Source organism: Cuculus canorus, chromosome 8, assembly GCF_017976375.1.
Source record: "Cuculus canorus isolate bCucCan1 chromosome 8, bCucCan1.pri, whole genome shotgun sequence".
Classification (NCBI taxonomy): Eukaryota; Metazoa; Chordata; class Aves; order Cuculiformes; family Cuculidae; genus Cuculus; species Cuculus canorus.
The window spans coordinates 12,737,759-12,808,865 of NC_071408.1; the positions used below are offsets into that span (position 1 = coordinate 12,737,759).

The 71,107-nt window shown below is 48.6% G+C and overlaps 1 protein-coding gene across 3 annotated transcripts; it reads right to left on the minus strand.

The window, feature by feature from the left end:
• Positions 1–14,453: 14,453 nt before the first annotated feature.
• Positions 14,454–49,663, minus strand: TMEM121 (transmembrane protein 121). 3 transcript variants are annotated; one of them, XM_054073842.1, is made up of 2 exons: positions 49,523–49,663; positions 14,454–16,421 (listed from the first exon to the last, which is right to left on the minus strand). In XM_054073842.1, exon 2 carries the CDS (start codon positions 15,788–15,790, stop codon positions 14,852–14,854), a length of 939 nt encoding a protein of 312 aa, XP_053929817.1. In that variant the 5' UTR covers positions 15,791–16,421; positions 49,523–49,663; the 3' UTR covers positions 14,454–14,851. The 3 variants fall into 3 exon arrangements, with proteins under 3 accessions (XP_053929817.1, XP_053929818.1, XP_053929819.1); XM_054073843.1 differs by lacking the exon at positions 49,523–49,663 and adding an exon at positions 48,868–49,017; XM_054073844.1 differs by lacking the exon at positions 49,523–49,663 and adding an exon at positions 37,391–38,141.
• Positions 49,664–71,107: the final 21,444 nt, after the last annotated feature.

Consider the following 71,107-nt stretch of genomic DNA (forward strand, 5'->3'; position numbering starts at 1 on the left):
CAGCTCACTGGCAACCAGAGCTGAGCTCGGGTTGCTTTGGTCCTTCAGACATCTCTAGCAGACAGGCTGTGGCAAAGGACTGTAAACCATTCAGAAAGGATAAAATTATACAGCTCCAAAGCTTAATAGTATGAGCCTCAGCAATCACACAGATAAACTTAATGATGTCCACTTAGAGACCTGCTGGCTGAGCTGTAATATTTGATGAGGTTTCTGAAGAATATGCCAGTTTTTCTCAGACGCAGAGAGGCCTATAAAAGCCAGCAGGATAAAGACCAATGTTCCAGCCCTCTCCAGCTCTGCATGGGAAGTTGTCACAGCGCTGCCCGTGAAGTGTGGAGGGTGAGGAGTCTTACACTTCCTAGGCACAATGCCGTCAATGGGCCAAATGCTTTCTGCTGGGAATGTGATGCCACCAGCCCAGTGGTACCCTGCAGGCTGTCCCACCTTGCTTTGGGTTCTTGGGGCTCCTAAGCATCACTTACCATGTCTGGCTGTTACCTGCAGGATCCTGTCTGCATCACACATCTGCCAGGTGCTTTCCAGGGGCTCAGCCTGATAGAGTTCTTCCTTTATTCATTTATTCTTAAAAGTAGAAAATTACATCCATACTATTATTTGCAAAAAACATGAGTGCTGCAGGGTTCAGGGTTTAACAGGCAGTGAGTGCTCATAGCAACTGTGCCTGTGCCATCCTAATGAAGGCACTCTTTGATTTTTGTTTTAATAAGAGTAGCACCAGGTTCAGGGCACATGGACTTGCAAGGGAAGGGATATACTTTAACAGTCGGGTCCATTCTTCTTCCGCAAATTTATGTGGGATGCTGGAAAAGTTGCAATGCCTGCAGTCAGCTAATATCTGGGGCCTTGCAGTGGCAGTGCTGGGAATGATGTGCCTGCAGCAGGTCTCCTCACTTACAAACCCCATATTTCCGAAGCAATCTGGGCATTTGCTTTCGTCAGGATCAAGCTTGCAACAGGTTTCTGCTTCTTACTCTTTTCCCCAAATCACCCAATGGTCCCTTTCAGACTTCCAGTCTGTCTATAGAAGGATCCCTGCCCCTATCCTGCTTAAATCCTGCTACAATGCCCATTTAATCATCTCCTTACCAGGCTGAGCAGCTTGCCATAGCCATCTACTCCTACTTGGATCTCTGTAGGCCACATTCCCAGTGGCATTCTGGCCCCAGGTGGGGCGAGATGCACCTAGCACAGTTCTCGGGAGCACAGTAGCAAGCTTGGCATTTAATCTGCTGCAGCAACAACTGGGATTTAGTGAAAGATCTAGCTGTAATTCTCAGGGCCTAAAGAACTTTTAAACATGTCCTTTTACTGACTCCTGAAGGACTATTTTAATGAGGACCTTAGGGAAGAAAAGTTCTTTGTAAAGCATTAGCTTTGAGAACGGAAAGCAATCTCACCAACTCATAATATCAAGTTTGATTGAAAAGGCCACTACCCATAAACCACGCTGATTGACATTAATTACTTTGCCAGCCTTTAACTGCTTCTGATCATGTCCTACATAACTCCGATTAAAAAACTAGTCCCAAGCAAAAAAAAAAAAATAATTTTAGCAGGGGTTGGTTTGAGAAAGTCAAACTGGGGCCTGGGATTTCATGTTCAATGCCTTTGCTCACAGATCACAGACAAATCTTTTAAAAGGGACATCATGGAGCAGGGCCAGGCAGGCAGAGAAGAAGCCTTTCAGCCTAGTAGTTATAATGAACCTTTCCTTCTTCAGGCTTTTTTTCTTTAGAGGACCCCAAAGTCTAGAAGAGGAGACAGAGGAAGAGAGCAGCTAACCAGGCAATAGCCAGTAGGGCACAGGGACCCTTGTCCTCTGGGTCACCCACAGCTGTGCATCATCACAGCTTCTGTTTTGTGGCTGGACTTGGGTATCTTGCTACAGAAAGAGAGTAACACACTTGGCAGAGAAGCTTTCCTTTCACCCAGATCCCTGCAGGTGTCCCCCATGCCCAGACCTGCAGACGCAGAACCATTCTGACCTTTAGAAGTGCTGAGGAGCTGGGGAGTGGCTGATGAGGCACAGCTGTCACGCAGAGGGTGTGGGCAATTGGGCTGGAGGCTGGCTCGCCTGGGCTTAGTTTAACAGCCAGCTTTCTGAACTGGAGCCAGCTGGCTAGATGGACCCTGCTGGGATGCACTCCAGCCCAGGGCAGTACCTGGAGCCTGCAACCTCCTGCCAAGCTTGAAGCACTAATGGCAGCCAAGACCAAGTCATCTTTCTCTCTTCCCATCTCTTCTCTCTTTACATTTAATTGCATTTTTTAATGCATCTTACACTGCACCCTCTCTACTGCCCACAGGCAGGCTGAGTTAGTGCAGGCTGAAGCTCCTGCACTTTTTTCTCCTCTGTCATGGCCCACCACACTGACCTTTATTTTGGGAATGCTGTGGGACCTAGGGAACGCCTCCCCTGCCCTACTTCTCTCACTCCCCGTGAATAACATTCAGGAAGCTTCTTCTCATGTCCCACTGAAGCACATTGCAGTGGGGTGGCTTGCTGCGGGGCATGTGGCCAGGGAAAGAGGCAGTTTGTTCCTGGGGACAGCCCAAGCATGGAGCAAATACTGCTCCATTTAGCACTCACACAGGCTATGCAGCAGGAGAGTCCTCTCTTTTCTTTCTGCTTCCCTTCTCTGTTGCTCTTGCTTTCACCCAGCCCAGCCACAGCAAGGAGGTTGGCTAATAGCGGGACAGAAGTTGGGGGGCAGCAGCCTGCCAGGAGATGAAGTGAAATGCTGACGAACAGCCAGGCCAAGAAAGAAGAGATGAAAAACTTCCAGTGGATGAGTCTTTAGGGAGAACAACTCATCAATTCTTTACAAAGCAAGGACACTTGGGGGGTTCATCACCTCTTCCTGTTCCTTCCTTTGACGCCTACAAACCAGAGCTGAGGAGCTATGTTGAATTTGCAGTTCCCATGGCAGCCACAGCAGCAGATCCTAGACCAATAAAAGCCGCTCTATTAGTTTGATAATATAATTTATAATTGACTTAGAACTGTGTCCCATCTAATTAAAAGGGAGCTGCTTGTGAAAAGCACAAGAGCAGAAAAAGGCAGAGGATCATTGCCCTGAGCCCTGTGTCTCTGCAGCTGTCTTGTCAGTGAATGGCTTTTTATTTCCTATTTCACATTGAAGTGAATTTCATTCATCAGCAGAACCAATGTGACTCATGCCCCCAGCAAGAGAACGATGCAATAAGAAAGCACCAAGAGGGAGAGGAAAGCACCATTCTCTAGAGCCAGTGTCATGTGGAGTGCCTTTTTTCCTTAATTACACTGTTCTGTCTGCTAGGTTTTTCAGGGGCTCATGTGTCTGCAAAGCCAGAGGAAAGCAGGCAGCAGAAACAGGAGCAAGCCAAAATTTTCCTCCTCTTCCTCACTGAAAGCAGGTGAGCAGAAGGAGGCAGGGATGGTGCGGGGCTGGCTCTAGAACACTGGTTAAAAGGGTTCAGGCTGGAGGTATGGGAGAGAGCAGGGATTCCTCAGAGGTCTTCTTGGCAAACTATCAGGTTTTGTGGAAAACAAAATGCTGCATTTTCACTTAAAGCAAAAATGTCAGATTTCCTCCAAATGTCCCCAAATTAGGACAGAAAAATGAGCCTTTGTGTATACAAGGGGGTAACAGAGAACCAGCCCCTATTTTCCACCTGGGTTGCATTCCTGAGGCAGCTCTCGGCTGCTAGAGTAGTCTGGATGCTGCATTTGCACCCTGAGCCATGCAGATGCAGGGTAATGGACTATGATGCTCACATCAGATCAGTCCATGGGCTGGTAAATAGTCTCCCCCAAACTGCAGTGAGTCTCCTCTCATGTCCTGCCAGAAATGGCAAGGAACTAAATGACACCCGGAAGCTCTCTGGAGATGATATCTCCAATGTTTCACAGCATGGTTCTGCAAAGCTTTGCGAGCATGGAGCAATCCAGCTTCACTACTAAGAAAGTCATCCCAGTCACGAGTGTTGTTTCTTTCACCGGAAAATAATTGCTGTTCAGAGAGGTGCTGGAAAACATTTAAAGGATGTAGATCATGCTGATGAAGAAAATGCAGACAGGCAGTTCCCTGGCATCTCATGGTTGACAGAGCCTCTGCGGCCTTGGTGGCCACTGTCTTGCCTTTCTTGCGAAGCAAAGGAAAAATGGCAGATGCTAGAGCTTGCTTGGGTCGCTGGAGCCCCACAAGCACTGTGCGGTGTTTATACAACTGTGGGCATCATAAGGACTGCCAAGGGCATGCAGGCTGCTAAGACATTTAGGTGCTTTTAGAAAGATGTGTCCTCTGTTCTTGAGCAAAAGCGCTGAAAAACTACCAACCTGGAGGATGCTGGAGCCACCACAGCAGCACTCACCCCCAGGGATCTCCTGATGCTGCGGCACTTGTCAAGGAGCTCCTCTCCTTGCTCCCACCTGCCAGACAAACAGAAAGTCCCCCTAGCCCTGCTACAGCCAGCAGCATTTCCAGCACAAGCTGCTTTGCCAGCCTGCCCTAGAGGGTTTGCAATGGCCCTAAAAGCACTAATCACAGCTTTCGTGATCAAGGGGATGTAAGCTGTTGCTTTTCTTAAAGTCTTGTTAACCGAATGCTCTCTCTGGGATGCTGTGGGGAGAGGTACGGCTTTCACAGGGCTCAGGCTGAAGGCAGCACAGCGTAGGAGTGGTCACATCAAGGGGAGATAAAAGCCCCAATCTAATGTTCACCCTGTGCAGGGCCTTATGCAGGCTATGGCCCCCGCAGACTCAGCACAAGCCCTTCCTTGCTCACTCCCAGGCTGTCTGCCGCAGTGGAGGATGCAGTGCAGCATCCTGTTCTTCTTTAGTGTGATCATTAGTATCCCCTGGCATCATCACTCAGCTACTCCCTCTGTACCTACACTTACAGGTGAGATATTTTGGGCCATCAAAGCACGCAGATCTTGCCAGCAGTATTTATTTTGAAAGCAGAGACCTGCTTGCCTTTCACAGCATGATAACAGAGCTGTGAAATTTCAGCTGCTTTATTCTGCAAGCAGCCTCCAGCACAGTTGTTCTCAGAGAGATTCTGAGATCTGTTCTCACACCACATTAGAAGTGGTCATTGCGGGCTCCTACCTCTCCTCTCCAGTGCCAGTATCTCCCTGATGGATGTGGAGTCTGCTCATCAGAAGTTCCAGCCTCTGGACTCTACAAAGATTATGTCCTCTGTGCCTTTTTTCTAGACACTAAATCTTAATCTTGTGTGCTTTACATCCACCTGAAATTCATGGCCTGATGTGAACCTTCCGATTAGAAAGGTGCTGTCAGCAGCCTCTGGCTTGTCCTTCATCAGGAAGGTTGGGGATTTGTTCCCAGCCATACTGAATAGCTCTCAGCACATACCAGGGATGCTGGTATGGGAACCTTCCCTGTTATCTGAGCTGGTGCTTCTCCCCTTAAACTCATAACCCCTACACTGCATGAAACATCTTAATTTAATATTCCATCTAATCCGTGTATACAATGAGATCCAAGGCCATTTTCCATTGAGGCCATCACCAGACTTCATCTTACAGCTTCCAAACTCAGCCATTTTTTCTGTTTACAAAACACCATCTTCTGAGCTTACAGCTTACAGCTGTGTCCAGGGGTGGGAGACTCCTGCTGGTGGTGGGATGCTCCTTGTAGCAAATGTTCAGTCCATCACCCCACCCTTCCAAAGCTGGATTTCATAGAATTATAGAATGGTTTGGGTTGGAAGGAACTTTAAAGATTATGTGTTCCAATTGCCCTGCCACGGGAAAGGACATCTCCCACTAGATGAGGCTGCTCAAGGCTCCATCCAACCTGGCCTTGACCACTTCCAGGCAGGGGCATAAACAACTTCGCTGGGCAACCTGTTCCAGTGCCTCACCACCCTCATCATGAAGAATTTCTTCCTACTCTCTAATATAAATCTTTCCCCCTCCAATTTATAGCCATTCCCCATAGTCCTATCACTACATGCCCTTGTAATAAGTCCCTTCTCATCTTTTCTTCAGTGACTAGACTGTCGCTATAAGGTCTCCTCGGAGCATTGTCTTCTCCAGGCTGAACAGCTCTGAATCTCTCAGACAGTCCTCATGGCAGAGGTGCTCCAGCCCTCTGATCATCTTTGTGGCCCTCCTCCTGGGCACAATATTCAAGGTGGGGTCTCACAAGAGTAGAGTAGAGTAGAGTAGAGTAGAGTAGAGTAGAGTAGAGTAGAGTAGAGTAGAGTGGCAAAATCACCTCCCTCAACCTGCTGGCCACTCTACTATTTGATGCAGCTCAGAATATGGTTGACCTTCCTTTTCTGATTGACGTACCTGTAGAAGCCCTTCTTGTTAGTCTTCACTTCCCTTGCCAAGTTCAGCTCCAGCTGTGCCTTGGCCTTCCTGACCCCATCCCCACACAACCAGGCAGTGTCCCTATACTCTTCCCACGTTCCCTGTCCCTGCCTGCACCACCTCTGCAGTTCCCACTTGCTCTTCAGCTTGATCAGCAGGGCTCAACTCAGCCACGCTGGTCTCTTCCCTTCTTTGCCTGATTTCCTACACCTTGGGACTGAGCATTCTTGCACTTTATGGAAAGCATCCTTCAATGTTTGCCAGATCTCTTCTGCTCCCTTGTCCCTGAGGACCATATCCCAGGGGGCCCTACCCAGTAACTACTTGAGGAGCTGGAAGTCTGCTTTTCTGAAATTTAGGGTCCTTGCTTCTCCCATACCCCTCAGATCCTTGAACTCCACTAGAGCGTGATCACTGCGGCCCAGGCTGCCTCCGATCTTGACATCACTGATGAGTTCACTTGTATTAGTGATCGTGAGGTCTGGTATTGTATCCCCTCAGGCAGGGGTGTCGATTACCTGGGTTAAGAAATTCAGCGCAGTCTAGGAGTCTCCTGAATTGCCTACAGCTTGCCGTGCTACTTTTCCAGCATGTCAGGGTGGTTAAAGTCCCCCAGTATGATGAGAGCTTGCAAGTGTGAAGCCTCTTGTAGCTGGAGGGAAAAGTCTTCATCAGTGTGAAGCAGAAAGCAGTGGGAAAGCTTTCCATTTGAATGCTTTGAGGTTGATTACACTTGAAAAGTAACTGGGAATAGGGCAAACGTAATCATGGGTATGAGCATCATTATATCAGGCTCTGAGAAACAGCTTCTTCCAGAAAACTTCATTTGCTTTCATTCCTTCCTTTTGCTGGGCTGCTGAGGTAGTTACAGCACCTTGTTCAGCACAGCATTAAAAACCCTGCTCAATGCAAGCGGGTGCCATCCTTGGAGCAGCATCTGAGCTTGGGACCTGATAGCTTGCAGATTAATACTAACCTGTCACATGTGTAACTTCTCTGGCCCTGACAAACAGGGCCCAGGCCTCACTGCTCCATGGCGGAGTTGGCATCTAAGAACTTCTCCCCATTGATGTTGTTCTGTTTATGTTTTCTCGACTATTTAAGTGATAAGGAAAATACTATGGAGGCAATAAGCTTTCAGGAGTATAAATCAAGCACTTTACTTATGGTGGTGAGGAAAAGTCCTTACATACTGAAGTTGTCAAAAAGATAGCCTGAATTATTTAGCCCAGCCATGGTATCCAGCCAGTATGGCAGTATTGGCACCTGTCAGAAGGGCCACATCAGTCCAGACTGAGCTCCCAGGAAAACATGCAGCCGTCCAGCTCTGAGGCTCTAAGGAGTGCCCACAGCTTGCACTGGAAACAGAGGGCAGCAGGGGCCACAGCTGTGTAAGGTGCAAGCAGGTGGAAGATCTCCTCAGCTTGGTGGCAGAGCTGTGAGAAGAAGTAGAGACTCTAAGGAGCATTAGAAAGTCCAAGTGAGAGACTGGTGGAACCACATCCTGAGGTCTCTGATACAGGAACAGAGACAGCAGCCAGAAAAAGCCCCTAATCAAGGGGATTTGGTATCCTCCCCCCAGCAGGATGTAGGCAGGGACTTAAAGGGAAATCGTCAGTGGAAGCAAGTCCACCAGTAGGGCAGAAAACGAATCCCCTCACTGCCATGTCTCCCCAGGTGCCTCTGGATACAAAGCTCCAGCTGTGGAAGATTGAATAGATGAAAATTTGGGTGGCAATTCATATACACCAGAGGCAAGGTCAAGACCAGAATGACACCCCCCCTTATTACTGCAACTGCCATGAAGAGGAAAAGGCAAGTCATGGTTGTAGAAGGCTCCCTGCTGAGGGGAACAGAAGGTCCAATATGTCAAGCAGACCCTGCTCACAGGGAAGTCTGCTACCTCTCAGGAGCCTGGGTAAGGGATATTGCAAGGAAACTCCCCAGTTTGGTAAGGCCCTCAGACTAAAACACATTACTGCTGTTCTATGTGGGAGGTGACAAAGCTGTAGTACATAGCCCAAGGATGATCAAAAGAGATTTTAGGGCCTTGGGATGGCAAGTGAGGGAATCTGGGGCCCAGGTGATTTTTCCTCCCTCCTTCAAGTTACAGGCAGTGGCAATGGAAGGATCAGATGGGTCCAGTCTATTAATACTTGTCTCCGTTGCTGCTGTCACCATAATAACTTTGGGGCTCTTTGGTTCTTATGGCCTAGACATCACCAGATTTACAGGTATCAGATGTGAGCCACCTTTCTCAGAGGGGGAGGAGGGTCTTTGCTCAGGAGCTTACAGGGCTCATTGATAGGGCTTTCAACTAGATGTGAAGGGGGAGAGGAATAATATCAGGCTTACCTATGACAGGCTGCGGGAGGACACACAAAGGGCAGAGAGAGGGGGTTTTGGCATGGGCTTCCCATCAGTTGCCCCTGGGCATGCAGGGGATGCTGCAGCACAGTTGAAGACTTGTGGAGATGAGCTGGGGGGGCCTGAGGTAGTTAAGTGCCAGCAAGGAAACTTCCACGGAACACTTTAAAGCAAATAAGAGGTGTTCCACTAAGAAGGCAATGTGGCCAACAGCCCAGCTGAAGTGCCTCTATACAAACGCATGAAGCTTGGGAAACAAACAGAAGGAGCTGGAAACTACCATGCTGCTAGAAAGCTATGATCTGGTTGCCATCACTTAAATTTGGTGGGATGAATCCCATGACTGGATTGTGGCTGTCGATGTCTATAGGCTGTTCAGAAGGGATAGACCAAAAAGGAGGGATGAAGGTGTTGCCCTCTATATCAGAAATGAATAGAGTGTGAAAAGCTGTCTTTGAAGATTAGCCAGGAACAGGTTGAAAGCTTGTGGGAGGTGATGAAGCTTCAGTAGATAGCCCAAGGGTGATCAAAAGAGATTTTACAGCCTTGGGATGGCTACTGAGGGAATCTGGGATCCAGCTGATGTTTTCCTCACTCCTTCCAGTTACAGGCAGTGACATTGGAAGCATCAGATGGGTCCAGCCTATTAATACAAGGCTCTGTGGATGGTGTCACCATTGTAACTTTGGGGGTTTTGACAATGGGCTAGCCTAGATGGCACCAGTCATACAGGTAATCAGATGGGAACCACCTTTCTCAGAAGGGGAGGATGTCTTCACTCAGGAGCTTGCAGGGCTCATTGACAGGGCTCTAAACTAGAAGTAGGGGTGGAGGTGTTGCCCTCTATATCAGGAAATGGATGGAATGTGAAGAGCTGTCTTTGAAGAGTAGCCATGAACCAGTTGAAAGCTTGTGGGTCAGAATAAAAGACCAGGGCAGCAAAAGGAGTCTTGAAGCCGCCTGATCAAGGAAAGCCTACCTATGAAGTCTTTTTCTTCCAGCTACAGGAGGCTTCATGCTCGCAAGCTCTTATCGTACTGGGGGACCTCAGTCACACTGATATATGCTGGAAAAGTAGCATGGCAAGCTGTAGGCAACCCAGGAGACTCCTAGAGTGCATTGCATTTCTTAGCCGAGGTAATGGACACCCCTGCCTGAGGGGATACAATACTGGACCTCATGATCACTAATACAAGCGAATTAATCACTGATGTCAAGATCGGAGGCAGCCTGGGGTGCAGTGATCACGCACTGGTGGAGTTCAAGGACCTGAGGGGTATGGGAGAAGCAAGGAGTATAGTCAGGACCCTAAATTTCAGAAAAGCAGACTTCCAGCTCCTCAAGGAGTTACTCGTTAGGACCCCCTGGGATATGGTCTTCAGGGACAAGGGAGCAGAAGAGATCTGGCAAAAATTTAAGGATGTTTTTTTATAAAGTACAAGAGCACTCAGTCACCAGATGTAGGAAATCAGGCAGGGAAGGGAAGCAACCAGCGTAGCTGGAACTGTTGGAATGGCCCAGAGGAGGGCCACTAAGATGATCAGAGGACTGGAGCACCTCTGCTATTACGACTGTCTGAGAGATTTGAGGCTGTTCATCCTAGAGAAGAGAACACTGCGGGGAGACACCTCAGAGTCTAGCACCTGACGAAAAGCTGGGGAGGGACTTTTTACAAGGGTATATAGTGATAGGACTAGTGGGAATGTATATAAATAGGAGGGGGGAAGATTTATATTAGACATTAGGAAGAAATGGTGGTGAGGCACTGAAACAGGTTGCCCAGGGAAGTTGTTGATGTCCCTCCCTGGAGGTATTCAAGGCCAGATTGGATGAGGCCTTGAGCAGCCTGGTCTAGTGGGAGATGCCCTGCCCACAGCAGGTGGGGTTGCAACTAGGTGATTTTTAAGGTCCCTTCCAACCCAAGCCACTCTATGAACCTACGATATTTTCACCTGCCAAAAGGAGACCATGAGACGATGAGCAGGGCACTTGAAAGCTGCCGGGACTCCAGGAAAGAAAAGCTAGAGCTCATTCCCCATTCATCTTCCCTGTACCCTTGGCTGTGGAGTACACGGTAGCACAGGTCATCCTAGCATCTAGGTACCTCTGAGTGCTGGATGCAAGCTCCCAAGAGGATAAAGTTCAGCCTGAGGCAGTGAGAAAGGGTGGAGGTATTGCAGGTACCATAAGGCTGTTGGAATATGAGAGCTGGGTCAAGGCTCTTCTGACATACAGCGTCAGGCATGTGGCAGCTCAAGCCCATTGCTACCTCTTCATCCAGATGTTTGGCATGGGGGCAGGACCCAGATGGATTTGTCCAAGTTCGATGCTTCACAAAAGCATAGTATAGCTCGCTTTGCTCTGCTTGCTTGTGAGCTCCTGTTTTGCAGTTCTCCAGCACTTGGGAAGTGGATGGGTTCAGTCCAGTCCATTCCCACACCCCAGGGAGCAATTGCAGATTGTCTGTGGCTGTGTAGGACTAGGACAATTCGCGGCCCTTCAGGACCAGTCTGATAGGAAGGCTCAGAGAGGCTTGAGTTTTTCATGTCCAGAGGATGCCATTGCCCTAGTGTCCCCTCCAAGCTGTGGGGTGGAACTGGCTCCTACAGAGGCTGCCACTTGGCTTGGAATGAGACACTCATCTCAGCACTGCCCAGTCAGTAGGTAACTGGTAGGACAGCACCAGTTGGGCCCCTGAGCACCACTGGCCTCTCTCTGCCAAGAGCAAGGGCTCCCCTGTGCCCCTGGCCTGTTTAGATTCTAAAGGCAGTGAGGGATGGAGCCCCATCGGTTGTCCACTGCGGGGGCTGGGAATTTGCATCCTTTCTTCTGCGTTATTGATGTGCTGCTTTTCCTTCAGCAGGTGGGAGGCTATAGCTTGCCAGGAGGATTGCACATTTCACAAAGGAGCTTTTTCCAACACATCTTCTCAGGGGAAAACTGAAAAATTGCTCAGTTCCAGCTTATTTATTTTTAATTGTATCCTTTAGTTCTCATTGCCCACGGCAAAATATCACATTCCCCTAACAAACAGCCAGGCTGCAAGCCAGTCACCCAGTACAGCCACCGCCATCACTGCCACCGTGCGATTCCTCCTGCCCATCCCATTGCTCACAGGGGTCTTGTCTCTGCTGGGAAGGTCTAGATTTCAGGAAGAAAGCGGCAGCCTGCATTGATCTCAGCAAGCACCAGGCAAAGAACACTTGCAGTGCCTCCACTGCTGCATTGGTTCTGTGTCTCCAAGGTCTCTGCTGGCTGCTATGGCTCTCCTCTCTGTTCCCAGACACTTGCTATGCTGTTTTTCCCATCTAGCCCTCCTTTCCCATGCTTTCCAGCCTTCATCTGGCTGCTGCTGCAGAGGGGCTGGCTTGTAACACTTGCTTTCAAGATGTCTTTGAAAAGAAAGGATTGTGTTGCTGGAACACAACGTACACAGAGCCCCAGGAGATGTTGAACAGCAAAAGACAAGCTCCTCCTTCCTCTCTTTGCCAGAGAGTGGGCTTCAAGAACCAGCAAGTTCAGGTCCCTTACAGGAGTGATGCAGTGCATGGCATCGCAGGTGATCATCACCTCCAGGACCTCTCCTCCCACTCCTGCTTGTAATGCAGGGGCTCAGGGCAGCCTTTCCCTGAGGACACGACTCTCCACAATCACACCACCACGACGTCACCAGAAGAAAGCAGGATGTTGCAGCCCCAGGGAAAACAATGTGGGGGACTCCTGAGCCATCCAGGGAGCACAAACAGAAATCCTCTCTCAAAGCAACCTTTGCAACAGATAAGGCTCAAGAGAATATTAACTTATTCCAATACACGGGACGGCTGGAGAACAAACTATCAGGCTGAGACAGAAAAAAATTACATGCAGCAACCTGTCAGAGTAACCCCCAGGGTGACCCCCAGGTAAGTTAATTTATTTTACCCCGGGATAAAATACCACTGCAGATGCAACCTGATGCTGGGTGCTTCCTGAGCCAGCACACGGGCTGTACAGCTCTGTGCCAGAGCCGGCAGCACTGGTCTTCCATCACCTGCAGGTTTTTCTCCACTCAGTTCTGGGGAAGGGCTGTAAAACAAAGGCTCATAAATTAATTACCTAAAAGAGTGGCATGTTATTAGATACTTTGGAGTTAATTGTACTGATGTTAATTGCATGTATTTTAATGGCAGCAGTAGAGATGTAATTCCATAGGTATTGCAGAATAATTTAGCAATTTAGTTAATTTCTGCTAATGCCTTTTAAATCACCTGCCCTCTTCCTCTCATATTCTCTGAAGGAAACAAAGAAGAAACTTTTCCAGTTGGTGATATCTATTGCAAGTTTGCTTTTGTTGGCAAAGATATGTTTATTTCTCAGCGGATTTATTCCTGGTAGAGAAACCACCCCCATAAGTTATCCCTCAACGAGAGGGGTGCAAAGGAGAGTTTGGCAGGGCTGTGATTGGCTGGTCCTAAATTTGGAAGGCTGGATTGGGACTGGGTGAAATGCTTCAGACAGATCATGATGGGATAAAAAGATGGAGACTAAAATAATGTGTGGACTTAGGTCAAATTTGGTAAGCAGAGTCAGGAGAAATTAGGAAGAGGAATGTAAAGAACATCAGCCATTTTATTCCATCTAAATTCCATTCCATTAAATGTTTGATTTTGAAAAAGCAAAAATATCCCATTTCACTGTGTCTGAGCAGCTTTTCTGCTCTTGTCCCTTGTGCCTTCCCCCGGTGAAGGCAGCTGAGAGGTGCTCAAACTCCTGGGGCAGCCTTTCAGCTGAAAACATGATTTATTTGCTTTCTGTGTCCACTGTTCAATGAGCACATGGCCCTTCATGGGCACAGCCCCTTGGGACACCTTTTGGGGATCCAGGCAGGGTGGATATAGGAGACAAGTGATTTGGGCTGTATGGGAGCTACCCTTGTCCCTCTCCACAATGGCAGAAAAGAGACCACCAGAAGCCATTACTCTCATGGGGCTTTTATTGTCTGACTGGCCCTTGCCTACTCTCCCACTTCCCATGGCTGGCCGAGCCCCTTGCCACCACACACACCAGCAGAAGAATGCTGCGCCCAGCCCCAAGTCCAGCCACCTGCTTGGGCAGCACGTCCTTCCCAGTTGTGATTTTTTGTTTTGTTTTGTTTTTGTTTGATTTTTAAATATTTTATTTAAAAATATATTAGCTGTGGAAAGCAGCTCTCTTTATAAACACTCGATGCCAGAGTGAAATGCATCATCACCATCCTTATAACTAAGCTCTCCTGGGTGCCCATGCCTGCCTGCAGCAGTGCCAGTGGCACCAGGGTGGCTGCACTGGCTGCTGCAGGCAAAAAGGCTTGCAACAGCAGGGAGAGAGAGAAAAACTCTTCTAAAAATATTGTGCTGAGTTGTTTGGAGTGAATGAAATACATAAACCACCAGCATTAGATTAGCTTTAGCTTGTCAAATATTGCTCCCAGCAGAGGCAGCACAGTGTGCTGGTGGAGGCACAGTCCCCCTTGTACCAGGGCAGGGGAGCCATGCTGACCTCCGTCCCTTTTTCCCACCACACGGTTTGCTGCTCTCACCCACCACCAATCGCAAGGACACCAGCCCCCAGGGCAGCCCAGGAACATCCAGGAGCCATAATAAACAGGAAATTGTAAACACAACCATTGAAGATAAGACACATCTACAATCACAGGTTTTACTGGTTCAAACATCCCAACCTTCCCCCCCCCCCCCCCCCCCCCCACCCCCGCCCTGCAAACCATACACCTATGCCCCTGTCCCAACTCAATAAAAAAGTCTCTAGTAACAAAATCTTCGTTCCAGGCTTGGAGTAAAGGTGAGGTGCTTGAGGAGTAAAAAGGGACATTACAACCTTTGTGATCTTTGCTTGGGAGGGAAGAAATTGGGAGAGAGAGGGTTAGCTGGTTCAGGTCCTTTGCAAGTTCATTTGGTTTGTTTGGAGGACTCCTAGGTTTGTACCTGAGATGAAGACATCTAGGGGACACTCCATAGCTCAATTAAAACACGGTTGGTGTTTTGTGCCTAGAAGAGCCTTTGCCACTGGGATTTGTCTGTTGCAATCACCCCATGCAGCAAGAGAGCAGCATCCCTCTTCCACTTGGCACTTGAACCAATGCTTGGGTGGGGGTGATCCCTCATGTGTCAAGGATCTCGCTGGTGGGTGATGGCTCGTGAGGGATGCCCTGTGTGCTGTGGATGGTCTGGTTGTGGGAGAGGGAGTTCTGCTGGAGCTCCAGTGCAATGGCATTCTGGGGGAACTCCTTTACCTGCCGCTTGTATTCGAGGAAGGTGCATGCCTTAGTGGCAATTGCGATGATATTCTTGCCAATAAAGATGGTAGAGACCCTGCTGTCCTGGAACAAGATCATATTGATGGCCCGGATGAAGATGGTAACGATGTTAATGGTGACCAGACTGAGGACAGGGTAGAGCATCATTTTTTGTGGCGCAATGTGCTCCCCTTGCATGCTGATCTCACTGAGGGACACACAAGGCAGGATCAGGAGGAGTATGTAGCAGTAGAAGAACATAAGCCCCTCTGCCCAGATGGGCAAGCCGGTCCTGTGTGGTTCCCACAGGTTGGCTTGGATATCCAATATATCCAGCAGGTCGAGGGCCACCCAGAAGAGGCGCCCCCGTAAGTCCTCTTTCTTCCGAAAAGTCCGTATGTACTCCATGCTATCCAAGGCCACCAGCACCAGATAGAGCCCCGGCACACAAATAGAGAGAAGCAGGGTCAGGGCTTTCCTGGCCACTGTCTCCAAGTTCTTCTTGTCCGCTTTGTAATTCTGAAAGATGAAGTAGAGTTTTATCTCCAGGACGAAGATGTAGAGGAACCAGAGAATCATGGCATAGCCCCGCTTGGCTGTCTTCACCTCTGCCCCAACCCACACTGCCACATACCGCAGCACAATGAGGAAGCAGATGTCCCCCACCAGCACAATGATGCAAACACCAATCTTGCGGGGCCCCTGGTTCTGCTCCACCACGTAGGCATCCATGAAGGCCATGCTAGTCATGATGACGATGGTGGTCAGACAGACGTGGCGCTTGTCAGGTGGTGGCAGGACCATGGTGGGACGAGTAGACCTCCCTCCACACCAGCACTAGGAGAGCAGTCCTGCTAGCGGGGCACAGGAGAACATCCGCAGTGAGCCTGGAGATCAAGCTCTGTCCCCCAGCCCCAGGAAGAGGTTCGCAGAGAAGCAGTGGCTCAGCTGGCAGCCCGTCTCTCCTGGGGCTCTGGGCTACTCCTGCAGACCCTACCCCAGCTCTTTGCCTTTTGCAAGCTGTGCTCTGCAAGCACCGTGGCTCTGCCCGAGACTCAGGCTAGCTGAGCAGCCCAGCCACTGCCACCAGCAGCCAGGGCTCACAGGCATGCAGGACCTCATGGAGGGATGTCCCTCCTCCACGGCAGGTCCCCCATCATAGCCAAGCTCTCCAACAATCCTATGGCACTAATGCACCTCCAGGCTCCAAGCCTGAAATCCTGGTACAGATCCCTGGAAACGTGGTAGGCGATGGGGTAGCAGGCAGACCTGGCTGGCAAGGCAGGAAGTGGAGCTCTCCTCTTCCCAGTGAGACCCCACACTCCTCCCTCTGGGGGGCTCCCACTGTGTCTTCACAGGGAACCACCTTCACACCTATCCTCAGAGGGCTGTGCTGTGCTCCTGCTGCTTCCAGCTGTACGCACATCCCTCCATCCTGGAAAAGATGACAGAGAATAGATGTTAGGGACCCTTTACGTGCCAGACATAGGACGGTGAGGATGGTAACTGCTCCCAGCTCGCACCACACTGCAACACGAACCAGGCTCCCATCAGGCACCATCCCACCACTGTGCCCTGTCCATGGCTTAACACAGCACTGCTTTTCATTGATAGTGAACACAACCAAGGGTATCCTGCACATAAACACAGCATGCAGACCTTACACAAGCATTCTCCATCCAAAACCTCTTGGTAAGCTCAAGCCTTGGGCGTTCCTGCAAAGAAAGCTGGAGCATAACCCAGGTGGAGATAGGCAGGTCCACATGGCTCCCATAACATCACAAGTTTACCATAGCTGGGGCCTTGGCATCTCTGCTCCAGGTGCCCCAGCCCAGCTGTTTCCCAGCTGCAGCAGGGAAAAGGACCCATATGCTCTGCAGATGTCCCAGCCTTGGCATAGTTCTGCTAAATTATGGCTTTGTGGGGTTTTACCAGTTATTGAGGAAGAAAGTAGTCAGCTTCCAACATGGAATAAATAAAGGTGAGCTCTTCAGAGAGGGCTCTGGGATTTTTTTTCTTACTGCATGTACAGACACCCAACATAGTGTGAAGAGGTGCTTAGTGTGGTGGGCTGCCAGACCCTCGCCCAGGGCTGAAGCAGTGGAGGGGGTAAAGCAGCTCACAGGGTGTTGAGAACATCCCTCCTTGAGTAGGGGTGAGGTTAGGGCAGACACATGGGGCTTGGACTGGCCCTGCCATGGCAGGGAAGTGGGGAGCAAAGCTGTCCCTAGGGAGGCATGAGGTCCCAGCAGCTTTCTGGACTGGCTGAGCCGCTCAGGGCTAACAGCTCCTTCACACCAGGCTGTGCTTGCATGATTCGTTCATTAATCTTCTCTGAGCAGGACCTAGACTCCCAGTCAGTGGACAGGTCCCAGTGCACTCAATAGTACTATGAAACTCCTTACACAGAGTAGAGACAGATAACAATCATGGTCAGAGATACCCACCACAAGTTGTGTGACATCTAACCCTACATGCACAGCAGCTCCCTGTGAAGAAAGTGCTTGACTCTACATATCCCCCTACAGTTCGCCCCATATGATCCTGTGGAACTTGGCCACTGTGATCATGTCTGCCTTAAGATCCTCATCTCCCATGCAACCCACACTCAGCACCTCAGTGGAAATGATGGCCCTGGAGATATCTCCAGGGTGAACACAGCCATGCTGCTGGGTCTGCAAGCATTCCTTAACCAACTCCTCTGCTGGGGTTAGGCTGAGCCTAGATCTGGATTTGGAAGACTGCAAAGGTGCTGAGCTGAACCCGGCACATGCATGCAGTTTGGCTGCCCATGCCTTAGGGAGCGTGGGCCTCTCTGCTTGCAGTAAGGGGACCAGGACCCAGGGAGAGCCCCAGGAGCTGTCAGAAGGACACAGTGGCTCTGCTTCTGCTCACCACCAGCTGGCTTAATGAGGACACATGCAAACCTGGGCTCTCTCGTCTTTTAGGGAGAGAGGCAGTGGTGAAGGCTGAAGAGAAGTCTAAGGAATTTTAAGCCTTTAAAAAACCTGCACGGCGAAGCTGCTTAAGTTTATGGGACCTGATTTAAATAAAAGCTGTATTCTCTCCTGCTTCTGGGAGGGAAGAACAATGAAAACTTGGGAAGCCAGATGAGTTAGAACCAGCCCTAACATGTGCCTGAGTAGGTGGACATTAGGGATGTGTGTACCTGTGTCCTGGTTCTCAAAGGATGTGTTCTCAAAGGATGTGAGGACGTGGTGCTCAGCAAATGTTAGCAGGGGACTTAGACTGCTGCTCCAGCTAGGACACCCAAGTTGTTGTTCTGAGTCCACTACTAGACTTGCGCACAGCAAGGAAAGCTGGCATGTAAAAATAATAGTGAATACCTAGGACACTGGATGATATTAATTCATGGTGTTTTACAACAGCAGCAAACAAGTCTTTCACCACCAGCGCTGAGCAGATTGTTTTCAGCAAAAAATATGCTCAAGCAGAGGATTCTTCCCTCCTCTCTGCTCCAGAATGATTCATGGCAGGTTGGAGTAGGTTTGATAAACATGCTCATTTTTTACAGTGACCCTTCAGAGCAGAGACAGAGGATTGCAGAGACGAGCTGAATCACAGAGCACGAGTGCTGCTTTCTCTTGGGTTAAATCCTACATTAACAAGGACAAGGAACTTTCTTGCATTTTGCAAAGTTTCCGAGCACTTGCTGGGGTGCAAGCTCCTCTTGTTTTCCAGCTGTGCAATAGCTGGCATTTTCCCCATCTGTTGCAGCCCCAGCATTGTCACTATATGGAAATACAGAAGTCTCTGCCTAACCTAGGAGCAGAGCTTCCAGTTCTGTGTGATGTGTGGCCATCCTACCAAGGCAGAGGCACATAGAACTCTCCTCAAAAAAGTCTATTTAAAAAAGCAAGTAAGTAAACAGTCATTAATCTGGGAAATCTTGATTGATAAAATTTAAATTACTGTCTTTGTCAGCACATTCAGAAATGTGTTGTATAAACAAGAAAAAGAGCACATCAGATAGCCACAAGAGCATATCTGAGCCAAATATTTGTTTAGACAAGTATTCACAAAACTTTTCTTCCTGCAAGAATTCTTGTAAATAAAAGGCAGCTCATCTGAATGTAATGAGCTCAGAGTGTTACGGATGCCAGTGAGCCAGACCAGCAGCTTCCTACAGGAAGGGAGCTAGCAGCCTTTGCATCCCACTCGGTACCAGGGCTCCCATGAGCAGGCATTGGTGACTATGGGCCTCCTTACCAGGACAAAATTCAGTCTCTAATTGCATATTCTCCTCTACCACTATCCTATGGAAACAGCTCCATCGCTTGCATTGGAGTGAGCAAACCCACTTGATAACACCCACAGCAGCTTGTGATCAGGTGGTGGCACGCAACCCAAGGACAGTGTCCGGCTGCACCAGTGAAGTCTGGCAGCACAGCACAGGGAGAGGCAGCATCAGCATGTCCCCTCTCCATCTCAGGGCTGGCACGGGGACACCCTATTTCCCAGCCCAGTCTCCTCTTGCATGGGAACACCCCATTTCCTAGACACACCTGCCCCTTCCCAGTGTCCCTGCAAGTGGGAGAAGCTGCGGTGGTAATGAGGGGGAGCGGCTGTGATTTTCTGGGGAAACTTGGGGTCCTGCAGGTGGGTCCAAACCCAAATTGAAGTGCAGTGTTTGCACACTCATCTCTGCCCTGCTGCCTCTAGACTGTGGGAAAACAAGCAGCAGAGGTGCAGCCAGCTCCTGCCCTTATACTGTAATGCCTCTGCTCTGCTAGGGAGTTACTTCTTGGTCTTTTACCTGTTTTTTCTAGCCTTCCCAGCTGCTATGAAGCACCTGTGGTTACCTGAGAATGTGCAGTCACAGCCTTGCTTCACCACCAGCCCAGCCAGTTTGGAAGAAAATTAAACTGTGCAGTGCCAGTGGCTCATTGCAGTGTAATTAATTATGACAGCTCTGCCATTGCTGGCATCTGCAACCCTCAGCCACCCACAACCACTGCCCTCCTGCATCTCCTCCTGCCTCTGCTCACCATCCGTGCCTGCCAGCGCCTGGGATAGCACCAGGCACCACACTGGAGAGTTATGCAGGTGCAAGAAGCCACCAGCATCCCCATACACCTGCACAAACCCCATCTCCCAGGTCTGGGGAGCAAGTGGCTGCAAGCAAGTCCGGAGGTTTTGTGGAGCCACTGTTAATACACAGCCTCATTAATGCTGGCAAGCACTTCCTGAACCCTGGCTCCACCTGGAAAATTAGTTTAAATTAAAGTGATTTGAGTTCTGCCTATGAATAAAAGAGGGAGTGAGCTAAGCAAAAGTATACACAATGTGCTTCCAAGGCAGTTAGGATGCCGCATTGCTTAAAGCTTCATTTGCACTTTAATTGCTCTGATTTATTCCCGCTTTCCCAAGCGTAAATCCAAAGTTTCCCTTTACCTAGTCCTTCAGCCATATGAAGCACTGCAGCTCCACAAAGCCCTTTTCCACACATTCCCTGTCCCCAGCTGGCAGTGTCCACCCCACCATGTTCTGTGTCATGGCACTGTCCCCAGCACAGGGCAGGACAAGGTACAGCTATGTTTTGCGGGGGCTGAAAGCAGGCTCCAGCAGAGCCATTCTGGTGATGGCATTGCTCACCAACAGCCAACTGTGCATCAGTGAGCAACCCAGTAATAGCCAAGTGACCTGCTCTTGGGAGAGGTTAAGGCTGGGAAGCGGCTGTAATTGCTTATGCTTTTTGTGACCCACTGAATTATTCGTGAACTCTGTGCACTGCATAAGGATGGAGTTTACAAGGGAACCAAGTTCTCCTCTGACTAAGAAACTATAAATCATGTTGTCCCCATGCCATTGCCTTTTCCTGCCTCACCCTGCTGAAAATCAGTGCTGGTGGGTGTCTTGATCAGGTTCACTGACCTGCAGGCTGTGATTTCACCCGCCCCCCCCCCGGGCAGTCCCTGGGGACTGACGGATGGGGGATGGGGGACACTCAGACTCCGGGAAATGGGGAAGGTCACTTCTGGGCAGCAGCTGCCCTGCCTCCTCCGAGGCAGTACTGGCATCTCAAGTGCATCCTGACAAGGAAATGAGATTGAGGAAGATTTTTCCAGACCCCACCCACTAATTGTGTCTGAAGGAGGAAACAGCCCACTTACTAATGATTACAGATAACTTACTGTGTAGGCACAGTGAAATGGGGAAAGAGCCGCAAACTGTTCTCAGAACCTGCCCAAAATAAACAGTGCAGCAGGGCTGGCAAATGAAACCAGCTCTTGCTTAAACCAATTAGTGCATCTACTGCACTCTCATCCTGCAAACCCCTTGAATCTCTTGGAGGGCTCATTTCTCACCTCTTTTCCCAAAAAGAATGTCAATCAGAAAGTATCGGATGTGTTGCCTGAGTAGGAAAAATATAAAACCCAGCCTCTCAATCACATCATTTTTGTGACAGTGTCTGGAACAGCTGCTTGCCCAAAGCAGAGCCCTGCATAGGACAGATGGCCTTTTGTGCCCACAGCCCTGTCCCCAGTAGCTGTCCTATCCAGGGCTCCCCGCTGACGCAGCCAGTCGGAGTTGCCATGAACATCTATCTCCCAGTTCATAAACACGCTGAGTTTCATGGTATTTGACAGACATGTCAAAAAAAATAAAAAGGCTTTTTAGCTATTTTGGATATTTAAACATAATGTTCAGAGAAGGTAAATGATTCGTTTTGTCTTGTTCATAAAACATTAAATTATAATACTATATTTTGACACTACCAAAACAATTCACCATTTTGCCAGCAAAAAGTGATATTCCTTTAGAAGAACTGCTTGGTATTTTCAAGTTTGGTGGATCTTCAAGCTTTCCTTCTGATCTGGACCCCAGATTTAAGTGTCAAAATCCCCTGTGGTTTGTTGGTTTGGGCATAAAAACCAGGGCACTGTCTGGCTGTGTGTGCATTTGTCACTGTGGGAGAAGCACACAAAGATGCTGTTAGATATGAAGTGTTTACTCCACAGGTGTTTCCAGTCCACCCCCCAGTGTGCCAGTGGTAGATAAAACAAAACACCCTTGCTGGTCTCCTAGCTAGGTCACCAGTGACAGTTCCCCAAGCAGGACTTGTCATCCACTGCCTGGGAAACTATTTCAGTTTCAGCTGCAGGAGCTGTGTGATCCTTTTGCTGGGGCAAATCACATCACACAAGTGACCAGGGACTTGGTGCACCCAGGCACCTGCAATTTGCATTGCACAGATGATCTAACAAGAATACAATACACCACCAACTTTGACCCTTACTGGTACCTCCCCAGATAGATAGATCTAACCAAACTGGTCACAAGTTTCACCTGCAAGCAAAGCCCAGACTTTGATTTTCCTCTATGCTAATAGGCATAAATGCAAACACCAGGATCAAGCCAGACCAGGAGTATAAAACTTCGACCCGATTTCAATAGCTTGACTCTGTACTTTTATGTGTTAATCACTGCTAAATCCTCTAATAACCTCATATTATCAGTATTGGGGAAAAGGAAAACATGGAGCCATTGCACAACCTCTTACAGAGATGCTCTCCCCCACTGCATGCTGGAAATCCCCATAGATGGAGGATGGAAATGCTCCCTGCTCTTGTTGGCCCCTGCCTTCACTATCCTAGGTGCCTGCAGGGAGGCACAAATTTTCCTGGCAGCAACGCATTCAGTGCCCTTACCCACCACACTAGAGTGCTCTCAGTACTGCTGTGGCAGCACAAGGTGCCTGAGAGAGCCAAGTGGCTCTGGCTGCCCCTTGCGCATCTAGGCATGATTGAGAGAGAGTTGGCTAAAGAAAAGAAAATGGAAGCTGGTGTGTGAAGCTATAAATAGGAGAATGATGGAAGTTCACTGGTGCTGGAAACATGCTTGGCGAGAAAGAGGTTGCTGGGAGCTTTGGGGCAGAACTCCACTGTATCCCAGAGAAGATGAATCTGAGCTCTGCAGGCATCTCCTGCCTATGTCAGAGTGTTTATAGGCAGGGATGATTCTGCAGTAGGTGGCTGAAGGGATGAGGTGCTGGCTTGCAGCTTCTCTTCTAGACACCTGGGCAAAGAGGCACCTGCTGATTTCTCTGACCTGGGCCCAGACTGGACATCAGACTAAAGGCAGCAGCTAAGGAATCTATCCTCTTACCTCCTCCCTCACCCACATAATGCAAGGGAAGGCTTTGGGCAGCAAGTGGCTAATGCATATAAACCAGAGCAACCTCAAAAGGGAACAGCTGGGAGTGCAGTAGCCTTGACTCTCAAGCTGCAGTCCTAGAGACCCCTACTACTTGATACTGAAGGTATTGAGCTCTTTCTGCACTCAATGGCTTTTGGGAGGTGCAGCACCAGCTCCCAGAGGAAGTTTTGTGCTAGGGTGGAAGGACAGCATGAATAAACATGTGTCCTGCTGTCATGAGAAAGCTTCTGCCTTGTTTCCCCAAGTGAAAAGAGGGCCTAAGTGCTTGAGACATTAGCTTCAGAACTGTGTAGGTAAGGAGGCACCTGTGGAGACGAACTAGCTCACCTGCCAGCCCCAAGTGACATCTCCTGCAGGCTGTGGTGACACACTGCAACCAGGTAGCAATTGGAGAGAAACAATTAAGACCCTCTTATTCCCTGTGCTGAGGGTTAGAGGAGGTAGGATGAGCTGGACAGCATGTACAGCATGAGATGGGCAGTTCACTCCTGCTGCTAACAGTCTATCCTTTGATTAAGAGTGACTGTTCTTCTCTTAATTAACACAAGGCAGCTGATGGCCACTCTGATGGAATGGAGAAGCAGAGACCAATGCCTATGACAAAAAAAAAAAAAGTCTGCTGGCTCCTGCGGAGCCTGGCAAAGCCACCCTCTCCCCAACTACACAACTGGGCTGCCTGCAATGCCACCTCAAAACTCCCCGCAAACTCTCTCCCTCCTGAGATGCCAGCATTCAGCTGCTGTAAGAACTAGCGGCAGAGATGAGGAGGATTCAGTTAATTCTTGGGATAATCTTGCTGCTGCCTGTTCTCCCAAGCCGCCTTGAGTCCTGGTGACGATGGCCAGGGGGCTCCCCACAGGGTTTATTCCCCTATCTGTGCACCAGCAGAGACTTTCCTGAGACAGACCCTCTCCTGTGATAATACGCCTCATCCTCTGGTGACACCTTTCATGCTGCTGCCTACCCAGGGCTAAAGGTACCCATTTGCCCTGCATGGGTGATGGGCTTCCCCCAAAACGGACGTGGAGCTGCTCAGGTTGTTGCATTTGCAGCTGAGCCAATTCACCATGAGATGAGAAGACATCTCAGCTATTTTTTCTCCACAGTGAAGTGACTTGTGAGCAGGTAGAGGACCTTGGGCATACCCCTATAAAAGATTCACCAAGAATATCCTGTGTTTGGGCTCAATCCAGGTGCCAGAAAGCTCACCTCAAACCTCAGTAAGGCAGGGACTGCAAGTAAGAGAGAACCAGTGGGTGACTTGCAAATTCAAGGGACGCTTGCCTTGCACTTGAATTTACTTTTGCTGGTCCAATGTTAATTATTGATGGCAATAGCTCACTGCTGGAGAGCATGAAATATTATCAGGATTAGAACTCCTGATGGCATATTCTCCAGTAGACAGCTTTTAACTTGTGTGGTCTTAAATCACGTTTGAGTCATGGTAGGGCTTGCTGGTGCAGTGGAGATGGAGATGCCCTCAGTGGACTCTGCTCTAAATTTGCTCTCCATCATTCAAGTCCATGCCACTGTTGGGTCCTCCTGGGACAGGCACTCTACAGGATGGTGTGCCATGCTTGTTAGGCTCAGGAGGACAGCAGGCAGACACCAAGCTTGGAGGGACCCTTCCCATCCTGTGTGTGTCCCAGCTGATGGGGTGGGGTGACGCTGGTATCTGCTGTTCTGACGTGGCTTGGGAGATAAACATTGCACCCATTTCAATACAGTTAAAAAAAAAATAATGCCAGATAGAGGTCCTCAGGGAGACATTTCTCTTCCTCTGATTTCCAGCCTTACTTCTACCAGCCACCTAGTAAATCTAATAAAATCTGTCTTGTTTGTGTCCAATTCAATTCCAGTATCCAGAGGCCAGAGTTCTTCTATCACTCACAGACCTAACCAACTACATTCTTGGCATACGAGCCAGCAGAAGGGCTGCTACAGGCTATTTCAGAAGAGATCAACTACATGGGATCAGAACTCTCTCCCAATCAATTACATGTTTATAGGTTTTCCCTGTGTTACACCTAATTGAATTACTTAGCTATTTGAACACCATGGTTAGAAGCTGATGACTTATAGACTGAAGTATGGACACTAAATGAGGTGCTTTGTACTTCTTCTCAAGGACAACTCTCCACAGCAATTCCTGCAGCACCCTCATGCAGCAATAGGCAATCTGCAGTGTGTTCAGCCTAACCTCATCTCCAGCAAGCAGCTGGGCTTTGACTCCTGCTCTGAAGGCAAAGGACTTCCAAGGTTTCATGGAAAGTCGTGACCAAGCCTACTTCCTCAAATTTCCTCCAGCACCTAGAAGCACAGTGAAAGGAGCACCTTCTGGTCCGTGGCCCTGGATGGCAACAGTGTTCCATTCAGTAGAGCCTGAAGGCTTACAGACTACAAATGCCTGATCTTCCAGGAGTGTGTCTGATGAAGGCTTCGGGTCTCATCACCTTCACAAGGAGGATCACCTGTGCTGTGTCCCACACTGCTAATGAACTACTGTACAGCTCCCAGTGGGAGGGATTTGCATTTTCACACTGTTGCCCTCCCAAAGGTCCTCCATCCACCTCCCAGGTAGCAACTCAGCAATGCTCCAAGATGCTTGGGAGCCAGACCTGAGACGTGCTGGACTGCTGCAGCCCCTTGCATGCACGACAGCCAGCATGCAGCTGGGAAGGGGTCAGGGTGCATGTCCTGTGCAATTTGAAGTAAAAACCTGTAAATCTTGGTCAGGATCTCTGGCACCCCCTCCCCTGCATCTATCCCATAGTGTCAGCCGGTTGGGGACACTTTTGTACACCTCCCGCAGCTCAGACCACCAGTGGCCCAGCCAAAACACCTGTGTGGTGCCCCTGCCAGGGTCTGATCTGTGGGTTAGGCAGCATCCCATTGTGCAGAGATGTATGATGCTTGTTCAGCCCAGGGCCTGTTTGGATTGGGCTGTTCAACTGCATGAGCTGTTGGTTTTTCAGGCTTTCTTCACTAATGAATTCTTTGCCTCCTGCGGGGGAAAAAAAAAAAAAAAAAAGAAAAAATATCCAAGGAAGAACCTGCTTGTCACATTCACCTATGCAGTGGTGTGAGCCAGGAGGGCAAGTGGGCAGGGACAGGAGCACTGTCCCCACTGGTGGGGAAGCTCCCAGGCTCCTCGCTGCCAGGTCACAGGCAAGGAGGAAGGCTCAGCACAGAGGCTGCACAGAAACTGGTAGATGCTGCTTCCCAGTTTGACAGCATAAGCAAGTGTCCTTTGCCCCAGGAGGATGTCACAGTTTGCTGTGCTGGAGCTTATTGCCAAGGAGATAAAATATTTATGGTTCCTCTCTCTTGCTCTCTGTTTCAACCCACGGTGCCTTATTTGTAGCAAATTTACACGCATGTTTAAAGACATCTCTACATTCCTTCTAAGTACAAAAGCTTTATTTCTCTATGTAGCATTCTACCAGTCAGAATCAGCCACCCCACCTACTCTGTGCCTGCGTTTGTCCCTGGCTTCAGTGCTCATTTTCCTCTTGGTAATGATTATCATTATACTAAGAAAAATGGGTCATTTAGAGCAGTTTCTCCCCAAATAAAAGGCTGTGGGACACAGGATATCATTAAAATTCTAAACCTGACTTCCAACTTCAAAAGCAGACTCTTGCTATTTGGCTAGCTCTGTGGAAGGAGGGAAGGAGGGAGGGAGATATGGTGCACAATGAATGCACTTTGGCCACAAAATGACTGGTCACTGAGTCCACATGGCCTGTGCTGTCGACATCTGTGCTGGCATTAAACATCCCAGGCTGAGGCTGTCACCTCTGCTGCTGGGGACACAGGGACTCCCTGCCCAACAGTGGGGGACAGAGGCTGTATCCCATCCTCTCCACAGGGCTCCTGTTGCATCCCCTTCTCAGCTGCCCTGTGCATGGGAAAAGGCAAGCAGAACAGGCAACAGAAGTTAATTCCTACCACAAAAACAGCAATTTAGCTTCTGCCAGGAGGGATGGCACCATGTTAAGTCCGCTGCAGAAGGCTGGCAGGCTTAACAGCCCATGCTTGGAGAAGGGAAGAAAGCAGGCTGAAGTGCTCAGACGCAGCATCCCTGGAGGCAGTGCCTGACTTGCCCTTGCACATTGCTAGGAGCAATCCCTGTCTGAGAGTGCTATTGCTGTACCACTGTGAGCTAGAACCTGCCACTGGTCCTTCTGACATGTGTCCCTGTGACTGTGGGTGCTTGGGGATGGAGAAGCTGCTTGCCAAAGGCCTCTCCCCACCCCCTCAGCCCTGAACCTGGGCTCCCAGCACAAGGGTGTCTGCCAGGCTCCAGGCTGCCTCTGCTTTTCTGATGTCAGGAAAGCATGCCCTGCACAAGTTCAGTGCTACCATTGTGCATGGCAGTAGATCTCCCACCTGCCTGGTGTTCTCTGCTCCCCAACCTCCAGCATGCTGCTGCCCTAGTCTTGTTTCTATCTCTTGGTATCCCCAGAAGTGGCTTCATGAGAAATATTTTGCTTGGAAAGTCCATGTAACTTTTGTGCAAGCCTGCAATTGTTGTGTACAGAGCTGTAAGGCAAAACTGATCCATTTTGCAGCTTAGCCAGCTCCCGAAAGACACTATTTAGGAGTGGGGAACTGCTAACTGTTCTTTTACCCCCCCATGAAATGGGAGGGACAAGGGATATTCAGAGGATAAGATATGGAGACAGACCCAAAATGGCCAATTTAGAAACATCTCTTAAGAAGGGAGACTTGCTCCAAATTGTCAACTTTTGAAGTAATTTCTTTCTAAATGTGTTCAGAATGGATTAATTTTTCATTCTCTTTTTAAATCAAAATCCATATGGAAAACTTTCTTGCTGCTGATCACAGCCAAGCAAATGCACAGTGACTAATGCCACACCTCATACATGGGACACAACAGCAACCACATCAATCCATAGCAGTGACTACATTACAACACTAACGTCCCATGCTCACAGCTGTGGAGTTACTACTGTGCACCACTTCCATGCTTGATATGCCCAGGTGTGTGGCTCTCCCCATGCTCTGTAGTCCTGAGGCACCCAAAAATTGCTGCAGAGCTGGGCACCCTGCCAAGGAGTATGGAGACAGGGGATCGTGGGTGGGCAAGGCAGGGCAGGGAGAGCAGCTCTCCTCCTCAGGGCAACGTTCCTGTTAAGGGTGCCTGAATGACAAGTTAGTTTTGGTCTAGCAGATAGGCTGGAAATCCAACAGAAATTATTTCTGTTTGACTGACATTTCATTTTTTTCACTTGGGTTTCTGAGCAAAATAAAAAACTGCAAAGAACCCTTAGGAGTCAACCTGAGATGCTTGTTCAGCCCAAGAAAGATGTTCCTTGTCTCTGGGGTTATTTCACCCTCCTCCTCCCCTGTGCTGCTAACTTGAGATTGACTTTACAGTATCAAACTGTTAGGACTTTTCAGGAACAATGAAGAATATAAACACCTTGTTGTGTGGTTTGCTAGAAAACTTAATTCCAGGGGAAGAGGATTCAAATCTGGTTCCCAAGTAATGTCAGACAAAGGAAAGAGAAATAAAAACTCTTTATCCACTAGTAGTCATAAAGCATTCTCCCCCAGCAGGAGGGAAGCTCATCCCTGGGGAAGTGGTAGTAAAGTATGGAATGGATCAGAGATTTCCCAGTTTTTCAGAGAAAACTTGTGAAATGCAGTAAACACCTCTTTCTGGCAGGTATTTATAATGAATTTTCAACTGCAAGAGGCATGGGAAAATCAGTGTTTGGAGATCAACATACAGGCATCCCTCCTGTACAAAACGGGCAATGAAGACTTGCTAAGAAAGCAGTGAGACTGTGGAAGACATGGGGGTTGCTGCAGCCTGGGTCACTGCTGAGTTGACAGAAAGCCAACCGGGCTGTAGAGGCACAGTGGGTGCACTCGCAATCAGATTTTATTTTAAATGGCTTTCTCAAACCTGCTCCTGGAGGCCCTCTTGATCTGCCTAAGCACTACGTGAACACTTTGCACTGATTTTTGCATGACCATTTTCCCTTTACTACCCTTGCTCACCCTTACCCTTGGCTACCGTCCAGCTGGGTACACCAGCACCCTCCCACAGGGTCCCCTGTGGCTGCAGCGCCCCCCCTCCTTAGGCAGCTGTTTCTCATTAGGACAGCACAGAAGGCAGCCCACCTCCCAGCACAGAAGGACCAAGGAGCACTCTCCACCACTACAGGTCCAAGGGTGCTTATCTGCTCCACAGCCCCATGCACTGCAACAATGCTTCCTTGTATTCACATATTTGCACGACATGAGCCATCTCCTGCTCTCAGTAGGTAATTCCTGTGTAATCAGGTAGTTATCTGCCGCACAGAGTACTGGGCCAATGCTTTGCAGCTGCCACTATGGTCAGCTCCTGCCCACAGGGGTGTCCCCACTGTCGCATGAAGCCACTGCTCTCTGGGCACAGCCAGCCCAGATGAGCTGGGTACAATTACAGACGCCAAATATTGGACAGAAAATAATAAATTTCTGTTGTCTGGCAGGAATATGCAATTGAAGGACGTTCCTCACAGCCCCTGGTCCTTGCCTGGTGCCTTTCTGGTCCACTCTGACACCAAAAGTCACCACAGCTGAGCTCTTCCTGGGGAAACAGCAGCAGCTCCCCAGTCTCTCCAGGCATGGAGCAACTCTTGTACCCTGAAGGCTAATTTCTATGTGATTTCTGCTATTTCAGGCTTTGGTTAATCAAGTGAGTTATCAAGCAGCCAGGCCGGGGCTGTGTTTGCTCCTGCTGCTCACTGGGAGGGCACACCAGACTGGAGGTGATGGTGCTCCCTTTTGTGGTGCTGGGATAGCCACCTTCCCTGCCATGGCTGGGTCTTGGGTGCTTGGCTAAGAAGAGTAAAATAAGAAGAGTTTCTGGGATGGAGCTGCCCAACTCCTCAGCTAAGCAGTGCCCACCACCAGCACATTGCTGTAGGACATGGCGATGGTGGGACCCTTCTTCCATATTGTCCTCATCCTACAGAGTCCTGACTCTTTAATGAGAAGAGCATGGCTTGAGCCGTATTTTACTTAGCTCAGCTTTCTCATTACTCAGCTGCAGGTTCCTGCAAAGCGAAGACTAGCTTCCTGGGCTGCTCTTGGCTGACACTGCAGCATTCATGCTCCCTCCCGTGGGGACAGCCATAAGCTCTGTCCCTCTCTGATGCTCCCCCTGATGAATGTTAGCCCAGGGAAGGGACACGGCTCAGAGGAGCTCTTAGCCAGTGGGGATATAGCCCTTCTTCTCTGAGATGCTTTTTCGCCTGTTTAACTCAGCATTATGCTTCAGCTCAATTTTGAGGGGCTTCTTCCCGTTTTGGGAGCCCCATAGCACATCCCTGACCTCTTTTATTTGCAAACACATCTTCCCAGACCTCTTTGTGTGCCACAGCCATCACCCCACTCCTGCACGATGTGCCAGGGCCGATGGCTGGCTATCTTGCCTGTAGTGACAGTCAGGTGTTTCTCACCACGTAGCTACACTCTGATGTCCTGCTGCAAGAAGAGAGTGAGCCAGCGTGGGCAGGACATGTTCCCCACCTCCTGTTCTTCTTTGCTCCCCAGAAATAAGGGCAGCTTCAGCTTGCAGTGTGAGCCAGAAGGCCGGGGAAGCAACCCCTCATAGCACTTGGTTCTGCTTCCCAGCTAGGGTGGCAGGTCGTCTGACCCTCCAAACCCTGTCCCCTGGTCCTGGGACAGAGCTGGGTGAGGAGCACGCTGATTTACGTGTTATTACATGGATACTGAGCCACCTATGCCTTTCTGGGTGCATGTTTGTATTCCCTTCCTGTTGAAAGATGATTTATTTGTGCCGTACTCCAAAACAGCTCAGGAGTATTTGTAGAGGACACTGTGGAGAGCTGGCTTTTCTTTTCTCTGAGCTGAAATGCAAGTGCCATTGCACGATGTTTGTGCAAGTTACACCCTATAAGCCTCTGGCCCTGAGCAATAGCAGGATTAGGAGAACACAGCCAGATTCCAGCTTGCAGTGATTTGACCTCAGATCAACTTTAAAATTATTAGGTCACACCCACCGCAAATCCTGAATTAGCCCAGTTTATAACTAAATACTAATACTTTCCATTGAATTAATTACATGGGTGTAAATATATCCCTTTTGTAAACTTAGACAAGGTCTTGAAACACAACTAACCATTCATCGCCATAGAAGTTACCACTGTCAGATTGCCACTAATGTTGGGATTCCCTTGTCTGCTGAGCAAGGAGTTATCTCTCCGGTTCATACACAGTTTGGTCCACAGTGCTCAGCCGAGCATCTTCAGCAAGAAAACAATACAGATAAGGAGCAAGGAAAGACCGAATCTCTTACAACAAACATAGGGCACATCTGTCCCCTTTCTGCTAGCTGACATGCTATGCCAAACACCAGCTCCTACAAAGTCATCACTTATTCTGTGTCTTGCTAGACAGCATCTATTGCAGGTAAGATTATACATGGACTGTTGGAAGTGATAGTAGATGCTCAGATCCCATTACAGGCATCATTTATTCTGTTAACACATGGGGAGTTTATATCTGCAACTTCTGTTTGGTGCTGGTGAGCTTGCAGAGAGAAGGAGCCACCTCAGTGTCAAGTGATATACATTTCCGTGGGCAGAAAATAACCCATAGCAGCAGTAAATGTTTGGGACTCTGCAGCAAGAAACAGCATTACTCATTTTGGGCAGTGCTCACCAGAGAAAGTCCCTGCGGAAGTCTCCTTTTTTTAGTACAAATGCTACATATCAGGAGTATGGAAGACTCACAAAGTCTAAGCTGGCAAGGCTACTCTACCTTCCCTTCCCCTACTGCACTAAAAGTAGTAGAAAACAGGTTTTTTTTCATTATTCACTTAGAAATTTAGCTGGTTGAGGTAGGGGGACTAGGAGGAAGGAATTAGAATTAACCAATCCATGCTTAGGTCATATTTGGATACAGGCCCTGAGCCTTGTGCTCTATGCCCAATTTAACCAGGAATCAGATCACTCCCTTAGTGCCCCCAGCAGCCAACAGGGTTTTGCTGGCAGCTGCTGCCTTTGGCTCTCTATACCCCTGCATACTAATATGAAGGAAAATGGGATGGGTAATTTAATCCTATCCTGCTAGAAGCAAAGCAATATACAAGCCTGCTCATCCTCTTCTCTAAGTTTAGCCCAACAGTATATTAAAGAGCTGCCACTGGATTCTCGCCAGCCACTACTTAGCTGAACGACCTGACTCTGCAAAACAGCAGAAAATTTTCCATTCTGTGTCATTTCTGATCCTTGGGAGAACGACCCACATCCATCAGGAAAGCAGTAAATTTCCTTCATTCAAGGCAATACAACTGATTCAAGAGAAACTCTGTGCCTATCACAGGCTGAAGCAAGGCAGACTCCTCCTGATTCCCTCTTCCAGGGGCAGAATGCAGTGGTGCCTGCACCAAGAAGCTCAGCTGCCTTGTCCACAGCTGCTGCAGAAGCATCCTCCATGCATTGAGTGCTGTGGGGAAGGCATTGTGAAGCCAGGAAACGTGGATGCTAGGGAAACCAAGAAAATTTCCCAATTTTGTGGGGCTCTGGCTTGTGCCTTTGGGCATCAAAGTGCTCTTCCCTCCTGGTTAAAGGGGGATTCAGGCTGAGCTGCTGCTCCTCTAGCCTCAATATGCCTCTCTGCCAAGAGGGGACATTGACACACAGAAATGCAGTATCCAGAAGTTGTGCATTATAGCCCCATGAGGCAACAATGTACATGGTGTTTGGCCTCCTTAGTCTAAGTGCTTTATTATCATTAAACACTAAATATTTCTGGATGATAAAAGCAATTAAGTGTAAATAAGGTAATGATTGATTTCATATTGCATACAAAAGATATGAAAATCCCTCATAAAATTATCACCCTAGCACAGAATTGGACCTAAATACCTTTATAATGTGAGACAGAGAACTTTGCTTACTATCAGAACATTTATAAGGCATTCAATTAGCCACGGAGGGTCTCTTAGTATTTCCCAATCCTCCACAAGCACAGTGGCAATTACAGGAGATTCTAACTTTTTAAATTAAAGACAAAAGACGGGAGAATTTGGATATAACTTGCTCCCAAGTTCACCCTATAACATACATGTATGGGAAATTTCATGCAACCAAGCTCAATTTACTGCACAATTTAGTTCAGAGCCATGAAAGACTTCATGCGCATTTGCTGGAAGATCTTTGGGGGGGTGGGGGGGGGAAAGGGGGAGGGGGAAGAGGCACGTGATGTACTGCTCTGCAAGTGGGTCCCGAGGATGCTACTGCTATCCTCCCTGCTCTTGGCCTGTGGGTGGTGGCAGCAGCTGCACGTGTGTGGCAGTGGGTGCCTGTGCCTCCAGCCTGTGCTGCTCCTCTGCCACTCAGCCCTGCACTTTCTTCCATGCACCATCACACAGCGCAGCCATGCCTAGGAACTAATTGAGGATAGAAATAAGGTGTATATTTGTAATGGGCAGTTAATGGTGAGGGCAATTAATCACAGCAGCAGATTAGTGAAGTACATGATGGATTTCCTGATTCTGACATCTTTAAATCACAATCAGTTTCTCCCTCCAGACCTGCTCAGGCAGAGCCAAAAGTAATGAGCTCAGTGATGCACCACTCAGCCACCCACCCACCCCCCGCAAACCGGTGCATGGTGGGAGCCCTCATCCACATCCACATCCACCTGCTACAGGGAACCGCAAGAGCCCTGGGGGAGGGCAACAGGGGGAGGGTAGCAGGGGGAGGAGAATCTTTCTCCACACCTTTGATCACTTCTTCCTGATTTATATTTTAAGACTGTTTCAATGGATCAAATTGTCAGATCTGTAGTGCTGCCAGGAAACACCATTTTCTTTTAATAAGCAGAGAGCAGCAGGTTATTTCACCTCCTGTACCTACCCTGTTCCTTCAGTAGAGAGGTAGGACTGCACCTTCCCAGGGCAGCAGTGCCTTTTTGTTCCTTTTGAGGCAGCTCTGGAAGACTTCTTCCCTTTGCCCAGGGAGAGCAGAACCCTGGCACAGCCCTTTCCCTGCAGCTTCTGAGGATCTGCACACCTCTATACATTTGCTTGGGTGTTTCTTTTTTCAGAGCTATTCCACACCATGATGGGGCCTCACAAAAGCTCTGGCAGACAGTCCCAAGAATTTGGGCTTCCCACAACAGATCTTTCACAAGTGGCTTCACAATCATGGTAATATTTAAAAAATAATATGAAGCCACATGTTTTGCTTTGTTTTCTGGCTCCTGAGCCCGCAAAACTCACTTGGCTCACACGTAGAGCCTTCTTCTGCTAGACGCTTCACACTGGCTTCCAATGCAAGCCAAAAATCTCCTGCGGCTGCATGACAGGCTGCTGCCTTTCCAGGTTGCAAGGACTGCAAGGCTCTTAATGCAACCATATAGTTTCTCAGCCCGGCATCCCAGCCTCTCTAATGCTGCACGGGGCTGCAAAGGACCACAGCAGGCAGAAGCATCATGGAGAGCAGCTGTGTCAGCCCTACCATGGGGGATCCACAGGGACCATCCCTGAAGCTGGCTGGCAAAGACTGCTAAGAGAGTCACTGCACAGTCAGGGAGGAACAAGATGGGCTTTTCCTAACCCATTCCACTGCTGCACATCCAAACTCTTTCTATAAAACCAGCCCTGTTGAAGTAGGCTGGGCTGTGCATAGGAAGAAGTGTGAAGGGGACAGAAACACCACTGAAAGGTGAAATGGAAATTAATATACCTACACAAATGAACTCAGACACTCAGCACAGGGAGGACACAGGAAAGGATAATGCTGTAAAGTACTTTTTTTTTTTTTGCTGAAAAGCAAAGTGCTTTGCTATTTTTTCCAGAGCACTTGAATATCTGAGCACATCCCGACTCCCCCAGGGGATTCCCTCAAAACCTCTGGCATTCCCCAAACGATCAGGTGGATGTCAGACAAAGGGCATTCAAACATTTAATTCCACACTACAGCGCCTTTCAATGCTGCTGTTTTGCCAGAGATGAGATTGCTGCAGCAGAAGCTAGCTGCAGCTGGCAAGGGAGGCAGGGATGCAGGCAGTATCCCCTGCCAGCATCCCTAGGGCCTGATGCCTGTCAACGTTTCTTTTCACCCAAGGCAGTGCATTGATCCCAGTGACACTGGAAGTCAGCGTTAAAGCCATGCTTTGGCATTTGCCAGCTGCTACTGTCCAAAGAAATAATGCTAACTTTGTGTTAACATGGCCGGGCTGGGTGCCCACGCTGCCTTCCCTGTGCCCAGGCAAAGAAGAGAAGAATTGCTAGCATGCAGACACCCCACTGAGAAAGCAAGTGCTGGGTCTTGGGGCACTTACATTCAGCAAAAAAATGGAATGGGGGAAAAGCATGTTTACAAATACACAAATTTATATATCTATATGCATGTCATTATGCTAAGTCATGGTGAGACAAAATGGATCAGCTACAGTCTTAACATTCTAAAATTAGTTTTTACGTAAAATAAGCACTTGCTTCATGTAGTGCAGTCAGAATTAGGATTTATTTTCATCCTGATGTGCATTACCACTTGATATGATTGGGTAAAGCCCTGGGCACATGCATATCGTTGCCATTCATAACATATACATGGATTCATGACCTAGCTAGCAAGCTGACTTGCCTTGCAATCTTTTTTTCCACTGCAGAAAGCTTAATAAGCATGTAAGTCTTAGAGCAAAAAGAGACCCTATATATTTGCTTTGCCAGAAGAGGTCTTGAATGGAGTTGCAGGAGCCAAAGAAAGCATTACACCAGCTGCCTAGCATCCATTACCCACGTGGACTCATTTCAAAGAGCAGGACCCATTGTGTCTATGGGACTAACAGTAGATGACAGGACAGTGAATGTCAGTGCAGCAGTTGTACAAGCTCCAGACAGCCCATGACTTCCCTTTCCCCAGAAAAAATCCCAGTGTGTTTATTTACTTCAGCTCTTTAGCCAAATGCCTTCGGTTTCTATTGTTAAGAATGCATAAATTGTATGCTTACAAACATATACGTGTGAACCCCCATGCTTCTCTGGGAACAGAAATATGCTTACCATCAACGGGCAGAAACAGTAATTTTAATAAGGACTTTCATGTCCCCTGGGGCCTTCCTGACACAGTAATGAATTGTTGCAGCTCAAGCGCAGGCCTGGGAACAGCTACCTGAGCCCACAGGTGGCTGTCATGGGGATATGGCATTTATTTCATGGAAACAAAAGATCTACCACCAACAGAAGCCAGGGAGCTAAGGCTGCCTCTGGAAAGTGAGGAGAGGAGAAACAAACATAAGAGGAAGAAGCAACCACTTATTCCCATGTGAGGGGAAAAAAGGGCAAGGTTTGATTTCCACTACAGAGGAGCAAGGATTATGGGAAAGGCACTGCATGTACCAGGGAAACTGCTGAGAAACATCCCTCTTCAAGAGATCTCTGCCAGTCCTTAGAAGAAAAACTCTTGACAAAAGATGAAAAAGAGACAGCTGGCTAAGGAGAAGGAAGATTTGGGTTTACAGAAAGGTTTTCTCTCAGAGAGAGAGATCCATGAAGGACTGACTTGGAAGTCCTGGGTTTCTAAGGTCAAAGCCTAAGATGCGACAACCTGAGGGAAAGAAACAACCTGATGCAAGCAAGAAGATGGAGACATATTCACAGCTTGACCAGTTACATGGAGGAATTAAGATCATTGGTGTTACCTGAGAGACCAAGTTGTTTTAGAATAAAAGCACCACCATGAGGGTTTGCTGTACAATCTCCCTGAGAGTAACTTTTGGAGCAGTGCTGCTAGGGACTGGTATTGTTTGGCAAGAGGCTGCTTTCCAGGCAGACACTGAGGTGCAGACGCTCAAATGGATTCTGTGTCGATGTGACTGGAGCAGGTTTTTACCTGCCAACTACAGAACTGCTACAAGGAGCTGCTGCTTTTATTTGCTTTTTAAGACATTTATAAAAAGCCAGATATAGAAAGTAAGTATTGAGTGAGAAATTACCACTGGCTTCAGTATAATTAAACACAAAGGTATGAAAAACAGGCTGGTAAATGAAGGCTCCATCTTGCAGAAGATACACTGGATGAGGGGATCTCCAGCCTCCACCATATGTGTACCTTTGGGCTCTTCAGTCTCAACTTCATCAGCCAGGCCAGGGACGGACCTAGCTACGGTTCCTAAGCTGTTGCGCTGTGCTGTGTAGGGTGCACACCCTACATAAACCACACTCACCAGTCCGGCAAGACAGGATCAGCATTGACAAACACAGCAGGGCCGTAAGCACCAGCAAGGGAGTAGAGGTATCTAAGCCAAAGGACAGAGCTGTAACAAGAACAGATGAGAATGAACTGGCTATGAATAAACTCCATATGGAGGAAGGAAGGATAGAGCTTTGGGCCAGTCCCAGCACAGAAGACACAGAAAATGGGAGTTGGGTTTTATTCCCAACTTTTCCAATAAGATGGCAGGATAAAGCAGGACACACGGCTTTGGAAGTCATCAGCCCACAAACCTGCTAGTATCTGCCATGTCCCTTTCCCCACCCATCTTGCTGTTGTGGGGCTGGGTGCTCCTGGCAGGATAACACACCCTTGCCTCCCAGCTCCACCAGAACACCCTTTATTTCATACACATGGATTTCTTAACACATATGTGGCATTTCTTTCCAACTGTCAGCATCAACGTTCATAGCTGCCATGGTGATACAGAAACACAGAAAAGCCTATAAATAACATGAATGTGCCACATGCCAGCCCTTTCATGGGCCCTACTCCTTTTTTTATTTACTTATATGCAAGATATTTCACAGAACAACCAAATTAAGCTTGACAGCTGGCTGGCAATGAATTCCAGGGACCGCTTGCAGCCATTTTGTATTTAAACCAGAGAGCATGATACAAAAGATCAGTAGAAGACAGTGGTGGGATTTTGCATTTGTACTTGCACATACCACTGCATGGTGATGATCTTTACAGCAACAGCCACTAAATGACCCCCCACACTGCAGGATAGGGGTAGGGCTTGGCCTGTCCAGCACCAAGAAGCAGCACAGCACCAGCATGCAAGTTTAGGAGAGATCTTTAATTTGCCCTGCTGCATGCATCAGTCAAGAGTTCGCACATAAGGTTCCACCACGTTTCTGGGATGCTACAAGAACACTGCAAGCCTGATTGCACGTATTTTGGCTATGACTCCACCTAAGCAGGTCGCTCTACTGTGAATGTAATGCAAAGTGCAGTCAGCCACCCTGTGCTTACAGCAGCTATGAATTTTGTGGGTGGCCACCGTGGAACTGAAAACCCTCCATCAGGGCTGCCTTGGTGGCATCAGCACTCACTGCCAATCAGAACTCACTTTGCCTGCAGCTAGGCTGTTCACTGTCTACATCTTCCAAGTGCTCCTCACACAGCATTCACTCTATGTAACTCAGCAGTTTTCATCTGATAACTCTGTCATTCCAGCAGTAATTCCTATATTCCAGAGGGGCGAGGCAGAAATTAAACAGCAGAGCCAGGGCTTGTGTGGCGTGTCTCTCTCAGCTGCTGGTAAGTTGCAGCTATGCTGGGAAAGCCTCTTTCACTTTCTGGATCTGCTTCCACTTTTTATCCCAATCACATAAACAGCCCTGATAAACAACCCTCATCCCGGAGCTGCTTGAGCCAGCCATCCTTCCCAGCTCAATCACATTTTTTTTTATTCTCTTCCTGCACACTTCTGTACCTCCAAGCAAGGCGAGACCATGCCTAGCAGAGACAGATGAAAAATGAGATTATTCATCGTGGAAAAAATCAAAGGTGCCTTCTAAGCTGCTCTTCAGGCAAGGCAGTGCCTGGATCCCACCCCACCTCTTTGATGAAGCAAGAGGAAGGAAGTCCCTGTAGCACATGGGGAAAAAAATACAAACTCCTCACTTACAAATAATGCAACAGCATTTCTTCAGCTCTTTTCATCTGAAGCCCAGTACTGCACTTCAGGCCCAAACATCCACTTTCAGATTTTTGATCTTGAATGATTTAACAGTATTGAGGAGAGCAGGTGCCTCATAAAATCACATTCAGCCACTTGAAAACCAAAATTGTGCAGCAATTTTTTAAACCAAGGAAGTTTTGATCAACTGTGTTTTGATGTTGAGCTGACACTGAAACCTAGGTGGCTGTTAGGTTAATGAAGAGCAATAAATTCCAATAATGTGACCTAAACTACCTAACCTGTATGATTTTTTTGACTTCAGGTTTAAAAATTCCCCTCAAATTCATATTGAGGGTGCCACTTCTTCCCTCTCCTTCAGCACTTTTTCCTTTGATGTCTGCCGCATTTTCCTCTCCTCTTTCTTTCCTCTTCCCTGGATGGTTTTAATTTTGCCTTTACAAAGAAATCGAGGTGCAGCACAATTTTGCAAAGTTCTTTTGCAACTATAAATTTCCTATAGTTCCCCCTGCTAGACCTGGTTGCAAAGAGGGAGTTTCAAAGCAATGGTCCTCTCTTCCCACAATTTGAGGCAATATCCATATAGGACTGCCAAAGCCTGGTTACACAGGAGGACACAATTAAGAGGTGATTAAGCACCACCATGACCTCCACCTCAAGCCAAGGGAGGCAAAAGCACTGCCAAAGTCTAAGGGCAACATGGTGCTACGCCAGGTTGAAAAAATTGTACTGGCTATTAGGTGGGACAAGCTGCGTAGCTTGCAAAAAAACATGGGAAGATCAGAGAGCTAAGAAATCAAAGGAGAAACAAAGAAACACAAGCTCGATTTCTATCAGGGAATAAGAACTGAACAAACCAGTGATTTTATTACTGCTACTGCAGAAAGGATGGGGAGGAGTGGAGGAAGAGGCTTCCCTTCCCAAGGAGCCCTAAGTGGCTCACTGCTGTGCCACATGTTGGAAACCAGCCGTCGTGCTCACCAAAATTTGAGATACATCTGAGGAGTTCAAACAACAGCAAACCAGAAGCTGGATATTTTGTAAAGTGATTAAAAAGAAAGCTTTGAAATAGGTATTTTAAAGGTAAATTAATTATGTGGAAACTGCCCAGCAAAAGGACGTGCAGCAGCAATGAAGGGTTTGTGACCTCCACTGGTGTGTGGTACCAGCAGACTAGTAGGCTGGAGTGCAAGCAGGCACCCTGCATGGGGCAAAGGGAGGTATTGATCAGCAGAATCACTACACAGCAGTTACTCCTGGAAATGCAGAAAAGCATTTGCAGAAAAGCTGTTGCCAGCCAGGATCTTGCTCACAAAGGTAAACTGTAGTAGGAGTTAAAATCCATCTCTGGAAGACAATCGCAAGGTTGCAGTCCACAGCAGGGAGCAGGCACTTGGATGCAGAACTTGCCGAGCCCTAGTATGAGGAAACCGCTTACATGCTGCCAGCAGAGCTACAGAAATTTCTCATGCTTTTTAGATGTAGGCATGAAAGTGCAGAGGGGTCAATCCAAGCTGTCCCTACACTATAATAACACAAAGAAATCAAGATCTTAATAATAAAATTTACTATCAGACTATACTTTAACCTCACAATGTAAATGACGTGCAAGGGCAGGGGGTAGCTACAGAAACAATAACCTAAACTGCCTGGCTCTGCTGCTGTTGCAGAAATGAATCCACAGGGGACAGAAAAGCCATCCCAGGGCAACAGCAGGTGCCAGCCTGAGCTCTCTGCTAATTGCTAAGGACAACCAGGAACCTCCGATTTGTTTGCTATCTTGCTTGGTCTCGTGTGTGGGCAGGGTGAGGGCATGCTCGCATGCTGCATGGTTTGCAAACAGCACAGGGGGAACAGTTCAGATGAAAAACTTGAGTTGGGAAAAAGCAGCACACAAACAGATAAATAAGAGCAGCTTTCTTAACCGGAGTTACAAGCAAGACCCCAGATATATGCTTCCTGAAGCATTATTCCCTATGAATTATTTAATGAGGCTAGCCCAAAAGCAACTACCCTGAGCTCCAAACATGCTGAGTAGTGCAGCAGCTTTCCACTACTCACCTGAGCGAGGCCGACGTGCCTTCAGGCACACACAGCCCCTCTGCCCAGCTATTTCCAGTAGACAAGATTTAAACACCAAGAGTGCAGCACGGCCTGCAAATGCACACATCCCCATCTACTCCTGCAACAGCTTTTGTGGTGGTAGGAAATGAAGAGACTTCATTTTGGGGGCCACAGTGCTTCTCTGACCCTCCCAGCCCCAAGTCCATGGGAGGTTGGGAGAGAACATGTTCCCATCATGCTTGTCCATTTGCTCCTTCCAGTCTCAGAACATGAGGAAGAACCATTTGGCCCCTGGGGAACTGAGGACTTGTCCCCTCTATGGGTGTGGGGACTTGGATCTGCTTCCAGATGCTTCATCTGGGAGACGAGAAAGGTGTGATGAGTCTGTGGGAAGGGATGAAGATTTCCTTATGCAGCCCAAGCATTAAATCCATGTTCAAAGCAGGCTCTCCTTGGATGCTCTACACAGCTGGGCTCTCACATGAGTGCAGAACTGTCACAGTCCAAGCCTCTGGTTTGCAGCCGGATTTTTATATGGTGGGCTGATTTCCCATTTGGGCTCATTATCCCCACAGGGATCAATAGGACTGCAGCTGCTGCCCTAGCCTCTGCAGCCAGCTTTGCTAAGCAGCAGTGTGGTCTGCTGGATAAAGCAGAGGCTGGGAGCCAGAAGCACTAGAAGTCAGACCAGCTCCTGCCAGGAGCCTTCACCGAGGACTCGACTGAACTGACTGGCGTCTCTGGAGATGCCCAAGGCATGTCCCAGCCAGACATTAACACAAATGACCTCATGTCCACCTTATGCTCAGTGATCAGGCAGCACCAGGGACGGTGCCCAGGGAAAGCACGGAGGAGCCCTGTAAGCTTCCACAGGCAGAGGAGGCCAAGTGATTGTCTGCTCCCTTTGCATCCCAACCCAGCCCTTCACCTAGCAGATGGTTCTGAGTCACGAAGCTTACAGCTTCTGTGGCTGGGATCAAGTGAGAGGAAGGTAAGTAAAACAGCCAACACAGTCCTACATTGTGGTAGTGAGGAGGTGGCTGGAGGCATCCCTTCTGCTTCAGCTTTACACTCTGGGTAATGCCAGGGGAGAAGCCCTTCTGCAGAGGTCTGGCGCATTCAGGTGGCTGGCAGGGCCAAAGCACTGCTTTGCCAGCAGAGCCTTTCCAATCTCCCAGAATGCTTCTGGCCCTTGCCAGCCTTTCTAAAACCCCTGTGGAATAACAGAGGTCCAACAGACAGGCTGTAACAGACTTATCAGAAGACCAGTAGTCATATAGAATTATATAAAAAATGTACTGTGGGATAAAATCTTATATAGGATCACCTGCATTCTCTGATGCGGGGACCCTGTGATCTATAACCAATGTACACTTCATGTTTCAACACTGCCTCCCAACATCTATATTAATGACCAGTATAACGTATCTTCCTCCACTCATTGCTCTGTGGTCACTTGTACTCAAATGTGCAAAGTAGGCACGGCCCAACACAGGGATTCAAGCCTGATTAGCAGCAGCAAAAATTCAGCTAATATAACCATATAACTATGTTATCCCAGCCTCTCTGATCTAGAGGAGGCACAGGGAACATGATCATTTCCCAGCTACTGCACAGAGCCACATGCTCAACAGCATTGCCTCTGGCTCCTGCCAGAACATGGGCCTGACACATTTCTCTGTTCCTTCTGCTGTAATAAAGTTCCAGGGGAAAAACTAAGGGATGCAGCTTGTCACGTGGCTTTGAATGCAGTGATGGATTCTGCAAATACTTACTAACCTCTTCTAAATGCTCAACGTTATCTTGTATGGAAGTATATTAGGTTAAACAGCTTGTTGATAACGTATCTCCCCTGTCAGCAAGTTCTTCAAGGCCATATTTACTCATAGGCATGAGGCATCACTGTATTCCCATGCCATTCTTTATGGATTCAAATGAGAGCCACTTTTAACACATTTTAGTACTTAGGAGCTCTGTGTTACCCAAGCAACTTCATAAGCTTGAATGGGTTGCACAAGAAAACTTCCAGGGGCCATCACGGAGAGCAAAAAAGCCTGACACTGTGCATGATCTTGTAGGGAAAACCTAATCTGGAAGAGGAAATCTAACCTGGGGGAGCATCTCCTGCAGACACAAAGGTGTTGACCATATTACTCACCTGCTGCTTCCTGTATCAACCACTCATACTGCTGCTCCTTCTCATCCTTCCTCCCTACAAAGGCAGGTCAGTTGTGGGCTAGCAAGTGCCACAGGTTCCAGACATTAGTATGACCCTCTCCCTTCCCTTTTCATCCTCTAATGACAGCACGTCAACCAAGGGCTCGGAAGACACATACTCACTCCATCATTTAGATCTAGCGTAGGTAATTTCCTCTTAGCTGAAAAAAGAAGTCCTTATGTTCTTGCTGTGGACACTGTCAAGAGTGTGTCAATGGTTTGCTTTATGATATTTTTCTTGGGAGTCTATCCTCTTCTTTATTACTTTTGATGACGCTGTAACAGTATTACTAAGCCTTAGGCAAGGACTAAGACCCCACTGTGCTGGATGTGGTAGAAGCAGAGATCAGCCAAAAGAATTTGCATCCCCCCAAAATGGGATCCCTGCAGTCTAACTTCTCCCACCAGTACATCAGGCTTGGGATGGGGATTGGGGGTTCTGGATTCAGATCCCAGGCATTTCCCACCTGCACAGATACTTGAAGCCCCCTGCCACACTACCACATGCGTGCACACACACAGAGAGCACCGCTCAGAGCCAGCAGCAGTAACACAGGCTGATCACACATACAGCAGAGTTCCTGCTTTACCTGCCTGAACTTAGCATGTGCAAAGGCAGTTTCCCAGCAAGCAATACAGTCTGAGCTCTGCTCATAGCCTCTCCTCCACATCACTGCTGGTCCACACTGCTTTGAGAAATTACACCTGGTGATTGCTGGGCTGTTTTATTACGCTATTGCAGGCAGTGAAGTCATCTGAACCTGTAAGCAAACTGCAGCCCTAGGAATGGCCAAGCTCTGATGAGAGACCATAGTCAATGCTTAATCTAACCTGCAAGTGTTAAGTATATTCTAAGTGTATCCCCTGACTCAGTATCCAACTACAGTGAGTATACAGCCTTCAATATTGTTACATTAATCATAAGGATTCTCCCAGTTCCTTGGAAATACAGCGACAAGCTCTTCAGGGCTGGTTTCAGTAGCTTTATTCCTAGGTAACAGTCCTCTACCTCATTTATAGCTATGTCTAGACACCAAGTGAGGAAAGTGCTATAAACACTCAATGTAAAAACCCTCCCTACCTCCTAATTCCTGCATTTCACATCCTGGCCATGCAGTGAGTGCATGGGTACGAAGACTGCGCTCGTACACCTCCCCATGCCACCAGTCCTGCATGACCACAGCTTGCTCTCCCCAGCAGCAGAGTGTGACAGGTTCCCAGGGGCAGACAGGCGGTACCCAGGGGCAGGAGGCTCTTTGCTCAAGTCCTGCAATCTCCCTTGAGAAAGTGGACAAGTGGGAAGGAAAGTGGTAAGGTGTGCTACAAGTATCAGGAACATGCCTGCTCCTGATGGCATTTCCCAGCACTGCCCTTCCAGGCAACAATTTGGCCACACAGGACAGTGTGAAGAGAAAGAAAACAAGCTCACCTGTAAACAAGAGGAAAGAGAGGAGCTATTTAATACTTTTTTGGGGGGATGCTAATTCATTATTAATCAAAACCAACAAAAATAACATAATAGGATTGAATCCTAAAAGGTTAAGGCCTCTATGGATGTTTAAAAAAGCATTTACTATGTTTAAATATTGTATTTAATGCACCCACAGCTCCAGTGACACCACCCCTGTTATACCTCATACAGAGGTATATTTTAAGTCCCCCCAGGACAATTGAAATAAGTAAGGGCTTTGAGGCAGACAGAGACAGGACTGAGTGGTCAAGGAGGATATATTCTGAAGCCTGGGGATGACCAAACATCACTGAGACTGTGCACATCAAAACAGAAGGAGAATTAAATCACGACCCTGCCCGAGATGATGGCAATGCTGCCAGGGACCAAGGACGTGAGGGAAGGAGCTTGGGAAGGAGCTGATTAGCACCATTATACCTCAGCCATGCTGGGCCAGCTAAGGACCATACGTTCTCATGTAAGCATTACACAAGTATAGCATCTAAAATTTTGGCCTGGAGTCTTACAGAATAGCTTGGCTAAGCCAGCGCACACCACCAGTGACAAATCCATCAAGCAGAGCAAGCATAGGCAGTCAGGGACTGACAGCAGGTGAGCTGCTGAGCTGCTTGTGGTGGCTCTGCTGCTAGCAAAGCTGGTGACTTCATCTCATGATGCTAGTTGTCAAATATTTTCCAGCTCTCGTATATATTCATGCACTGCACAGCACTTTGGAGCGCTCAAGATGAAAGTTACTTTCACCAGCAATTCAGTGGCTTGTTTCCTATTATAGGTCTGGCTTTGACACACCCCCACCCTTTTACCTAACTTTCTCTACAAAGTTCTTCTTACTTTTTCATCTTTCTTCTGTGGTCCCTAGCCAGAAAAAAACCCAACCCAACCCAACCCAAACAAACAAAAAAAGAAACACCCAAACCCATACTTATTTTCATTTTGGAAAGCTTGAGATTAATCAGACACAGTGGCCTGCGTATAGGAAACTTTCACAAAGGTGATTCTCTAACAAAGAAGTCTGCATACTTTTTGGTCAACTCCTCTCTTCAAAATGGTTTGGTGCTTACGGAGAAAAAGGCCTTTGTTTTTTGCCTTTAATAAGCCTAGTGGCTGTTTTAATTAAGTTGGATAGGAATTTTCAGAATTACTTGATGTGAAAATATGATGTCTATAAGAGCCCCTTTGATGCTTGAGTTATGTTTTTAAAACACTTGATGAATCCTGCAGAGCTGTGAATCCTTTTATCGTAGCTAACAGCTATTACTAGAGTGCTCATAAAATCCTGCTTTATTTGAGTCTCTGCTGAGCTGTAGCCTTCCGCCAAAATGGCAGCAGTCCATTCTGGAGCTGTTTGCAGACCCCAGCAGCCACTGCACCACTGGAAAGGGGTGGGGGGGAACAGGACACAGACCCGGAGTGACAGACACCTGGGGACCCCAGGGCAAGTGGCTGTTAGGTGGGAGCAAGAGGTCTCCCAAGCACATGTAAACAGGGTGATGCTGGACTGCTCCAAGGACTGCTCATAGGACCATGCCCTGGTGGCATCCCAGAGTTGTGCTAGGGTTGATGTCAGAGGCATACGTGAGCCACCCTGTCCCCCCTCCCACATGGGTTACCACATGTGGTGGCCTGGTAGGAGCTCAGGAATGTTCCCTATCCCTGTGCTCACTAGTGAGGCACACTGCAATCTGTATGCAATTCTTTGCCCTGTCCCGAGCTGTGACCTTAAAACTTTCCTACTTTAAATATTTTGAGTTCACCTCTCTCCAGATCTGGGGAGCCACCCCCTCACCTTGCAAAAAGGCCTTTCCTCTGGTCTATCGCTCTGAATTTGCCTGAGGGACAGGTGTGGAGGAACTGACTTTGGGGAAATGCAAATGCCTTCCACAAAGAATGCTGCAGGGAGAGATGAAAGCCAACTCATTTGCATTAGTTCCATAACTCCTGGATGTTTTTTCCCTCTCTCCTTCAGTCTGGAGTTCACACACACTCACACACATTTTTGCCACAGAGCTATTATGTTGCCAGTTGCTACTCCCAGGAGTTTTGAAGAAATCCCTGTTTACAAAGAAAAACTACTTGTCAGAGCAACCAGCAGCAATCTGCAAAAAGCAGATAGGAGCACCCAGGTAGCTGTGGTCAGCTCTTGGTGGCCAGTGCAAAGCTCACTCTGTCCTCCTGTGCAGAAAGGGGGACTCCCTGAGCCTGTGGCTGGGCTTACATCCCCGTTCCGCCACTCTACCCCTGAGCAGCATGGTGGTCCTATAAACAAATAAAAACCAGCAAGATGATGAGCTTCAACCACAGTGCCTGGGCTTTGCTTTTATGCCGTCCATAGCAAAAATATCATCATCAGCTTATCAATTCGTTCAAGCAGAAAAAACAGGCACAGGAAAACTCTCTCTCTCTGGATCTATGTGCTAATTAACTGAATAAGCAGGGCTGTCTCCCAGATAGGTGTGTGCCTGTACACAGTGCTCTTGGACAATATCCTGCTCGCTTGCCACTGCTGCTTTCCATGGCAAGGTGGCAGAAGAAGCTAGGGCCCAGAATCTCCCCGCTGGATTTCCTTTGAAAGAGCTCCTTGGAATGCCTGCAGCACACAGCTGGGCACCTGGAGCTGGATGGGGGACAACAAAGATGCAGCACTGAGGACTCCAACTCCAGACTAGAGCTCCATCGCAACACTGTGCCAAGCCATGTTCAGTTCCACCACTTGAAACTATCTCCTAGCATTTGCATGAGTGTTTTGTATTTATTTCCCTTATTATTTTTCAAGGGAGCAAGCAGGATGCCGCTCGGGCAACCAAACCCTGGTTCCGCCAGGGTCTCAGGGGAGTTAAAGGAACAGTTACACACAGTAAGCAGTCTTTGGAAGCCACAGAGGTAAATAGGATGGGCCTGGGAGATCCCAGTGCTGCTAATGTTCTTAACCGAGAGGCAATTTTCTGTAAAACTGGATTAAACGGGCAGCCAAACACCTGTTCTCATGTCTGGGATGGCAAAAAACTTTGCATTGGTGAACCAAGAAAAATGTTTTCTGATTCAGACCGCAGGGTTTACTGTTGGTTGCAATGCAAAATCCTGATAGAGAGGCCGCTAAAATTGCGTAAGGATCCATGCTCATTTCATCTTATGTTGGTGTGCGATCTAGGTAGAAGGGGGAATTTCTGCAGGAGAATTTGGCAATGCAGTGTTGGACACTTCTTGCAACTCACATTAATTTTTGCCCAGATGAGCATAGTCACCGTCTGCACCTGAAACAGGCACTTCTGGGAAGAGGGCAAGTGCCCACCTGCGATGTGCGACGCTGTGGGGTGGACATCCCAAATGCAGACAGGCACAGTGTCAGACCAAGGAGCTACCCAGGACACAGTGGGCTCAGCAGTCCTGGGACACGTAAGGGGCTGGTACCCAGGACTGCCCTGCTGCCCAGCAAGAAGTAAGACAAGCAGTGTCTGGAGTAAAGACTCTGGATCTGACCCCTCTCTGGCTGAGGAGCATCTGATCAAGATCCCCAGGTGGCGTGCTGCGCTGCGCACAATTTCCACACAGATCATAATACCCAACACCCACAGGAAGTCACAGCTCAGCTGCACGGCCTGTCTGCCTGATGGATGGTGACAATCTGCCACTGTGCAGGAAAAAGGGGGAAAAAGGCTGTAAATGTAACAAAGGCAAAGGAACCGTTTCCCCTCTCAAGGAAATCCATGCCCCACAGTTCCAGCAAAACAGGAACTTCAGCAGCATCCACGTCCTTCCTGTGCACATCAGGTTTGCGGGTGGGCAGCACCCCGCTAGAAGGGTAGGAGAGGGGGAAGGTGCCACTCAGAACACACTCAGCGCCGCAGGGGAGAGCCAACCCCTCCCTGTGCCCAGGGCACGCGGTGACCACAACGGCTGTGCCACCTCTCCCAGGGGCTGTGCCACCTCTCACTTGCTGGCTTTCTGAGGTCGACTGCAAAGCAGAAGGGTTTCCCGTGCGGAGACCCAGAGCATCCCCTGCCCGCAAGGCAAGCTTCCCGGCAACACAGACCTTCTGCAAGGAGCGCTGGGAGAGAGCTCACATTCCCTGTGAACGCAGAGATCAAACGCGGCTCTCACTTCCTCCAGCTGAGGCCTAGCCGGAGAGCATCACTGAGATCGAAGCCGGGTGCCTGCCAAGGTGAGGTACTCAGCACCCCGAGCAGCGGAGGGCTCTGGACATGCCCCTTCGGGGACACCCCCGTCCACGGGTCCCACCCCGGGTTCTTCTAGGCTGAGGGCAGGTTTCCCGCAGCCAAGTTTGCCTCGAAAGCAACAAAAGCTTCTCCCGCATCAGCCCAAGCAGCCGGCTCTGCTCTTCCGCGGCGAGCCGCCCGCCGAGCCTCCTGCTGGGCGTGGGCGTTGGTTGCAGCCCCCCGGCAACCCCCTGCGGCCGGGCGCGGGCGCCCCGACCCCACGCCGCTCCCAAGCCGCGACTGCAGGAGAGCAGGCGGTACAGTGGGGGGCGGGGAGGCAGCGGGGTCATCTCGGGGTGGTCCCTTCCCTGCAGCATCCGATGGCGGAGCGGCGGGGGGAGGGGGGCGGCTGAGGGGGAGACGGTATCCGCAACGCAGGAAACTTGCCCACACACCCGGGGTGAGGGAGATGCCCCGGAGCCACTTGCGGGGCCGGTGGGGACCCCCGGTGCTGACCGGCCGTGCCTTAACCTGCGGAGGCTGCGGTCCGCGGCCGTAAATTCGTGTGTCAGGTGCGGCGCGGGGGCGGGCGGGTGCCGCCCCGGGGCCTCGGAGGCCCGGCCGCCCGCCGCCCCCGCCGCTTAGCCCCGCCCGCCCCGCCGCCCCGCCGACCCGCATCGCCCGCCGCTGCTGTCGGGGGCTGCGGGCCGCCCCGCCGCCCCTCGGCGCCGTCCCCGCGCCGCGCTCCGCCGTCCCGGGGAGCACGCTGGGGGCGGGCGGCGGGCGGGGAGGGGAGGCGGGCGGCCCCAACGCCGCCCGAGGGGGGGCGGCTGGCACCGTCGCCAGCCTGGCCGCTCTGCCCGCAGCGCTGTCCCGTCCCTCGGACCACCGTCCCCGGGTGATGGGGTTCTCCTCACCGCCTTCCTGCGGCTGCGGAGTCCGTCCCCGTTCCGAGAGCTATCTCGTCCTCCGGGATCCCGTCCCTGTGTGGCTGGGGGCTAGGACTGGTCCCAGACCTCGGGACACCTGTCCCATCCCTGGGACCCGAGAGCGACATCCCTGGGACCCATCCCTAGGGACTGCGGCCAGTCCTAGAGCCCAGAAGTCTTCAGTCCCAGCCCCAGGAGCTGGTCTCGGTGTCAGAGGCCAGGACTCCTTGTCACCATCCTGGAGAACTGTGGTCAGTCCCAGAGCCCAGGATGCTGTCCCTAAGCCCTTCTCCTGGTTGTGCCTTACCTGCCCTGTCCCTAAGCCCTTCTCCTGGTTGTGCCCTGGGGGCGGCTCAGCTGCTCTGCTGGCAAAATGGAGAGAGGAATGCCTAATCTTTTCCCCCACTCCATAGCCTGTCTCCCTATAGCAGAGGTTCCTCACCACCCCGTCGAGAGGCCAGGCCATGTCCTATGTCTGTATCACTTTTTCAGTCCCCTTCCTGCCCCTGCTAGCCTTCCTAACTCGCCCAGCCCTGCGCAGCCACAGGTGCAATGCTTCACTAAAGGCATCGCTGTGGCAGCTCTGACCTCAACAGCACTGAAGGCACCCTGTCATAGGTTGGCTTTGCATGTGTGTGACAGGAATGGGAACTGGTGCTACTAGAAATCTTTTAACTCCACAGACCTTGGCTTTTGACAGCAGCAGCTGAAGCATAGTGAGTCCTGTCCTAGGAAATTCAGCCTCTGTTTGAGTGTTTCCTGGGGTGTCAGAACCAGTGGTCCAAGAGAAGTGGCTCCTTGGTCTTCATCAACTGAGGATGTGTAACACTGAAAGGTGAAGAGGAGAGGGACACTAGCCTGCAGCCCATGCTTGCATTTCTTCTACCCACAGGCTTACAGCACTTTGCAAAGAAGGAAACATTGCACCTTCACTCATTGCAAAGGAAAAGCACTGTCCCTTCATGGCATGAATGGGGAGCCATAGTGAGATGCAGAACTAGCTGGCCAAGAGTGTCCCACTGCCCCCTCAAGCAGCAGTTACCCCTGACACAGCTGACTTGGCTCAGCTTCCTGATGGTTCCTCTGCACTGGGATGCTAAGTAGTAAAAATTATGGAACCCAGAGCCAACAGTTTTCCAGGGTAAAGGCTGGAGATGGCTCTGTAGCTGGTCCAGCATGCCAGGCTTGGCATATCTCCCCAGGGGAGGCTGTGAGAGTCAGCAGAGGGGAAGTGTCTTCACAGCCCCCTTACCTATAGCCAAAGCTGCTCCAAATGAATGAGCCCTCTGTAGTTGTGGATGGGACTGTGTGAGAAAGCCCACTCAGGTGCCCAAAGGAAAGCAGATTAAGGCAGCAAGGGTGTTTACAGGAATATGATCTTAATCCACTAAACCAGACTGATCAAAGCCACAAGTTGTGCTTTGCTCCTGGAGTGCCTTGTTATTCCTGTGAGTGTTCCTACAATGCTGCAGAAAAAAGAAGCTTTGGCCATGCACATTGCAGCAGCTAATGCGCCTAACATCTGGATCCTGTCGTTTTGATCTGTGCAGGCCGCAGGTGCAGACCCTCATTTCCAACTATATTAAAGAGCAATACTGTCAACTGTTATGAAGGGACCTGTGGCCATGCCAGGTATGGCAGGAAGGCCTCGCTTCTGAGTCGGCAGCACCACTGTAGTGGGAATGTGAAGTCTTGCAAGCAGGGCAATTTAGAGATTTCCTCTGTGTACTTTCTGGTCACTTATCATACTTATACTGAATTATGCTTTCACTTACACAAGCTCTAAGGTTGCTACTCCAGTGAGGCAAAGCCAGCTTGTATGCTAATGTGACTATTCATTAGTCTAATAACTCTTACTTGCATTTACTATGCAGGTTAATATTGTCAACATGCCTTAATTTTCTATGTGATAGTGCTTTTACGGTGAGATTAGTTTGCAGAAATGGGAACTTTCCATGGAGTTTATAGCCAGAGAGATTTGTATGCCATCACACCTGACCTAACATGTATCACGGGCTGCTTCCCCAGTTACTTCTACACTGGACCGTGCATTTGCCCTGGGCCGTGTCTTCTGGTTTCTTCAGCGTGGGAGCATGCCTGTGTTTCCCAGATCATTCATGAGCCCTGCTAACCCTCCCAAAGACCGTATCTTTGTGTCCTCAAGTCCACACTGCCTTACCTCCCAGGTAAGCTGGGTGGCAGGAGACATTACAGAGCAGGCAGCACTACAGGACATGAGCTCAGAAAGTTTAACTTTTTAATTAAAGTCATTGGAGCCAGTTCAGAATGAGGCTTAATGATTTTAAAGGGTCTCTGTTTCAAAATATTCATAGTTATTGTTGTCTGTGTCATAAATCTCCCCATTTATCCTTCTGGAGCTGAATGAGTAATTGAAGAGACATTTGTGGCTAATTGATTCACTGATCAGTGGAAAGAAATCATGGATAATTTATCTGATGAATATTATTCAACCATCCGTAAAGCTGGTCATTTACTAAAAATAATTAGGTGCAAATACTCAGGTTTTCAGCCAATGGCTTTATCTGTGTGCAAATGCACTTCACACTTCTTGCTCTCCAGTGTGGATCCCTGCAGATTTCTCCAGGGCTCAGTGCAGAGGCTGTGCTTCGAAACAGCCTGAGCACTTCACCATGGCTCTTCTGCTCGATCCACTACTTCATGTACCACTGGCAGGAGCTCTTTTCTGCTTCATCCTCACATTGCAAAGCTTTCTGTTCCTCCCTGTGTCCTTGCAAGTATGGACCTTTAAAGTAGGAGTCGACAAATATTCTCCATGGGGGAATCAAGACATTTAAGAGCTTTGCTGGTGGAAGGGAAAAATGCAAGGACATATATATATATATATATATATATATATGCACAACACCATCTGCTCCTGTCTCTTTTCACATGGCAGCTTTGCCTTGTTGGTTAGTCCCAACAACGTACATGTGCATCCAGCCTTCAGGGTGTCCAGGGTGGAGATACTGCCCCTTGCCTGCATGGCTGGGACAGCAAAAGGATGGAGCAGAGGGCTGAGGCAAGCACACTGGAGGAGGAATTTCCTACACCAGCTTCCAGCTGCACCAATGCAGAACCAGGCTCTAATTCCATTTTTAAGGTTAAATCTTTAAGCAGTCCACATAAGCTTGTCTTTTTTTGCTGCATCTCCATGAGTCCTGGTCTCCCCTTCACAAGCATTCCTTGTGGCACCTGGCACAACGAACAGGCAAGATTTGCACAGCCAGCCTTTCTGGGTTTCAAATGAAAAGAGGGGAAGAAGGGATCTCATGGTTTCTCTAAAACTGCTGTTTATTTGCCAGTTCTTGTATGTCAAGATTTCTGAGAAAACAAACTATCTCCAGAGTCTGGTTGATGTTGTTTGCCTTCTAGCAGAAATCCTGTCAGACTCTCCTAAAGTTCCCAGATCCAGCAGGTGCAGCCCTTCTCCCTGCTCCTTTTCCATCCCTAAGCCACACAGACACCTTCCCCACTGAATTAAGATCACCTTTCCCCTGCAGCACTCTCTCCAAGAGACTTCCTGGGCTCACAAGTAAATTTGTTCTCTCCATGGCTGGGGATACCGAGCAGCAGGATACAGGAGCTGCCTGGCATTTGCATGCTGCCGTGCCAGACGGCTCTTGATGAAAATCTATTCCAGTTGAACCTGGGGCAATTTGGAAACCATTTCAGAAAGCCTACTGTGTTTAAGTTTGATGGTAATAGGACACTTGTCTGAGTGCATGAGCTTGCTGTCTCTGTTCAGGTGCAGAAAGCCTCCTTCCTGTAGGAACCCCACAAGTTTGAGCTGCACTCACAAGCCTTGAGCAGTTTGACGGGGTGATTTTGTGGAGAATTCAAAGGATGTCCAGCCTTGAGCAGGGCCAGTGGACACCCCTGAACGTGAGCTGGTGCTGTGGATGTAGCCTTAGAGGACTGCCATCTCTACCTCACTGCTCTGCAGGAAGTTCACAGCCTGGGAGCAGGAGGCTAATTTCATCCTGCAACGTTCGTAGCCGGAGTCAGGAGTTTAATTACGTCTTCCCTTTTCTTGCTGGCTCTCAGCAAAACTATGCCTGCTCTGCTTTGTGCGATGCTCAGCCATGCCTGAGAGAAAGTCAGCAGGGAGGTCAGGGACGGAAGTTGCGTATCTAAGGGTTTGCAGTAGAAGTCCCTGCTTTGGCTGCTATTTGCTGATGCCAGGCTGGGAATTTGCACGTGGTCGTTAAGCCCAGAGAGAGGAAATGTGCACAGTCCTCTGGGTCTGGAATCCCAGCTACCCTGATGCCTTGGAGCATCTCCCTGCACTGATCTGCAGGAGCTCTGACACTGTGTGCAGCTCACAAGGGTCAAGATGCAGCCCAGGAGGGTAGTTCTTCCAGCACACTCACAGCTGGTGCTGGATGACCAGCCAGCACTCCTCCTTCCATCTCTCAGAGGGCTGTCCCAGACTCTGCACGCTACTAGGGACAGCTAACCCTGGCTGCTGTGGAACTGGGGTTGCCAGGGCTGTTCTGCCACCTGAATTTATGGTGCTTTAATGTATTCCTCCCTTCCTCTTGTGACAGATGCTCCATGTAAATCAGTGCCACAGAGGAGCCATGCTTCTCTACAGCAGCTGGGGCTTTTGGCCCTGTACTACTTTGTTGTAGTCTCCAATAAATACAGTGAGGCATTAACCCGGGCTGAGGTGTGCCTCCCAGACCCTCCCACACACCAAGAGAAGACCGTGACAGGGTCGGGTGAGCCAGGATGATCCTGAAAGCAGCAGAGAGGAGACGTCTCACATGTGCACATCCCTTCATGAGGGAGAAAGGGCTGTGAGAGAGATGTCCTGGATACACACCCTATCTCAATGACTTTACCTTTGCAACCATCTTTGGAAAGACCCTGCCTCAGTAGTGATGGACAGCTTTGCATATCTTTCCATCTTCAGATTTGCCTTTGAGCTTGTTTAGGTGGAGGATGGGCATAATGGTCCAGGCTGAGCAGAAAGAAGGAAGATAGTTTGCTCAATACAACCTAATTGATCTTAATGAGACAGGAAGGGCTTTGTGCTGCAAACACCAGTGTTTGTTTTGTGGGTTTAATGCGATTTCTGGCTGGGTTTGATTACTCTGGGGAAGTCCTCTGGCCTAATAAACAGAACCCTAGGGAATTAGCACTGATAATGCTGCTCGGAGCCCAAAACAGCACAGCCTTCCAGGGTGGAAACAGAACCAGCAAAAGGATAATTGCAAATGGATTTAGTCAGTTCCCAATTATCAGAGTTTGGGCTGCTCTGGTTGGTTGGCAGGTGGGGCTTGGGTGCCCAGGGAGAGGGCACACAGGGATGTGTTCTCAAGTAGGATGCCAAGCACCCTCAGATATCCAACAGGGGCTGATGCTCCCAAAGAGCATAAAATTGTCTGTGGAAAGCCTTGTGATTTTCTTCCCCAGTTGTAAATGATGGCAGCAGTTGTTTTCAGGGGGTAGTTCTTTTTCAAATGCTGGGCATTTGGATTGTGACTTTTCTAGAAAATGGTGTAATACCAGCTTTCCTCTGAACAGAAAAATGGGACCATAATGTTATTTTGTGCTTGGTTTTTATTGGTATCTCCGTAAATGTAAGGGCGAAAAATTACTCTGAATTTCACAGCTGCTGCTGAAAAACATAGTTCTCTATACAGCAATGTTTACACCAAGAGGTTTCTTCATGCCTGCTAGTAGCTGCCTGTCCCTGTGGGCTCCCTGGGGTGCATCCCTGTCCAAATCTGCGAGGAGGTAGCTGAGCTTATGCCAGTGACACCTTGCTCCTGTAGCCATGGTCTCAGCCTAAGATGCCAAGATCTGGCATGTCTTGGGAAAACGAGTGCAGGGTCAGTGCCCAGCTCCTCTTGCTGTTCTCAGCACTACATGCTGCACCCTCCCCAGGCACCTCCCTTGTTATCCTCATGAACACCGCCAGCACTGTGCTGTTGGTGCCAGGGGAAGGCAGGCACTGCCCTCAGAGGGACATCAACAATATGAGTCAAGTGATGCCTTCCTATAGCAAGGAGAAGGGGAGGCAGGGGGAAGCATTTGGTGAAAACACAGCAGTTTATTAGCTCTTTTCTTCTAGACAAGAAAAACGTGGAGACAAATCACCAAAAGCTCTACTTTATTCCATCAGCAGAACGGAAAAAAAAGTGCTTGGGTTTTTTTTTTTCCCTCTTTCTTTCTTATTTTTTCTTCCTTTTGCAAACGAAACTCAATAAAAAATTTTTCCTCCCTGAAACTCCTTCCTCCTCCTCCAGATCCAACCCTGCAAATATAGTATGTGGCTGGTACACAACACTGCACAGCTGCAGAGACACAGCAAAGCCACCTCCTCATCATCCCCAGCCTGTCCTGGCTGCTCAGACACCTGCCACAGATATGGCAGCACCCCAGGGACAGGCAGAGGCAGAGTGGCAGGGGCTGAGCAGTGTGGAGGGACTGAGTCACCAGGAAGCCATGCCTCCGCATCCCAGGAAATGTCACAGGAAGAGCAGAAAGGGAGATAAAGATTCTTTATAGCTGCAAGAGCAATTATATGGAACTGGTGTGGAGGAGCTGGCAGGCTGCTGGCTGTGCAGGAATGGGATGTGCGACTGGGACCTCACAGGGGATTCAGGGGGGCAAGGCTGTTCCTGCTGGGGCCAGGGCATGCCAGAGCATCCATCTGGCTGTGCTCCATAGGAAATAGTTACCATCCACCTCTTCCCTTTCCACATTAGTATCGCACTGGGTTACAGTCCCCAGCTTCCCATTGCTCAGCATCCTACAAAGCCTGAAAACCTCCTTTGCCATTTTCTTGCCCCTTTGGACCAGGGCTTTGTTCTGCTCATTGCTTTTGCTTTGCAGATCAATTTGCTATTTTTCACATTGATTGCTATTTTCCCATTCTGATTGTTGTTGGATTTTGATTTTTATTGCTAACTGCTTTTTTTGATCCTCTGCTGTGATGTCTTTTCAAGGCATTTTAGAAAGAGACACATGATTCAGGAGCAGAGCTGCTGAGGAGTAATTTGGATAGCAAATGTTCTGGGTGATGAGGTAGATCTGTCAGCTGCGTGAGCCAGCACAGGCAGGATGCAGGAACAACTACAAAATCAAAGATGAAATGCAAAGAGTAAATTTATTTCTATTACCTCACCAGCTAGGGGATCCCCAAAGCAGCACCTGTGCAGAGGCACACAGGTGGGGATACAGATACCATGGAGCTCAGTCCATGCTAGAGGATCACCAAAGCTGCTGTTTTCGTCTGTTCTTCAGGGATTCACACAGGCACAGTTTACCACTGTGCTTTAATCTTTCCCCCAGCAGGGTAGGCATCTTAAGCATGTTTGGTAGGGTGCCTCTTGTCACAGGCTTATGTTATCGAAACATAGACGTTCTACTTGTCCAGCACAGAAGGCTAAACAACAATTAGTATGAGAGATGTGTTTTTCTACATTGCAGCTACAGGTCACTTCAACGTGTTTATAATCCTCTTTGCCAGACTTCTGTTACTTTTGCACACAGCTGAGGTTTATTAATTTGAAACTGCAGTTGAAGCTGTCAAGTCAAGCAAGGACCAGAGCTGCCGGCCTTGCTCCTCAGCCTGCAAGACAGCTGATCTGGTGAGGTGAAAATAGGGGAAGCCTCTGCACATCACCCCTCCTTTCCCTTGGCTGCTTTTTTTTTAAGTCACTAGAAAACTTGAAAAAAAAAAAAAAAAAGAGGCTGGGTAATTTCAACAAAGTTTTTGTTAAAAGACTGTGAGCTCAAGCTTCAGAAATTAGGCAAGGCTAGTTTTATGTTCTGCCCCCATTTACATTACAATGCAGTATTTAGTTAAATGATCACTTACTCCTTTCTCCTGGGGCTCTTCTCTCATTCTAGTGAACATGGAGCAAAATTAAAGTTGCACAGGAACCACAAATCTGGCCTTTCCCACTATTTGAGTGCTTCACTTGCTGCCTAAGCAATATTTTTTGAACTGAGCCTTTAATCCGTAGTATCTTTAATAATGTGGTATTAGTTCAATTCCCATAGAATCCATGGGATAATTAGCTCTCAGTTATAAGTGAGCAGCATATAGCACCTTGCCTCCCCTAACGCAAAGCTTTGCATGTCACCATGGTACAAATATTCTATTAAAGCATACTCCTTTGTAAATGCCCCAAGAGGCTCTCTTGATTCACATCCTGCAGACCTGGCTTCTATATTTAAATTTCCCATTTAAATTTCCCCAGCAAAATATTAGAAAATTAGAAAAGTTATATTGTATTCATTCTTTCTCAAGTGTCCCAAGGATAAGCAAGCCCAGGACACTGCTCTCTGTTCCCATACACTGCTCCATGCTAATGTGCACTAATTTTCCTGGGGAGCTGGAGGTGTCACTGTTGAGAAGTGCTCTTACAAACAGGTTACTGGAGCTTTGGGCAGGGAAAATGAGTTTATTTTCTGTGGAGAAGAAAGTGAATTTGCATCTCAATTAATACTATTTCCTTGAAGGAATTTTCCATTGTAGGAATAATAAATTCTTCTTGAGGATAGACTGCTCCAACCCTCTCACCTGTGGCATGTGCCTCCCCAGCCCTCACAACCTCGCCACAAAGGTGCTGGCAGGGGAACCCTGGCCTGGCCTATGGGTGCTATTGAAAAGCAAGGGGAGAAGACAAGCCATCCATGCCCTGTGAACTGGATTTATTGCACAGCAGATGGGCTGGAGATGACTGGTACGATGGGCAAAGCTGCCTGGAGTCTGTCTGAGGCTGACAATGGCACAGCAGCTGTAGAATTTTGGTTTTCTTCCCAAATTCCCCAGCAGCTGGAGCAAAGGAGGAGCTTGGGGGGAGGAGGGTTGTGACTTGTATGTGCATGGGAAGACACTGCTCTGGAAAGGGGCAGATAATCACAGTGGTGATGAGCTGCATGCGTTATTTACAGGGATGTAATCTTGCGCCGTACGTTATGTGTCACTACACGGAGAACGTATCACATCCATTAGGATAATAATTGCACAGTTCCTTGCAGGGCAAGGGTAGGCTGCCTGTAGCACTGCGTCCATGTGGCACAGAGGGCAGGCGTATGCGGAAACATCAGGCTCTGTTGAAGGAGGGAGGGAAACAGCTGGGTGGGAAGGGAGCTGGAGGGAGGAAATGCTGCTTCAGTAGGCCAAGAAGACTGAGTAAAACATGAACTTTTCTGTGGGCATCTGCAAGGAGATCATGATGGATGCCAGGCCTTGGATATAGGAAAGACTCTCACATCATCCTTATTTCCTGAAGTGCTCCACCTTGTGAATTTTCTTAAGTTTTTTCTGTGCAATTAACGGCCACTCTGCTGCTAGAAATGCCCTCTTTGCTAGGGCTCTGAGGCAGTTATTAGCGCTCCTGCCCTCCTATAGCTCTCTGGAGGTCTGTACCAGGGATCCTTGTGGAGTAGGAGGGTGGCACTGGCACAAGGTGAGTGGCTGCTGTCCCTGAAGGGCCACATGCTCTGCAAGACATTGTTGAGACAGGCAGCCATGCATGCAGTGTGTGCAGAAGGGATGGCCATGTGGGCCGCCAAACTGCCCTCCCCAGGTGCACTGGGTGCCATGGCTCTGGGCAGGAATTAGTTTTCATTAGCAGTTTTCCAGGCTTTCAGGCAGCCAAGCAGCCATGCATGAAGGACATCCCACATCTTGCCTTCCCACACTGCAGCAAGGCTGAGATGGTCTTCCCTCCCCAAGGCCAGCCCACCAGGTGTATCTTGCATCCTTCTAAAACTACACAGCATCCATGGTACTGACACTCCCTGCTGGAGACTGTACTGCCCACCTACTGCCACATCCCCCCGAGATCCTCTGCCCAATCCCCACTCCATGAGTGCCTTTATACGTTGAGGAGCTAAAATCCAGCCCCTCAGCTGCCCTGGCAAACAAAGCCATGGCTGTGGGTCTCCTGCCAACTTACACTGGCACGTTGGGTGAAGGTTACTGTGCAAATTAACAACATTTAGCCTTCCAGGATTTTGTAAGACACTTGATTCAAGTAACATTTTGATTTTAAAAAACACCACTGCTTAACATCAATAAATGTCAGTTAAGAGGCAGAAAAATTGGTCAGGCTAGAAATTGCCATCAGCAGGGAATCATCACCCATGGCTGACAACAACAACCTGGGGAGGCCTCCGGGCTCTCCCATACTACACACAGGGAGTGAAGTGCTGTGGTGGGCACTGCCCAGAAGCAGTCCTGTAAGCACATGTGGGCCCTCATACACACACACAAGGATGCTGAGGGGGATGGGGCCACATCTTCGCTATAGGGGACCGAAGGAGAGATCTTGTGCACAGCTTTTCCTGTCTTCTGCTTCACATCTCATGCTGCCCATCCCACTATGGGATGCTTCTGCCTGTCTGTGCAAGTGTTGCTAACAGCACTTGCCAAGGTGCTTCCAGTTTCACAGTTCCTCCTGCTCCTCCTCCTTTCCAGAAGCATAAGCCATAAGTCTTTTAAAAGTTCAGTAGCAATTAGAAATCCCTGAAGAAATACATTCCCTGCAGTGAGCAGGCACCAGTGCCTCTGCTCTCCAAAAATCATGGCAGTGAGAGATGCTGAATCCTTTCTGAAATGAAAAGCCCCGTGGAGCAGAGCTGGACATGAGTGATAAACTGCCAAAAGTTTAGTGATTCTAATTCTAGTGATAAGCTGCCAAAAATAAGCTAGTGGCTTTTGCCGTTTCTATATCCTTCTTAATGGCAGAGCATTGCAAAGCTCTGCATTGTTAAAGCGTTAATAAGCCACCCAACATGGCATGAGGGAAAAGTGGCTGTCCTTTTCCTCCAGCTCCAAATATGGGGGGACTGGGAAATTTTTCACTCAACAGAAATTCCATCAGAATGGAGCTGAAGAACAGGGAGCAGCTGGAATTTTGCCAAGGAGCAGCATACTTGTCAGAGATGCGTGGGGTTCCTTTTTGGGTCCAGAACCCAGATCAAGATTTTTGGGAGTGGACAACAACCTCACATCACCCAAAGCCCTTTTACTTTGCATTTTGCACCCTGACAGTGCAGCGGGGGCTGGGAGCAGGGGAGGATGAAAGGACAGCCAGCTCCAGTAAGCTGTCTGAGGCTTTCTGCATGTTATACTATCTGTCAGGTGATTTTCACCCCCCAGCAAGTTCAAGGGAGCATGGTGCGTGGCGAAGAATTACAATAAAATTGAATTATTCTGGTGTGAGAAATTTTTCTTCTTGCCATTTGTCAAGCTTTCTGCATCTCATTCCAAAGGAAAGAAAAATTACCCAGCAATCCATCAGAAAGGGGAAAAAATTATAAAGCTCCTCAGCAGATGTGTTGATTGGAGAGCAGAGCATCCAAGCAGCCCCTAAGGTGCTCAGGCTGTTCACTGGGTTGCTGAATCCCCTCAGCCCATCCCCCTGGTGTCATGCCTGTCTGACCCCAATGCCAATCAATTTCTGACAAAATAATCTGTGGCACAATAACTGATGTATAACATTGAGCAGGAACATCTGTGAACACTGCTTCACTCAACAGACCAAGGAGTTTCTTTCTACTACTTTTGTGTGTGTATGTTTGTGGCCTAGAAAAGTTCAAACTTACAGAGTTTGTTTGTGGCTGGATGGGTGAAGGGCTGGGAAACAGGTTGGTTCAGCCCACAAGGCAGCTCAGAGCAGAGCCCTGAGTGGGGACTGAGGTGACTCCAGTGGCACTGGGTCCCCTCACTGTCCCCTGCTGCTGCGCAGCCGGTCATGATCTCTGGTCCCTCTACTCATTAGATTGCATTTGTTAGTGCTTCTGGAAGTGTAGCAGGATGGATAGCAAGCCATGGACCACACAATCCCAGAGTCAGTTTCCCAGGGTCAGGGGGAGGTGAGGTGCTGTTCCCAGGTGTGAAGAGTCAAAACCCGGCAGAACTTCCACCCACCAACACCCCTGTATCCCCAGCCTGTTGCCTTTGAGGCTGTTCACAGTGCAAGGAGGGGCTCCTTCTGCAGATGTAGCACCCTACCAGTTAGCTGAGGGCACCCCCGTAAAACATGGGCAGAAGGAGCAGAATACCAGCAACACCAGAAATGTCAATCCTTACCTTGCAAAGGGTTGACTTTGCATCTTAAAGGTTTCTTCCCTGCCTTTCCAGCTCCCAGCACTACGCGCAGTAAAGTTCATCTCTCTTTGAGCTGTGATTGCCTGCCTGGTGCCAGCTGGCAGATGTTGCCTTTGACAGCCCAAATTTGTCAGCAGCCAAACACCTTGAACTCATGAAGTTATTGCTGTAGGTATTAAAGGAAAAAAAAAAAAAAAAAAAAAAAAAAAGAGGCTGTCCTATCAAAGATTTTTTTCTTAGAAAATAAAGCCACAAGCCTTTTACCTGTTTTAAAAAAAAAAAAGAGAGAGAGAGTTTAAAAGTCAGTACTTTCTGCTTTGTTCTCTATAAAGCTCTTGTTGAAAACTGCTTTCAGAGAGTGCTTTGTCCCCACCCAGTGATGGTGCCCAAGGGCCAGACTCTGCTTCAGCACCACCCTGGTTTTTCTGGGTGCAGAGGTCGACAAGTCAACAAATCTATTTCTCTTTTGCAGTTTTTAAGAGTAGGAACCTGTCCTGGTTATTTTGTGTCAATGTTAAGAGAACATTGCACTTTTTCAGACTTTTGGTGGCTTGGAAATAACACATAAATTAATAATGTCATTTACCGTTATACAAGAAATTATTTTCTTGCATCTCAGATGAGAGAGGCTTTCAGATGTGACTGGTTTGTCACTAGTCTTTCCATTTTCCTTTGAATGCAACTAAGAATTCTGTTGCTTCAAATTAAAAAAGAAAAAGGAAGTAATACATATGGAGTGTTTTTTTGCAACTGAACACTTCACCATTTTTTTCTCTTATTTGGGGGAGGGAGGCAAATCCATCCTACCAAATTCTATTCCAAGACATTTGGTGGAAGGTTTCCCCCAGACCTGGGTAGTGATGCATAGGAATCTCTGCCTGGGAACACAACATCAGGAGCCTCAATGCTGCCTTCCCTGACTGTCAGGGCTGCCACTCCATCTTCTCCACCCCTCCCATCCCCTCCATACTCTCCATCTCTTCCACCCCCTCCATGGTGTCTTCCAGTCAGCCCTGGGGAAACACTGCTTCTTCTTGGAGGTCTCAGGTATGTAGGCCATACAGACCTCTGTGCCGTCTAAGCCTGCTCTCAGATAAGCGAGAAATACACATTAATCTAATTACCAGTGTCCTCTAAGAGCAAATATTTACCTAGTGAAATCAAGGTAAGGAAAACAGAGTTTGTTTGAAATAGAGCCAAGCAGGCTTTATACAAATTACATTCTTCCTCAAAGCAATGTGGTTCTCCAAGATAACTGACATACTGTGTCCGTAGCATGGTACTAGCCTGGCCATGTATCTCATGCTGGAAACCGAGCACAAGAGACCTGAACCAAACTTTGAGCCCCAAGCCCAGCAATCACCGTCTTTCACAGCAGAAAGGCAGTTTGCATTGTCTCTCTCTGCACACTGCTGTCCCTTGCAGACCCAGCCCTGAGGAGTGTGCTGACACCCTACTCTGCTGTAGGGCAGCCGTAAGTCCAGCTTGTGTGGATGCTCAGCTCCCGGCAGTGCTGAGGACTCTGGCTTCAGTCCCCCCAGCCATGGTTCAGATGGCTCCTCACCAGCACTCTCCTTGTGTTGGTTCCGGCCCTTGCTCCTTGTTGCCCCTCATCTCCCAGGGCTCATTTCTCCCTCTCTGTGGGTACGTGCAGTTCCAGCATAGGACTGTCATGGGTGTCACTAGTGAGAACTAGTTGGGACATATTCATTGGGAAGTGTACTTGAGGCTCGTAGTCAGAAATGCCCTAGTTATCTGATGAAACTTTTTATCAGCACTCAGCCTTTGCTCCTGGAGCTATTGCTACTGGGCTGTGCCAGCTTGATTCATTAAGCTTGATGTTTTCTCTATGCATTTGGGGTCTTTCTGGAGCCCCAAATGGTACCACTCTGAGGCTTAGAAGAACCGTTAATCTGCTATATTCCTGCAGGATTAGCTCCCTTACAGACCCCAGGCAACGAATGTAAGGGTCTATTCATAGGGAAAATAAGAGCAGAGCCTTTCCTACAGAACTGGCCTTAACTACAGACTAAATTTGCGTTAATTATGAACACATGCTCCAAGTTAAAACTTTACGGAAGAGCTGAGCATCAAATACACAATGAATCTAATTAACATGAACACAGCTAATTAGATTTGAATCTTCTTACACTATAGTGTTTATGCTTGAAACTGCTGGCTTGATGGGAGTAATTAAAAGAACTTAAGTAGGGTTGGATTCATGAATTTAGCAGCCCCAAAGATTTCATTTTAAGCATGTGGTCTTTCAATATATTGTTTTATTTGACTTCTTGAAGGAATTGTTAGTTGTGGAGCATTTATTCCTCCAGAAGCTGACAGATTTGAGTTCCCAGAGCTGCTGCTCCTCTTGCAGAGAGAGATGGAGATTTGCAAGAGGAGCCATTCCAAATGACCCTTAAGAGGGAAAAATGGTTGCCTCCTGCCTGGGAAACTGCCTGCAAAGCAGCAAAGGCAGGAGCCCAGCACACGCTTGTCTAGTGGTCAGATCTAAGCTTCTCCCAAACACCCCCAGGGAATTCCCACAGTGATGGAGCTCAAGGCAGGTCTTGTCCATGCAGGAACACGACCCTGCCCTACTCCTCAGGCTGAACCACAGCTGCTGAGCACACGTGGGCAGCACTGAGAGGAAGTGGGTAGGAAACTCACCAGGGCCGGCCCGGGTGATGGGAATGGCCTGGGGCAGGGCTGCTAGGGGGGTAAAAGGAAGCTCCAGGCTCAGGAAGAGGTTTTGGAGTAAGGAGAGGAGTTGAGGATGTGGTGCAGGCTCTCAGGAAGAAATGGCAGTTACTGCAAGGTTTTTCACACAAGCTCTGGGATGCTGTAGGGAGGGGAGAAGATGGTGAGTTTAGGGGTGATAAAATGGTGGTTTGCTTCTTCCTGTAATTTTCAGAAATAGTGAGTCCCTGTGGGTCAAGCAGGCTGCTGAGGCAGCTCCTCTCCCTGGGAGGCAGCAGCCAAGCGATGAAGCCTCTTAGAACTATGTAGGGGTGAGAATGGAGGTGGAGAGGCTCCTGGAGTTGTGTGGGATGGTCAGCAAATTCTGCTATTTCCCCCAAAACAAAGCGTAACTTCTGGGCTTCCTTGCAGTCTGCTGTCGAGTGATGGAGCATTGGTATGCAGTGGCAGTGCATAGGTTAAATAAGATGTGCCATGTATTTTAGAAAGGCTTAGCCCCTAGTGAAGTGGGGCTACCCTGGATCGTTAAAGCTGTTGCTTTGGCAATTTATCTGATTTTTCTTCATCGAATGTAAAGGAGAAGGGTATTTTGCTCTTGGTCTGTGTTTCATGTGGCTAACTCCTGCTGATCCTCAATGTCACATAAAGACGTGGTCTGGTTTAGGCTCTTAATAGTCTCTTTATAGCTGGAAATCCACCACAGCTGATGCTGTTGGTTAAAGATGGCCCTTGTGTTCCCTTCCTCTGGTCAGTGGGATGGGGGGTGCACTGTGCACAGCCCCTGATGTGCCCCATCCCTGCTGCCTTGGGAGCTTTCTGCCTGCTTTTGAGGCTCAGTTTTGCTGTACTATATCAGGGGAAAAAAATGGCTTTTTATTCAAGCTATTTGTTTACAAAATGGAGGAAACCAACTGCAGGGAGAGGCGCAATGGAAATTTGCCTGGGAATTTTGAGTCCTAGTGTATCCAGCAGAGGCAGTTAGCTTTACTTAATTAAAATGATCTTCATACTGAAATACCTAATTAGATTCAGGCACCTGTAGCCAGACAACTGCAGTATTGTGCTTTAGCTATCATGGCAGAGACATTGCTGCTGCACTCAAGGGCTCTTGCCTGGCACTGTGTCAGATGGCTGCTCTGGTTTGTTGGGCTTCCTTGTGCCAGGTGCAGCTCTTGCAGATCAGAAGCAGGGTGCTCGTGCTGTGTTCCTCTCTCGGGGACAACCTCTTGCCTGTGGAACCATCCTGGAGACATGAGAGAAAGTTTTGCATTGCTTAGACATGGTGCAAAGGATTGCTAAGTGCTCCCACAGCTGAAATACGTGTAACCCCTGCCTCTCCATTGTGCTGTGCTCAGCAGTCTTTGCCCTTTGAGCAAACCACTTCTCAGGCTGAGGCTTGGCTCCTAGGTCATGTGGTGTGTAGCTTCCAGGGCACATGCACGCCACAGCCCTTGGTACACCAGGTTTGAGGGGGATGTTCTGTGGTGATTCTGGGAGCAATTTTGCATATACCTCTCAGCCAAAGTGCTGGAAGGTTTAGCTGATCAGGAAATGTCTTCTGTCACTATCCTGGTAGCAAACAGTGGGCACTGAGACAGGCCATGGTAGCAGCTATGGATTTCAGTAAAGATGAGTTTTTAAAACTCCTGAGGCTGGAAAAGTTGTAGCCATAGGATACACTCCGTGTTGGATATACTCAGCTCATACACATCTCCAGGGCTGCAAGGAGCTGGAGCAGGCAGTGATACATGCTGGGCCACAGTCACGCATGCTGGTGATGGAGAGTGGTCTCTTCTTATGCTGAAATAACTGTGTGGCTATGTGCAGACCCTTGGGCTTGTGTCAGTGCCTGCCAATGTGGTGCAGAGCTTCCTTCTAGCTCTGGCAATGGAACCTTGCAAGCTGCAGTGGTGGCATGGCATACAGACTATCATAACACCCTACATTGGACTGTCTAGATCTCCCCTGGGCTGAAACCACTAGAGAAGAGTCTCCAGGGCATGGCTAAAGTGGCTGAGCCTAGCTGGCTCTGTCAGGCCATCTGTGTGGAAACTTCCTATGATTGAGACCAAGAGAGTGCCAAGTGCTGTTGTGCAGCTTTATTGTATGATTGATCCAGTGATGGGGGGAGCTGGGAGTTAAAGAAGCCACCTGTGAAGCTAGACAGGTGAGGATTGCTTGGGTTGTCTCAATGGGGAAGAATCACCAGTGCTACCTTCCCATTCCTTACTGTTAGGGTAAGATGGGTAGGGCTCCCCCACAGCCCCTATCCCTGCTCAGGAGGTGCTGTAGGGGCATGATGGAACCAGGTACATGAGCCAGAAGCTAGAAGACGGACAGGCACACCTCCTGGGAGGATGGCACTGCACTTGGAGCAGCAGCCTGACCATGATTTTGGGTGCTGGGAGAGGGAGTGAAACTCCTCTGAGCTGATGGAGCAATTTTGTGAGTCACCAAGTCCTGAATTTCTCTCCAATCCACCCATCTGTTATGACTTGGCTGCAAGGCAGAGCCATGAATGATCTTCCCACACAGAGTAGAGCAGATAGATATGCCCTGGATTTTAAAAGTGGAGGTTTTGATTACCATGAGGTACAATAACTGACAAGTGCCTTGTGGAGTAATAATTGTTGTGAAAGTAAAACCACCACTGCTTGCTGTTGAATGTATTGTGAAACACTGCTTTGGAAACACAAGGTGCAGCACCAAAAAGATGTCTACTTGCAGCATGGCAATGACTGCATCTGGGGAGGAGGAATATATAATCTGACGGTGAGAGAGGGCAACATGGCCACAGCATTGAAGCCTTTGACTCTGCATAGTTTGTAAACTCCTCTGGGAACCCAGCCAGGATGTGGCAAGGCTCCAGCAAAAGATCCTGTAGACCATTGTAATGCGACTGTCTTACAACTGCATAGTATGTGCAAAAAAGGGCAGTTGAGGTCAGCTGAGCTTTGTCCTAGAAATTGTAAGCTGATCTATTTTCCTGCTTGAAGACCTCTGATGGATCAGTGATGCTCCTAAGGCCCTATTCCAACAGCGGTGGCTGGGGAGGCTGGAGGAGATGGATATGTGATCTGCTCCTTGTGCCAAGCCCTCTCCCTCCTGACATCTGTGAAAATTGGATTTATTGCCATGGCATTTCCCAGTTTTCTTGGATCCAAAAGCACATCGGTACTTATTTTGCTTAATATACACTCATCCCTCCAGAAAGATGCTTCCCCAAAAATACGTTCAGAGCAAAAGGTCAGGTCTTCAGGGCCCAGCACTTTATAAAACTCCTAGCAATGGGATATAATATTGCAGCTAGTGTAGAATTGGTTTCTCTGTTACCAACACCGCTTCAGGTTGCTGGTGTATTTGCCAGACTCAGAGTAATTAATTTCTCTCCATTTCAGCTGCAGAGCACTTCCAGCAGGGAGCTGTGGGGTGCAGAAAGCCTTGCAGTCGGGAGGGCTCCCACATCTGGTAGTAAGATGTAACTGGGTTTGAAAATTACATTTGACCCTCCTTGCTCACAAAGCCTTTGCTAGTGGCAAAGTGACATATCTGAGGATAAAACCCCAAAATATTCAGTGAATGACTCACTTGTTCAGCTTTTACTGCTTATGTAGTACCAGGCAATTTTGGAACCAGTCACGTCCAAAGTTCATTTCATTTCAGAGCAAATCAAACTCTTGTTCTTCTCTTCCAGTTGTTTCTGGCTTGTGAGGAGCTGAGACAGTTCCAAACAATGTTCTTTCTCCTGAATGCTGATGAATACAGAGTTTTATGGAGTTATCTGAGATCTTCCCATCAGCCTCAATGTATCGGGCTTTTGGGGGAGCAGAGGAGGAAGGAAACTATTTCCCCTCCTAGATTTGGATGGCTGCCTCCATGATTTTCCTTGTAGGGCTGAGGCCCCAGAGGATATCTTTACTTTCCCAGGGGAAGAAGATGGTCCATCCTCCAGTGGGCTATGTGACTTCCAAACTGGGAGGGGATGTGTTGGGAAGATGACATGAACCGATGTTATTTGGGTTACTTGCAGATATGGGGAAAACTGGATGTAAGGCTTGGTAAAGCCTTGAACTGTATTCAGAGAAGCATCCAGACATGCATGTGTACTTATTATCAGCCAAGTTACCCTGTATTGTTTACAGAGCAGCCCCATCCTGGCTCTTGAGGTGCTGGTGCAGGGAGCCTGGCTACAAGTACCAAGTCCTGGCTTGGGTGGTGGCTTTAAAGCCTCTCATCTATTTCTCCCCCTCTCTCCCACATCCTAAATTATTCACTTCATTGCAGAGATCGCATGAATTATAGAGTCCACGTTTGGTGTCTCCCAGCAACCTGTTTACTTATTCCATCACCATCCCTGTCCAGTCTCTTGGACACATAGGTTGTCTCTGACCCCTTTCCTGCTGTCTCCCCTCACTCCTGCCCAGAGCTGGGTGTTGCAGCACAGCTAAGCCCTTATCTCTAGCTCTTTTGGGGGAAATAGGAAGGGTTTGCCTAAAGCTCTGAAATTAAACTCCTCTAAGAACAAAACCTGTGGGCTTGTTCCCATCTCAGGAAGAGTCAGTGCCACCCTGTGGATGCTTCTGTTTACCTTGGGTAGATCAGCTGCTGCCAGAGCCCAGATCACTGTGGGTGAATCTTGGAGTCACCTCTTAGAAAGCTCTGGGATGTTTTCTGCCTCTGCCAATGCAGGGAAAGGAGGAATAAGAAAGGTGTAGCTGCAGGGATGGCAAAAAAAACCCCAAACCCAATGCCAAATTACCTCTGTCTTGTTATAGCAAAGTCAATTGTTTGGCTATTTCCATGGCAGAGCAGATGAGAGAGCTTCTTCAATACCTCCCAGCTGTGGTCCCTCCTCTGTATTTCTCTACCTCATCCCTCCTGCCTGCATGTCACCTACAGGAGACCATCCTGCGGCTGGATGCATCTTTGACAGCAGTAGGCAGTGGTCCTCTCCATCTAGCTATGCAGATGCCTTATCGAGTGGGGTCCCAGTAGACTCTAGGTGAGTGCTACTGGGTGGAGTTGGCCTTTCCTGCCCAGTGCGTCGTTAGTCATCTTCTTGGCACAGTTCTGCCTGGTGGCACTGTGAAGAGTGTAGATGTAATTCGTGCCAGAAAACGCAGTGTAATGCCTGTTGGTGCACGACCTGCAAATTAGTATTACAGACTATGGGGGGGGGAAAGGCCTGCTGGGATGATTCGGAACCTGAGTGAAGGTCAGGACCTCCTAGGGAGGCAAGGAACAATAGCAGGAGACTTTGCAGATTAACTTGATACCGACCTGAAAGATACATTGTGCAAGAAACCGAGCTGGAAGTACAGAAGTGAAGATAAGGGAGAAGAAAAGAAAATCGCCTTAAAAGGAACTAACAAACCTAAAAACAGCTTAAACCTACTCTTGAGAAATCGTCACATAGACAATATCGACCTGCAGAATAATATAAAAGGAACTAAGAGCTTGGACTTAGGTGTGTGTTGTTGGTGGAGTGCAGACTCCCTGGCATACCCAGCGCTGTTTGCTTCTATGCTTTCCCATATAAACATAATAAAGCAATATTTTGCAGAAATTACGATTGATTATTTATAACAGCACCATGTTCAGATGAGTAGAATCAAAGTGCTGTGTTTCTCAGGACTATCCCTACACTGCAGGGGGCTGCTGGTCACAAGGCAAGAGGAACCTTGAGCCCTTAGGTCACAATCCAGTGGTTCTTTATAGCTTCCCTCTATGCTTTTCTGTGCTTTAAGCTGAGCTTGGAGCTGGCATGGGTTTGGAAGGTGTACCTGCAGCAAACCTTTCTTTCTGGTTCTTGCTGGGGTGTGATCCTATGCTCAGTGCAGGTGCCTGACTGAATCTCATGTATAATTCAGATGATCTTCTAAAAATAAAGTTGCCCAGGCAGCCTCTGAAATATAAGTAGTTTGTCTCCAGGATCACGGAAGAGGTGAAGAGCTTCTTTCTCCCTTTGGGCTGATAATTAGCACAGAGGCTGAGGTCTGCCTGAGATGTCAGCAGGGCACTCGCTGCTGGTACAGCTCAGGGAGCAGAAGCCTGCTTGGTGCAGTACAAGATTATGGTCTCTGGTGTGAGAGGGAAGCGCCACCTGGACTCTGCCTTTCTCTTACCACAGGGTCAGCTTGTAAAAAAAAAAAAAGAAAAAAAAAGAAAACAAAACAAAAAAAAACCCCAAACCACTGTGGATTGTTTTTCCTTTGTGTTCTTACGAGTGACCTGTAGTGGCACTGTTACATCATACAGAACAAGAATAGCGTGGGTTGTTTGCTATCAATAGCAGAGAGATGAGTAGATTTAGCTGTTACATAGTGACTTATGTGAGTATACACAAATGTCTTCTACCAAATGGTCAGCCATGAAGTACAGTACATCTAT

Coding starts and splice junctions, on each gene's coding strand:
- TMEM121 (XM_054073842.1), bottom strand. CDS start 15,790: ATGGTCCTGCCACCACCTGACAAGCGCCACGTCTGTCTGACCACCATC.